This window comes from Rana temporaria, chromosome 7, assembly GCF_905171775.1.
Source record: "Rana temporaria chromosome 7, aRanTem1.1, whole genome shotgun sequence".
NCBI lineage: Eukaryota > Metazoa > Chordata > Amphibia > Anura > Ranidae > Rana > Rana temporaria.
This window is the reverse complement of record NC_053495.1, coordinates 42,924,335-42,996,423: the sequence shown is the minus strand read 5'-3', so window position 1 is coordinate 42,996,423 and position 72,089 is coordinate 42,924,335. Positions and strand designations below refer to the sequence as shown.

Below are 72,089 nucleotides of genomic sequence, written 5' to 3'. Positions count from 1 at the left end.
AAAGTCCAGACCTAAATCCAATTGAGAATCTGTGGAAAGACTTGAAAATTGCTGTTCGCAGATGCTCTCCATCCAATCTGACAGAGCTTGAGCCATTTTTGAAAAGAAAAATGGGCAAATGTGTTACACTCTAGATGTGCAAAGCTGATAGAGACATTCCCAAAAAGACTTGCAGCTGTATTTGAAGTGAAAGATAGTTCTACAAAGTATTGACTTGGGGGGGGGGGGGGGCTGGATACAAATGCACACCACACTCTTCACAAACAGTTGAACCTCGGATTACGAGCCTAATCCGTTCCAGGAGTATGTTCGTAATCCAAAGTACTCGCATATCAAAGCGAGTTTTCCCATTGAAGTCAATGGAAACCAAAATAATTTGTTCCGCATTGACTTCAATGGGATGCAATACCGAATGCGGCCAGATGTGGGGGGCGCCAGAGAGCGCTGAAAACGTCTGAAAAGGCCCGAGGACACTTCGCCTCGTTTCCTGCACCCCGTACCTCAGGCCAAATGAGGTACTGCAGACCAATGTTCGGCTTTTCTCAGCTACTGCTCCCCTGTAGCTCAGGCCAAATGAGGTACTGCAGGCCTGTTTTCGGCTCGGCTTCTGCGTCCCCCGTTCCTCAGGCCAAATTAAGTACTGCAGGCCTATTTAGCTTGAATTCTGCTCGTCTTGCGAGTCAACACTCGCAAACCGAGTCAGAATAAAATAAAAAAAAAGCTGCTCACAAATCAAAATGCTCTCAAACCAAGTTACTCTTAAACTGAGGTTCCACTGTATTTATTTGTAAAACATTTTGAAAACCATTTAAAATTTTCTTTCCACTTCACAATTATGTGCCACTTTGTGTTAGTTTATCACCTAAAATCCCAATAAGATTACATTTACATGTTTTGGTTGTGACATGACAAATTGTAGAAAATTTCAAGGGGTATGAATACTGTTTAACTAGTTGCCGACCAGCCGTCGTCATTCTACGGCGGCAGGTCGGCTCTCCTGGGCTAGAGCCCGTAGCTCTACGTCGGCTCTTTTAGTGGCCACTAGGGGCGCGTGCTCCCGGTCCTGTCAGGGGGGGGGGGGGAACGCTGATCCTCTGTTCATACAATGTATGAACAGAAGATCAGTGTTTCCCCTGGTGAGGCCACCCCCCCACAGTAAGAACACACCCAGGGAACATACTTAACCCCTTCACTGCCAGTGGCATTTTTATAGTAATCCAATGCATTTTTATAGCACTGATCGCTATTAAAATGCCAATGGTCCCAAAAATGTGTCAAAAGTGTCCGCCATAATGTCGCAGTACCGAAAAAAAAAATCACTGATCGCCACCATTACTAGGAAAAAAAATATATTAATAAAAATGACATAAAAATACCCCCTATTTTGTAAACGCTATAACTTTTGCGCAAACCAATCAATAAACGCTTATTTTTTTAACGAAAAATATGTAGAAGAATATGTATCGGCCTAAACTGAGGAAAAAATATGTTTTTTAATATATTTTTGGGGGATATTTATTACAGCAAAAAGTAAAAAATATTCATTTTTTTCAAATTTGTCGCTCTATTTTTGTTTATAGCGCAAAAAAAATCCCGCAGAGGTGATCAAATACCACCAAAAGAAAGCTCTATTTGTGGGAAAAAAAGGACGCCAATTTTGTTTGGGAGCCACTTCGCACGACCGCGCAATTGTCAGTTAAAGCAACGCAGTCCGGAATCGCAAAAAGTGCTCTGGTCTTTGGGCAGCAATATGGTCCGGGGGTTAAGTGGTTAAAGCGGGAGTTCACCCAATTCGTTTTTTTTTCTATTTTCCCCTTAGCTTCATGCTCGTTTTGTCTAGGGGAATCGGCTAGTTGTTTTAAAATATGATCCGTACTTACCCGTTTTCGAGATGCATCTTCTCCGTCGCTTCCGGGTATGGGTCTTCGGGAGCGGGCGTTCCTTCTTGATTGACAGTCTTCCGAGAGGTTTCCGACGGTCACATCCATCGCGTCACTCATAGCCGAAAGAAGCCGAACGTTGGTGCGGCTCTATACTGCGCCTGCGCACCGACGTTCGGCTTCTTTCGGAAAATCGTGACGCAATGGATGCGACCGTCGGAAGCCTCTCGGAAGACTGTCAATCAAGAAGGAACGCCCAGTCCCGCAGCCCATACCCGGAAGCGGCGGAGAAGATGCATCTCGTAAACGGTAAGTACGGCTCATATTTTAAAACAAATAGCCGATTCCCCTAGACAAAACGAGCATGAAGCTAAGGGGAAAATGTGTTCGCTATGGGTGAACCTCCGCTTTAAGGCGCTGTACATAGCAAAAGGCAACTTAGGCCTTCCAAATTACAGTTAAAAAACAAGGAATAATTACTTCTAAAAATGTTACATTGACAAATGTTTAGGGTGCGATTGAGATGCATTCTGGTAAAGGTAATGCAACATAAAACACATGTCAAAAGGAACAATAAATTCAAGTATAAAGCTCTATAAGTCCCAATCCAAAATTCAAACCCTGCCATTCAGATTCTTCATAAATACGTCACAAACATATTAAAAGCAAAATACACATAGTTGCATACATTATGTTTGCTGGATCCCATTAAACTGATGGGGAGCCCATGAACCGAAAGCAGTCTGGACCCCGAGGTACAATTAATCCTCTACTGAGACTTCGGATTAAGTCTGCACAATAGGAAAGGTAACTGGCCATGGAACACAGAGACTAACAGGAAATCTTATGGCTTGGAATACGATAATGTCTAAAAAAAATCCAAGGCAAATGCAGGACACAGAAAGAATCCCGTCAAGCCATCTGCTGCCTGAATCAAGAAAGCAGGTGTTTGATACATGATGCATAAGTCACATATTAAATCCATCAGCAGATGGAATTTCTTTATTAAGCATTTATCAAAGGCTATCTGTTTAACTCCTGCCTTCCTGTAATTATGTGATGATTTGCCATTTCCGTGAAAATATTAGTATATTTAGGAAATGATGCTCCACACAAGTTGTACATCATTTATTTGTATTATCACGCACATAATTTACTATATATTTGTTACATCCAACAATGGGATGTTTACGAGCCCCCTTCATAGGTACCAACATCTCCCCAGCTTATTCTGGCTGCACGATTTTTGGCCATCTAGATTGGCCAGCCAAGGAATGACAACTCTTGTGCATTGGAGTTTTTAATTTATGGTGCTGAGTTGTGCCAAGAATGTACACTAAGGCCTCGTACACACGACCGAGGAACTCGTCGGAAAAGACACATCGGTTTCCTCGACGAGTTCCTTGTCAGGCTTGTCGAGAAACTTGACAAGCTTTCTTTGCGTACACACTGTCAAGACCAAATCTCCTTGTTCTCAAACGCGGTGACGTACAACACGTACGACGGCAGGGGAAGTTCGATTCCACTGGCACAACCCTTGGGGCTGCTTTTGCTAATCTCATGTTACTGCGTGTTAAGTAAAAGTTTGGTAAGAGACTGTAACGGTCACCACCGTTTACGACCTTCCATCCCAGTCACGACAGCTTATCGACACTCCAACCAACAGGACCCGATCCATAAGAATTCCCCCCAGACACGAGACACACAGCTCTGTGCTTCTGGTTTCAAATGTAAAGATACTTTAATGGTTTCTTCTCAGCTTTTTATACAATACAATGCATTAAAGCAACAATGAGATCTCAACCCCCCTAATCGCACACTAAGGCTAATTACAAAACATTCCTTAATTAACAGCATAACAAACAAAACACCTTCACACACTGAGTTCCTTAGGCAGACGTTCCGTCTCCGCATACAGCTTGACACCTATTCACACCTCTGAGCATCAATAGGCTGTAGACAGTGTTATCACACATAAACAGTATTTAGCATGCATAATTAGAGTTCTGGGAGCAGACCTGGGTTAACACCTTTACACAAGGACAATGGAATGTCTTCCAGGCCCTGACTCAATTAGCATGTCACTAGTCAGGGCTAATCATAGAATGAGTCACTATTGACTGGTTGGGCCAACATCTTGCAGTATCTCAAAATCCTGCAATACGAACTATCAGTGATGTCCTATCTCATGTAATACATGAATTATGATTCACTTGCCACCCTATGCCCAAAAGGCACAGGGTGGACTCAGACCCAAGAGTTATCAGTGACACTGACACAGGAGTATCCCCCATCCTCACAAAGTCTCTGGGTGTCCCGGGTCATTCCGTTACAGAGACGATTTGCAGTTTTCAGTCTGTTACAGCGTGACAAATGTGCTATCTCCATTACAAACGCTACTTTTACTGAAGGTGCGCTCCCGTCTCATACTTTATTCTGAGAATGCGTGGGTTTCTAAGCATACACACGATCGTGTTTCTCGTTGAAAACCAGCCCGACGAGGAACACGACAAGGAAATTGAGACTCCCTTCGAGGAAAAAGACAACTTGTTCTCTTTTTTCCTAGTCGAGTTCCTTGACAGTTTTCTCGATAAAAAGCATACACACGACCGTTTTCCTCGGCAAAAAAGCTCTCCCACCAAGTTTCTTGATGGATTCTGTTGAGGAAAACGGTCGTGTCTACGAGGCCTTAGTTACCCAAGTGTAGCTCAGTGCACATTCTAAATACGATTGCTAAGCAGGCAGGTAAATTTGTTTTGTTGCGTATCTCTCTTGCAAAAAAAAAAAGTGCCTGCCTGCTCTTAGCTTTTTTTTGTTTGCACTTAAAGCGTTAATAAACCCAGGACTCTGCATTCACTATATCTGGTCTTCCACAGTACACAGAACATGGAAATGCAATTATTTAGTAAATATAAACTGCCACTGTAAATACCTTTTCTCATCAGTAGTATACACTGTAGCAGTCTTGTGACTTTTATCAGTGTCTGGTTAAAGCTTGTAGGAGGAGTTTTCATTCTCCTCTGACTGTCCTATGAGGCTGCATGACCTCTGACCCTCTGTTTGAACAGTGCTGATCACATGCACCCTACTAAAATAAATAAATAAAAAATAAAATAAAGAACGATCTAACAATACACACCCAACTGAGCATGTGCAGAGTGCCTCCATGGCTCTGTACTGTCAGCAGATGGGTTAAGGATCGAACAGCCATTTTACACAATACGGAAAATTAATCCCTTAGGTTCCAGAGTGAGTATAACAAGCATGCTTTACTGCATATACAGACTGATTTTACTGTTTTGGGTTTAGTAACAATTCTTCAATGTGTGCCTTTCAGCTGAAACCAGCAATTGCCTAAGAAAGCCTTTCTAGCCACCCTCCTATCTTTCAGGTCCTAGCACAAGCCCACTGCCCATTACAGTAAAACCTTGGGTTGCAAGTATAATTAGTTCCAGAAACATGCTTGTAATCCAAAGCACTTGTATATAAAAGCCAATTTCACCATAAGAAATAATGGAAACTCAAATGATTCGTTCCACAAACATTTATTCATATGTCCTTCAGTTTATAGTTCCTATAAAAAGATTATAGCAATGTGATAAGTTGTGTAACCATAAAATATCCATCCACAAATGGAAGCCTCCACAAGGGGATTAGAAGCAAAATCTAGCAGGAGCTACAGAGTATAAAAGAGGAGAGAGACACCTCTAAGGCCCCATACACACGATAGAATCCATCCGCTGAAAAATCCCAGCGAATGGGTTTCAGCGGATAGATTCTATGGTGTGTACAATCCAGCGGATCTGTTTCCGCGGATTTTTCTCCCATGCGATGGATTTCCAGCAGATAAATATTTGAAGACATGTCTTCAAATCTATCCGCTGGAATCCATCCCAACGGATTGATCCGCTGGTCTGTACAGACTCCTCACCGGATCAATCCGTCCAAAGGGATCCCCCGCATGCGTCGTAATGATTCGACGCATGCGTGGAATTCCTTATATGACTGCGTCGCGCACGTCGCCGCGTCATCATCGCGGCGACGGCGCGACACGTCATCGCCAGAGGATTTCGGCGCGGATTTCGATTCGATGGTGAGTACACTCCATCGCATCAAAATCCGCGCAAATCCTCGAGAGGATTTATCCGTGGAAACGGTCCGCTGGACCGTATCCGCGGATAAATCCTCCCGTGTGTACGGGGCCTTAGTGTAGCAATATGTTGCTAAATGTTGTACCTTAATTAAATGTAACCATATTGCTACACTTAGAGGTGCCTCTCTTCTCTTTTATACCCTGTTGTGACATGACGCAACTTGTATATCAAGACAACGCTTGCATATCAAGTCAAAGTTTATTAAAAAATGTTGCATGTCTTGCAAAATGCTCTCAAACCAAGTTACTCTCAAACGAAGGTTTTACTGTACCTGGGTCTAGATTCTGAAGCTGATGAGGCCTCCAGAGGCAGCAGGCCTGTCCCGCTCTCCATTCCAAGCCTGGGAGGCAAAAGACTAGGTCCCTGGTCTCACATCCTTTCCAGGTGAAGCCTGGGAGGCAGAAGACTGGGTCCCTGGTCTCACATCATCTCTAGGTAAAGCCTGGGAGGCAAAATACTGGGTCCCTGGTCTCAAATTCTCTCCAGGCAGAGCAAAAGACTGGGTCCGTGGTCTAACATTCTCTCCAGGCAAAGTCTGGGAGGCAAAGGCCCTTCTAGAAGGGTTCCCTGAATCTTATTCTACTTTCCCAGCTCGCATAATTATGAATAAACCTCCTAGTGCACAGGTGTCACACACAAGACCCACGGGCCGAATCCAGCCGTCCAGGTCATTTCATGTGGCCCTCACATCTCTCCTTCAGCTGCCCTCATCTGGTCCACCTCCAGACCCTTACTCTCTGCTTTTAAGCAATGCATCCAGCTTCTTCCCAGCAGCAGCATAAGGAAAGGGGGGTGCACTGTGATGTAAGGGAGAGTGGGGGACTCAACTTCTGATGGTAGGGGGGCTCTTGACATCTAATGTAAGGGAAGGGGATGCGCTGAACATCTACTCTTACAGATACAACCGGCCTTTTGAGGGCAATCATAATGCTGATGCGGCCCACGATGAAATTGAGTTTGACACCCCTGTTAGTGAATGGGTAAAATAAATATTCCCAACTCATAATCATTTTCTAGCTATATCCACTGGAACACAAACCCCAGCAACAGGCAGAAGCAAACAATATTCTAAACTTTGGGGGAACCCAACTGCAAATGCAGAAAACAATAAGGCCTCGTACACACGATCGGTTAAACCGATGAGAACGGTCTGAAGGACTGTTTTCATCGGTCCAAAGCGATCGTGTGTGGGCCCCATCGGTTATTTATCCATCGGTTAAAAAAAAGCCAACTTGTTTTAAATTTAACGGATGGATTTCTAACCGATAGAAAAAAAAACGTTAGTAGGTGTAACAGGAGTCACTTTTGGGCACAGATTGAGCTAGGAGATAAGGGACATAAGTTGGATTGTTTTAGCATGGACAGTAATCCACCATATATTCCTTAATGTCTGCAAAGAATATTCTGATCCTACCGGTCAATAATGACTCATTCAATGCTTAGCCCAGGCTAGTGAGTTGTTAAATGAGGCTGGCTCCTGAAAGGCCTTACATTGTGTGATAACACTGTTTAAAGCCTATTGATGCTCAGGTGTGAATACCTCTCTGTCGGAGACAGACCGTCTGTCTAAAGATGTGGATTGAGGGGAAATCATTGTGCGATAGTGTTTTGTTTGAATTCTGTTAATGAAGGAATGTGACTTCTCAGGTGGAGTGATTAGGTCATGTTAATTATAGACCGGCGTCAAAATGTCTGGAATGTTTAGCAATTAGCCATCTGAAGGTGTATTGAAGCCCCCCCAGTGTGTGATGGGTGGGTGGAGAGTTTGATTGTTCCTTACATGCCTTGAAAACTGTATATAAACTTGAGAGATAACCATTAAAGATGTCTTTTATTTGAAACCAGAACCCAGAGCTGTGTGTCTCGGTTATTCTGGGAAATGGGATGGATCGGGTCCTGTTGGTTGGAGTGTCAGATAAGCTGTCGTGGGTTGATGGAAGGTCGTAAACGGTGGTGACCGTTACAGTAGGCACAACCATCGGTTAAAAATCCACGCATGCTCAGAATCAAGTCGACGCATGCTTGGAAGCATTGAGCTTCATTTTTTCAGCACGTCGTTGTGTTTTACGTCACCGCGTTCTGACATGATCGGTTTTTTAACCGATGGTGTGTAGGCACGACTGACCATCAGTCAGCTTCATCGGTTAACCAATGAAAACGGTCCATCAGACCGTTCTCATCGGATGGACCGATCGTGTGTGCAGGGCACAAGCTGGCTACCACTAGATTTACACCAGTCATACTCCTTTTTGGGAGGGCTGCAACACCTATAATATGTAGGTATGTTTCTACACAATCAGTCTTGGGATGGGAAGGACGGGAGGCATACGGATAAATTGGCCCTCTCTCTAAACATTTTTGAGAATTTTATTGTTCTTTGTGTTGAAAGTCTTTTCTAAGCAAACTCATACTTGTTCTGTCAAACCAATTTTCAGAACACACCTTAGTATTATTTTAAACAATTAGGCTTAATCCTTTTCAACCATACAACAGCCAGACTCATCCACCCAATTCTCCACGTGTCTTTGTTTGCACATTTTTTTCCTTATAGCACAACTTATTTTGAATGTGAGTTGTAATGCCACGTACACACGATCATTTTTCGGCATGAAAAAAAACGTTTTTCAAAAATGTTATTTAAACTGATCGTGTGTGGGGTTCTGAAAAACGATAAAAAAATCGAACATGCTGCATTTTTTAACGTTGTTTTTCGGGTTGTAAAAAATGATCGTGCGTGGGCTAAAACGACGAAAAAAAACAGCGCATGCTCAGAAGCAAGTTATGAGACGGGAGCGCTCGTTCTGGTAAAACTACCGGTCATAATGGAGTAAGCACATTCATCACGCTGTAACAGACAAAAAAGCGCGAATCGTCTTTTACTAACACGGAATCAGCAAAAGCAGCCCAAAGGCGAATGGAACTTCCCCTTTATAGTGCCGTCGTACGTTTTCTACATCACCGCGCTTTGCTAGATCATTTTTTAAAAACGATGGTGTGTAGGCAACATCGTTTTAATGATGAAGTTGGGGAAACGTTGTTTTTTCGACATGCTGAAAAACAACGTTTTTTTTCATGCTGAAAAATGATCGTGTGTACGCGGCATTAGAGTAAATCTCTCCCTGCATATATTTTATATCGTGTAATGCCTATAAATTAATTTTTCAGTTTCTTTGGCACACATGCTGGTACAGAACACAGGTTCTCATACCATATGGGTATAGGCAGGAGCAGACACTTTATAATTACTGGGAATACACCCCAGATGTACACAGACTGAAACATGTCTATGCCTGATTATGGAACAGACAGGGACGGTGCAGATCAGTACAAGGAGCCAGGCTATTTCTATATATAAACAGACGCTTGCCTGCAGCAGGTACGCTATTGTTTTAGTCGCATGGTGTAAGCACATTGTGCTAATGTTATGTTACTGCTATGGAAAGTTGGTTATATTTACAGCAAGAGCGCCACAGCATGTAAAGGAAATGTACTGCGGTTTTGTAGATACGTTTGTAATTTATTCATTTATTATTGTCAGGACTAAGAAATTGCGTTTTTAAAAAAAAATATCTTAATTGTTTAGTTAGTTAAAGCGGAACTACACTGCATCTAAGAAACAATAACCAAAAAACGCTACTTAACCACTTAAGCCCCGGACCTTTAGGCAGCTAAATGCCCAGGCCAGGTTTTGCGATTCGGCACTGTGTCGCTTTAACAGACAATTGCGCGGTCGTGCCACGTGGCTCCCAAACAAAATTGGCTTCCTTTTTTCCCCACAAAGAGAGCTTTCTTTTGGTGGTATTTGATCACCTCTGCGTTTTTTATTTTTTGCGCTATAAACAAAAATAGAGTGACAATTTTGAAAAAAAATCAATATTTTTTCCTTTTTGCTATAATAAATATCTCCCAAAAACATATATAAAAAAACATTTTCTCCTCAGTTTAGGCCGATACGTATTCTTCTACCTATTTTTGTAAAAAAAAATTGCAATAAGTGTTTATCGATTGGTTTGCGCAAAATTTATAGCGTTTACAAAATAGGGGATAGTTTTATTGCATTTTTATTAATTTTTTTTTTTTTTACTACTATTGGCGGCGATCAGCGATTTTTTTCATGACTGCGACATTATGGCGGACACTTCGGACAATTTTGACACATTTTTGGAACCATTGTAATTTTCACAGCAAAAAATGCATTTAAATTGCATTGTTTATTGTGAAAATGACAGTTGCAGTTTGGGAGTTAACCACAGGGGGCGCTGTAGGAGTTAGGGTTCACCTAGTGTGTGTTTACAACTGTAGGGGTGTGTGGCTGTAGGACTGACGTCATCGATCGATGATAAAAGGGATCACTCGATCGATACGCCGCCACAGTGAAGCACGGGGAAGCCGTGTTTACATACAGCTCTCCCCGTCGTCCCGGATCGCTCCCCGAGTTAAGCCGCCCGTCGCACACAGTGGGGGGGGGGGTTCCCGATCGGACCCCCCACCCGCTAGAAGGCAAGGACGTATATATACGCCCATCTGCCTGTACGTGCCATTCTGTGGACGTAAATAGGCGTGCGGCGGGCGTTAAGTGGTTAATACATTTTTTATATTAAAAGTAAACTCCCTTATCTACCCATGTCTCTATGCTTTATTTTGCTGAGAAATCACTTTGAACCCCCCCCCCCCCTCTAGCATTTCTGACTGTGGCTATCTTGAGTAAGGGCAAATTATTTATGAAAAATTTACTCCCTAGAATCCACCTGTCCTTAGCTCAGGCATGCAGGCAAAGAGGGCGTGCTTTAGCTGCTAAAACCCCTCCTTTCCTCCTTTAGACTCCTGGAATGTCTGACACCAGTTGCCTTTGCATGAAAAGCAGAATGTAACTGACGAAATTTGAAAAAAAAAAGTTTAAGACAAATCAATACCTTCCCATATATTTACTAATACTAGGAGCATAAGGATTAAAAATTACCAATGTTGGTTGAGAGAGTGAAGTTCTGCTTTAAATTTAAAATTGTATATTAATATTCTGTATTTCCCTACTAAACTAGGAGGTGGAGCTCTAATCTCCTTATCACTTGTACAGCTATGTATCCTTCTTAGCTGTGTTGAAAGAAGCTTGTTGTTTACAGCAACGTTTCTCAACTCCAGTCCTCAAGTACTAACAGGTCATGTTTTCAGACTTTCCATTATTTTGCACAGGTGATTTGATCAGTTTCACTGCCTTAGTAATTACCACATCCGTTTCATCTGAGGGAAATCCTGAAAACATTACCTGTTGGGGGTACTTGAGGACTGCTGGAGTTAAGAAACATTGGTTTAGAGATCTCAATAGCTCACCTTGAAATTTACACATGCAAGCAGATGGGTCACAAAAGTGATTAACCCCTTGAGACAAAGCAAGCAGCATGTGATTTGCTGTCTCCATAGGTAACTTATAGTATTCTGGCAATCCTTTTTCATGTATCACGTGTCTACATACTATATATATATATATATATATATATATATATATATACATATATATATATATATATTAAAGCGTATTTATTGCCGTATAACATGCACTGTTTTCCAATGAAAATCAGAAAATCAGGGGTGCGTGCTATACGCCGACAGCGTACCTCACTGAGCCGTCATCCCCTCTCCACTTGGCTCTCACATCACACACACAGTCCCGCCACCGGCATTGGATCAGTGTTCTGTCTATCACAGGAGCTAGTCCAATGCCGATGGCGGAGGCGGGACTGTGTGTGTGAGAGCCGAGTAAATAGGAGATGACAGCTCGTGAGTTCCCGATGTTCAGGCTGCAGATGGGCATTGATCAGGCTGCAGATGGGCATTGATCAGGCTGCAGATGGGCATTGATCAGGCTGCAGATGGGCATTGATCAGGCTGCAGATGGGCATTGATCAGGCTGCAGATGGGCATTGATTAGGCTGTAGATGGGCATTGATCAGGCTGCAGATGGGCATTGATTAGGCGGTAGATTGACATTCATGGGCACTGAGCCTTAATTTGCTTCAAAGTTGTTTATTAAAAAAAAAAAAATCCTGAAACGCCCCTCTTAAAATTAGGGTGCGTGTTATACACCGATAAATACGATTTTATATATATATATATATATATATATATATATATATATATATATATATATATATATATATATATATAGTACATAAACAGATATATGGCAACAGTTTGAAAACGTATAACATAGAAAACTTTAAATAAAATTGACTCAAACCCATATACAGTAGTTTACCTATAATGATCGCTGTAATCTCAACTTTTCCGTATTTCCATTAAAAAATATGCCTAGATAAAATCACAGCATTAACAGCACTAAGAAATATCTGGAAATATTCAGTGCAATCAAATTTCATTCAATGGGCTGTACTTTTCTCCCATGAAACATAAAAAACAAAAACCATGCTTTAGTCAATGTGAAAAGGATAGCATGCAGAGTGCTATGTAGATCACACCAGTGGCGGCTAATGCTCAACATTTTTGGGGGGGCGCAAACAAACCCCATCAAACGTAGCCACTGTGCCCATCAAACGTAGCCACTGTTCCCATCAAACGCAGCCACTGTTCCCATCAAACGCAGCCACTGTGCCCATCAAACGCAGCCACTGTGCCCATCAAATGCAGTCACTGTGCCCATCAAACACAGCCACTCTGCCCATCAAATGCTGCCACTGTGCCCCAAATGCTGCCACTGTGCCCCAAACGTTGCCACTGTGCCCTACATCCGCCAGCCCGCCAGCCGTCTGCCCGGCCCTTACATTGTCTCTGGTGGGCAGCGGGTGATGGTGGCAGGAGGCAGGCAGGGCAGGACTTAGGGTGGTGGGAGCCCCTATGCTTGGGTCACTTTCGGGCCCTACCTTCTATACATTACTTTAAATAGAACAAAATAATACATACACAAGCTATGTATTAGAGCTACACAATTCTGGATAAACTGAGAATAAAAATAGAGATCACGATTCTGAAGTAAATCCCGGACGATTTTTGCAGTTTTTCAATTATCAAGTTATAACAGCTCATCGCAATGCAATATATATATATATATAGATATAGATATATATATATATATATATCTCCCCCCCAAAAACGAGACCTGCAAATACCTTTTTTAGGATGGTTTCATTCTCTGTATTTCCGGGTATCTCAAGCGCCATTCGTACTGCTGTTATGTGATTCAAATTATGACGTCGCTTCCGCTCTTACTGTGTCCCTGACGGTAATCTCGCGCATGCGCCGTTGCGCCATAACCATTCGTTGCTGTGTCTGGGGCTGCTGTTTTCTTTCACTCCTTGAGTGGAAGGAGATAAACACTGTGCCGGACAGAGGGGAAGTTCCCACAGACTGCATTCCGGCAAGCTTTAAATGCCGGTTTAGAGGGGCTTATGTGCACAAGCGCGGTGACGTCATGCAAATGATCAGCTGCCTGTGTTATGGGATATTTTTTAAGACAATGTTGTGTCCGAGGGTTTACATTACAACCACTTTAAATGACTGACATATTATTGAAAAAACGGAAACGTAAAGGGCCCCCTATTGGGCGGGGCCCATGGGCTTGAGCCCAGTCAAGCCCAATGGTAAATCCGGCCCTGGCGGCAGGTTGCGAGCAGTGTCCTCTATTTATTCTTCGATGAGGAAGACTGTCCTTTCAGCCAATCAGGTGACAGGTAACATATACCCGATGCACCTGATTGGCTGAGAGGTGGGTCAATGTTAGCAAAGCCGAATTCCTTCCCTTTCCTAACACACAGCTGAGTAAATAGCGAACGCACAGCGTTGCGCCCACTATTCACATTTTTGGACGCCTATTAGAGCCAATTGCTCTAATCAGGTGCTTTCAAAAACCACTCCACCGCTGTAATTCAGGTGCCCGGTGCGCGAAAAGGAGCCAAGCACCTGAATAGGGGGAGTCAGCAGCGACCAATGATAGATTCATGCATAGCATGAATCTATCTATGGTAATAAGAGTGGTGACAGGAGGGGGGGAGCGGTGCTCCTGCGCCCTTTATGGACGCACCGCCGCTGTATCACACACACACAAAGTGAATAATGTCAGAGTTTGTGCAATCAATCCTTAAATTAGTGTGCCGTGTTCTATCCAATCAGGTCTTAAATTGTGAACATTCCCAGCTTGAATACCGCCACCGATCCATCTCGTGAGCACCCCTTTGATAATGTACTCACCAGAGGTAAATATAAAGTGAGCCTGTAAACTCCTCTAAACTAATAGATCACCTGGAGCCTTTCTCTAGATCGTCAGAGATCTTTTCCTGGAACAGCTCAGCATGTCAGGTGAAGCATGGAAAGATACAAAGGAATGCTCTGCATAGTGTAATACCGTTGCTTATTTAGAAACACCAAACCCAATACATGATAATATGCTTACAAGATGTATCTATAAAAACAGCGTATCAAGTACAGAATTGCGTCTTTCTCACCACCGCTTGGAGTTCAAAGAAACCACTTGCCGCGATGAGACCCGGGATGACGCTTTCTGCGATTGACAGGTGAGCCGCGCAGTCACGCCCTTTTCCTTATTTCCATTTTTTCGGTTTATTCCAACACTTTAATAGAGATATTTTATTTTTATTTTTTTGGGCATCCCAGTGCTGCTGATCTCCTTTAGCCACTTTTAACCACTTCTGTTCTGTTCTACCCACACCTCAATTCCAGGCAAGGGTTACTGGCAGCGTACTCCTGCTCCTTTTGTAAAATCGGAAGCTAGCAGCAATAACTGTAGTAGCAGTGTCTATACAGCGATTTCCAGCTTCCATGGGGATCAGCCAGCTATGACACATTGGGCCAGATCCACAACCAGCGGGCTTAACTTAAATGTTCCTATTTAAGTTACACCGCCGCAAAATTTCTACCTAAGTGCCCGATCCACAAAGCACTTACCTAGAAATTTGCAGCGGTGTAACTTAAATCTGTCCGGCGCAAGGCGTGCCCAATCTAATGGGGCGAGTCCCATTTAAATTAGGCGCGCTCCCGCGCCGGACGTACTGCGCATGCTCCCGACGCTATTTTCCCGACATGCTTTGCGCGGATTTACGTTGCGCCGAGTTTTGAGAATCGCGACGGGTGTAAAAGAAAAAAAAGAGTTGCGGCGGGAAAAAAAAAAAATAAAAAAAAAAAATGACAGCGACGCGGGATAGAAGGGTATACTTTTACATGGTGTACTAAGTTTACACTTTGTAAAAGCAGCCCTAAAACGAAGGGAAAAAGCTTTGTGGATCTCCGTAAGTGCTAATTTGCATACCCGACGCGGAATTTCAACGAGAAATGCCCCCAGCGGCGGCCGCGGTACTGCATCCTAAGATCCGACAGTGTAAAACTATTACACCTGCCGGATCTTAGGAATATCTATGCGTAACTGATTCTATGAATCAGCCGCATAGATAGAAACAGGGATACGACGGCGTATCAGTAGATACGCCTGCGTATCCCTTTTGTGGATCTGGCCCATTATACTTCGGAAGCTGTAACAATGAAACTATGCAAAAATATGCATTCCTCAAATTCACATTTATTATAACAGATACGCCGGCGTATCCCTTTTGTGGATCAGGCCCCTAGATCTGTATTTTCTTCAGCAAAGGGAGGAATTTCAGCTCCTCTGCTATACTTTATTTATCCAACCCAACAAGAATGGTAAAAGTTTTTATTTATTTTTTTCAGGCTTTTTTTGCAGAATTTTCACAATTACTTTTTTTAACTTCAGTTAGGCCCCTTTCAGACGTCCGCTCCGCCTGTCCGTTATTACAAGTCCGTTAACGGACTTGTAATACATCCCTATGGGATCGCGTCCGTTAGCGGATGGAGCATCCGCTAACGTCCGCGTCCGTCGGGGACCGGTTTTCGGACGGAAGAAAACCCTATTTTTCTTCCGTCCGGCGGAACGGAACTGATGCAGACGGACAGACGGTTCCCCATAGGGCAGAGCGGAGCTGAGACAGGGCGGTCTCTGCACTGTATGCGGGGACCGCCCTATCCGCCGACAGCTCAGCGGGGATCCCCGCTGAGCCGACGGAGACACACGGAGCGGACCCAGAAACGGTCCGCTCCGTGTGAAAGAGCCCTTAAGGTTATAGCTAAATATTTATTATGATTGAAACAAATAAAAGTGCTATATATAAAAAAAAAATCACTGCTTTTAAATTTGTTTGTAAATATGTTAAAATATTTAAACAGTGCAAATCAATCACTGCCATTTTTAACACATGTACTAGGAAGATTCACCGGCAGTGAATGTTTGTTGTATGTTAGATTAAAGCTTTATAAATATAGTGTTGAAGAACAGTTCTTTGGCACTTTTGAAAGCTAAGTTTGTCAATGATTAATATCTTTTCTTACAGACCCATTTAAAGGTGCCCCTGTATCACTAATCTATTATTATGCTTTTGCTCCCTCTAGTGGATATTTTGTAAACGGCACAGTTAATAATGGTCAGTAGGGATGAGCTCCGGCGTGTTCGCACAGTCCATGTGTAGAGCCCGCCAGTTAGTCCGCACGGCGATGCGCTAACCACCGGCAGGGAGACATTTCCCGATCTCTGCAGCCGAGAATCGGCACATTGTCTCCCTGCCTAATGGTCAGATGCAATGGATTACCTTACCGAGTGCATAAGATACACTATATTACCAAAAGTATTGGGACACCGGCCTTTAAACGCACATGAACTTTAATGGCATCCCAGTCTTAGTCCATAGGGTTCAGTAGTAAGTTGGGCCACCCTTTGCAGCTATAGCAGCTTCAACTCTACTGGGAAGGCTGTCCACAAGGTTTAGGAGTGTGTCTATGGGAATGTTTGACCATTCTTCCAGAAGCGCATTTGTGAGATCAGGCAATGATGTGGACGAGAAGACATGGCTGGCAGTCTCCGCTCTAATTCATCCCAAAGGTGTTCTATCGGGTTGAGGCCAGGACTTTATGGACTTTGCTTTGCACACTGTTTCAAATCATTTGGTGGAGGGGGGATTATGGTGTTTTTTTTTTCAGGGGTTATATTTCTTTTTTATTGGCAAATGGTAAACTATTTTATAAGCATATTTTCCTAAAATTATATATGCAGTGTATTTGTTTTTGGAATGATTATGCTATGCCCTAGGCTGACTAAACCACCAGTGGACAGTCACCAGTACTGCCGCCCAGTAGTAGAGTTGGAAATTTGGCATTGCCAATACACTTTGAGATAGAGGAAGATGGAGTTTTTTTTTTTGCCAATCTTAGAATTTTCTTTGCCCAAACAAAAGACACTATTAGGTAGATTCAGGTACGGCTGTGCAATGTTAAGACGGCGTAGCCTAGCGTGTTTACACTACGCCGCCTTAAGTAAGAGAGGCAAGTACATGATTCTCAAAGCACTTACCTCCTTACTTAGGGCGGCATAGTGTAATCGCGGCGGGCGTAAGGGCGCCTAATTCAAATTGGTTGGAGGGGAGTGTGTTGTATGGTAATGCACATTGCGGCTAACTACGCCGTACGGGCCTATTGATTTCGACGTGGACGTAAACGACGTAACTCCCGATTTGCGGACGACTTACGCAAACAACGTAAAAAATTTGAACCTTGCGGCGCGAACGGCGGCCATACTTTAACATTGTTATTCCACCCTATAGGTGGAATAACTTTAGGCCACCTAAGGCCTTACCGAAACTATGTAATTCGACTGCGGCGGCCGGGCGTACGTTCGTGAATCGGCGTATACAAGCTCATTTACATAATCTACGCCGGCCGCAATGGAAGCGCCACCTAGCGGCCATCCGAAAAATTGCAATCTAAGATAGGACGGCGCAAGCCGGCCTATCTTAGATATGTTTAAGTGTATCTCTGTTTGAGCATACGCTTAAACATACGGCGGCGTAGATTCGGAGTTAGGTCGGCTTATCTACTGATAAGCCGGCCTAACTCTTTCTGAATCTACCTATATGAGACTATCTAATCTATTAAAGATTGACTTAGGAATAGGAATCGGAGTGTCCATAAAAAAATAAAAAAATTTGGGTAGGTAGATCATTTAAAGCAGATTTTCACCAGTGACAGTGGTAGGGTTTGCAGAACTGACACTTCCTAGTGAACTGGGCAATCAAAAGAGAAAGATTATCCTCAAGGTAACTAGTCAAAGTGCCCTGAACCTGGACTCCTAAATATGCACGGTGCAGTTTAACATATAATTCAGCAGAGGGAGCCATAGGACTGTGATTTATAAATAGATAGATTGTCATTGCACCATCCAGAATAAACATGAGCATGTGCTGAGAAAGAGTCAGCAGAACAAAGATATGTATGTTCTGAGGAAAAGACCTGGCATAATTGCCAATGCTGTACATGGCCATGCTCGTACATGTGTGCACATTGGTGCCAAATGCCCTATATAAGGTCAGTGACTGCACTCAGAGACTGCTGGATGATCTTCAGCTATCAAGGCTCCTTGTTTGTGTATCTTGTATTCCTTGGACTACCCATCAGACAGCAGGAAGGTCCAGAGGCTAGCCGGGTCGCCTCTGGACCTTCCTGCTGTCTGATCCCTGGTTTTGACCCCAGCTTGTTCTAAAGGACTCTGCTTCTCTTGTCCAACAGTGTATGACTCTGCTTCTCTGACTGCCCACTCTTCTGCATTCCTGTGTGTGACCTCGGCTCCATCCCTCACCACACTTCTGCCTGCTCCCTGGCTTATCTTCCCATGTATGACCTCAGCTACCATCCTGACTATGCTTCTTCAGTCCGATCCTGAAGGCCTGACCTTGCTCTTTCCTTGAATGTCAACTCGCTTGTGGTGCCTTGATGCCTTGGTTCCACTACACTTCCAGAGACAACAGACTTTCTGCCGTCAGTCCTGACAGTTCTGCTGCTAGCAACTTCCAGCACATCAACCAAAACGGCACCAGTGCTTCTTTGAGCTTTGCACTCCCTGTTCTCACCTCCAGGGGCGCTTGGCACTCAGCTGCAAGGGAAGCCCTCTAGTCAGATTGACCTCTAACCAGGTATGTGACACAGATAGATAGAAGGATGGATAAATATGTAGCGCTACCCCCGAAGGAGCCGCTGGTTGATTTGGGAATCGGCCTACTAAGTTACCCTGGCAGTGTCTAGGGGTGTAACAGTAAGAACAGCAACAGTGAGTGGAGGTCCAGACATTCAATAGAAGGTTTCAATGCTTTATTGCCCAAGCCAAACACAGCCAACATCAACACAATTTAGGGAGATCAAAGTTGATGAAGGAAGAAGAAGAGAACCATGCGGTATCAGGCCTGGATATAGAACCGAGCAGTACACTGCTCTGCATTGAACCAATTTAGTTACACGTCGCCACTCTACTCGGAGTGGGTGAAGTGCCCCTGGACAGACCCCTATGATAGGCCTGGCAGCCGGAGTGTCACTCTGGATAATACTGGGAGGAACAGGTCTCTCACACAGACCTGTCTCTAGGGCCCCTGCCACGGGCAAATTTCAATAGAGGACTTGGGTGAAAAAGGAAAGAGAATCCTCCCAGTAGACTTTTCTATAAATGGTCCCCGGATGACAGCAAGCATACCTGTCAGTGGTCCGGACACCCGATCCCAAGCTAGGATTCTTTCAATAGGCCTTGGAACCCAGTGGAACGCTGAGGTCCCTTCTCTCATCAGGATGAGGTTCGCTGCAGAGTTCAGCTCTGGCCAGGTGGGCCGCGCCGGCGGGTCCATGGATGCGCGTACCCTGAAGGTGGGTACCGCACCTGGAACGGGGACCCCGCGGGAAAAACTTTAGTAGAAGAGAAGTAGAGGGGTGGAAGGGTAGGTAGGTCCAGGTGCATAATCACAAACGGGAAACACTCCTGCTTCTAGCAAACTGTTCTCGTAGCCACTCTAGCCAGAGTGGGTATTGCTCACCCAGATAGGTCCCTCTCACTGGCCTAGCAGCTGGGATGGTGCACGGGATAAAGTATAGTCTCTGCCACAGACCTTCCTTTATGAGGAGACACTTTTGGTCCAGAATCTGCTGCCACAGGATTCAGCACCCGGATCTCTCCAGCTTAACTTTGGTAGAACTTTATTTCCGACAGGCGACACTGTCAAGCCTCTCAGTGCATGGTGCATCCTTCGATGAAGTTTCCAGGCCTACTCCCAAGGTACCAGCCTCTTGCATGGCCCTCTCCAGGATAGGTCCTCCCCTGGCTTCCTTCATCAAGTGGCTTCCTCCTGCAGGACGGACAGCGCAGGATCACCTCTTCAAAAAGCAGGCTCCAGTCTGACTACTGGGAATACCAGGCGAAGCCGCGACCCCGGACCAACGTGGTCCCAGAGTCAGGATTCCCTCCCCAGCATGCACAGCAGGGCGACCACTCCCACTGATTCGCTGCTGAGGGGAACACCCAATACACCCTGACCTTGCTGCTGCCACCCTTGGCCTGGGGTGGTAATGACACCCGCAGACAAGCAATGGTGAAACGGTGAAGCGGTCGTGTGACGTGGCTCCCAAACAAAATCTACGTCCTTTTTTTCCCACAAATACAGCTTTCTTTTGGTGGTATTTGATCACCTCTGCAGTCTTTATTTTTTGCGCTATAAACAAAAAAAGAGCGCCAACTTTGAAAAAAAAGCAATATTTTTTTTTACTATAATAAATATCCCTCAAAAATATATAAAAAAATTATAATTTCTTTGCCAGTTTAGGCCGATATGTATTCTTCTACATTTTTTTGGTAAAAAAAAAATCGCAATAAGCGTATATTGCTTGGATTGCACAAAAGTTATAGCGTCTACAAAATAGGGATTTATGGCATTTTTATAAAAATGTTTTACTAGTAATGGCGGCAATCTGCGATTTTTATCGTGACTGCGACATTATGGCGGACACATAGGACACTTTTGATTTTGGCGATTTATACAGCAATCAGTGCTATAAAAATGCACTGATTACTGTGTAAATTACGCTGGAAGGGAAGGGGGTTAACCACTAGGGGGCAAGAAAGGGGTTAAGTGTGTCCTAGGGAGTGATTCTAACTTTGCAGGGGCTGGGCTACCAGCAGGGATGGACTGGCCATTGGGACTACAGGGAGTTTCCCGGTGGGCCGATGGCTCAGTGGGCCGGGTTCAGTGACAGCGGACCGCCGCCCCCCTCCGCTTCCCTGTCTCTTCCTTCCCGCAGTGCTCACCTCCTCTCCCTCCCCGCAGCGCTCATCTGGGGGGAACAAAGGACCAGAGGAGCAGGGGGGGCGACAGAGGAGCATGGGGGAGGGGACAGACAGCTGACTCAACAGCTATGGCCTGGGAGTTTCTCACTTCTGCCCAATCTTGTCCCATAAGGGGGGGCACCGAACTGATTCTTTCCCCCGGGTGAAATAATGTCTAGCTTCCCCACTGGTACTGCCTATAAGAGTACCAGTACCAGCCGTTCTACTCCAATAAAAGTAGAATGGCTACTGGCTAGTGAAGGGGGAGAGGGGGCTTGGGTGGCCGGGGGGGGGGGGGGTTGTGGGAGTTGTCCGGCCGCCATGGGAGAGACATGTCAAGGTGGGCCAGTCTGGATGAATTCCAGGGCCAAATTTCTGTCCCAGTCCAGCCCTGGCTACCAGTGACACGACATTTATCATTGCTCCCGATGAAAGGAAGCAGTAGATCACTGTCCTGTCACAAGGCAGAACAGGGAAATGTCCCTTTGCGCAGCCATGCCATTCTGCCGAAGTAAATGTTTGTGCAGCGGTCGGCAAGTGGTTAAGCAATGAAGAATTTCTGCCTCTCAGATAAGTTCCCACTGACACTGTTGATCCTTTTAGCTACCTGTAAGGGGGTAATTCTTCCCAACGGTCACAAGTGTAAGGAGCATTCTTCCCAATGACCATCCCATGTAACATGAGTTGTAGCTTTAGTAATTTATATCAGGGGTTCCCTGAGACCGGAAAGTTATTTAAAGGGTTCCTTTGAGTTAAAAAGCTTGAGAAAGTCTGCTTTAGTATAATATATCTTGATGAATTATTTTACCCAGAAGACACTACTTTGTCCAGCAATTGTCAGTATTTGTCCTCTGTATGAATAACACTTATAACACCAATATACATTTCCACATCTAAAAGCATTACATCATTTAGTATGATGCTGTTTAATTACCTTGGCAGTCATATTTTCTTGGTAAGTTACTGACATTCATAATGAAGGAAATTCCAGTATTTCTTGTTCTTAATACACCCTGTAAGAGCACACACTGTAATTATAACAGTGATAAAATGAAACCATGACGCATAACAAATACGTTTATTTTATGTTGAAGTAAATCTTATTTAAAGTTGATCTTTAGGAGAACACAATAAACTGTTATGATACATACTGTATATGTTAACTGACATAGTATTTCTAATTCTTCATACAGTCTTGTGTTCCAAACACCTCTGCCATATAGCACAGTCAGGTTCTAGACCTGCCTAAAAACTACAATGTATACACTATAGTTTAGCATCACAGCCTGGTTTAGGGCTGGTCTCAAGCCGCTGATGCAGTGATTTCCGTATGCTTTCCTCCTATGAGCATGTTCCCTGCAAGCAAGAAAGCCCTGATAGGTTCAGTGTGATTATTCTTGTCTTGTCCAGTCCGAATGCTGCGGTGCTGGAGATTAAAGGAGGTCGATGTCTGGACAGATTCAGTTACTTATCCTAGCTCCATGGCAAATACATTTAGGATAGGTTCACATCTATGCAGGTTGCAAATAATGCATTTTTCCAGTGCATTTCGTGGTGCGTTTTGCATTTTTTAACACACAATTTTGATGCGTTTTTGATGCTTTTTTCTTTTTTTTCTTGGCTAATATGAAAGTATGACATTTCTTTTGATGGAGTGTGACTTTGATGCGACTTTGATGTGACTTTACATTATCTGGCACTCAAGTCAAATCAAAACCACATCAGCCCTCAGGTTTATAGCCGTCTGGGTACTTCAAATTATTATTGTTACTTGTGTGTAGGGGGGCCAAGATTGCCGCCACCCTAGATCCGAACGTTGGGCCGCCTTGCCCTCCTCTAGTTTGGGGGAGAGGCCTGTCCACATGGATCGAATTTTTTTCCTTTTTCCTTTTTTTATTTTCCATTTTCAGATTGAAAATGGAAAATAAAGATTATACAAAAAAAAAAAAACGCATCAAAGTAGTGCAGGAACCTTTATGTGTATAAAGTTGCATGTTAGGCCCCGTACACCATAGAATCCATCCGCAGATAAATCCCAGCAAATTGGTTTCAGCGGATAGATCCTATGGTGTGTACACGCCAGCGGATCTTTTTCCGCGGATATATCTCCCCTGGGATGGATTCCAGCAGATCGAATATTTGCTGACATGCACAACATATCCATCTGCTGGAGTCCATCCGAACGGATAGATCCGCTGGTCTGTACAGACTCACCGGATCCATCCGTCCGAAGGGATCCCCCGCATGCGTCGTAATGATTCGACGCATGCGTGGAATTCCTTATATGACAGCGTCGCGCACGTCACCGCGTCATAATCGCGGCGACGGCGCGACACGTCATCGCCAGAGGATTTCGGCGCGGATTTCAATGCGATGGTGAGTACACTCCATCGCATTAAAATCTGCTGAAATCCTCGAGAGGATTTATCCGCGGAAACGGTCCGCTGGACCGTATTCGCGGATAAATTCTATCGTGTGTATGGGGTAGGGTTGCCACCTCATCCCTTTAAAAAGGAACACATATTAATTACACAGGTTCTGTGGCTAATTAAGGAGGTAATTAGACTCATTTGGTGCCTTTCCTGCATTAAATTAACCTCAGAACCTGTGTAATTCAGATGTGTTCCTTTTTAAAGGGATGAGGTGGCAACTCTAGTATGGGGCCTTAGGGTTAAGGGCTAGGATTAAATGTTAGGGTTAAAGCAGAATTCCACCCAAAAATGGAACTTCCCCTTTAAGTGCTGGTGACGCCCTGACATGCCCCATTTGGCATGTCATTTTTTTTGGGGGGAGCGGGTACCCTGTTTTTACAGGCACCCAAATTTGAGAACCAGCTCTCAATCTTTTGCTGGCGGAAATTCCGCCAGCAAAAGTCCGATAGAGCATACACACGGTCGGAATTTCCATTCAAAAGCTCATATCAGACTTTTGCTGGCGGAATTTCCGATCGTGTGTATGGGGCATTAGGGTGAGGTTTGCAAGGCACACCTTGCTGCGGGCTTCAGATGGTTTCCCCATGATCATTATTAGTATGTATGCCAATTTTTTGGAATAGAGGGCCCTCCTAAATTTAAGCCATTCACAGTACACAGTCAGAATACCCCCTTCATCGAAAGGGAACTGTCTGTGTGCCCCTCCTATGGCCTACCAATACTTGCTGTGGGCAACGCTTGGTAACATTCTTCATTAACATTCCCAGTGGCATTTTGGATTTCATGCATCAAATTTTTCTTTTGTTGTTCAATATGTAGTATTCATTAATCTCCCGAAGAAGCCAGTGATTGGTGAATTATGGTAAGATGAATCAACTACATGAATAAAAACACAGATATACATGGGATGGTTTTTAATATATTTAATATACTTTTTTTTTTTATATTGTATCATTTAAAAAAAAAAAATTCTACTTTACACTTGTGTGGTATGTGGCACTTTAAAATACCAAGGTATTTTCTAAATATGTTTTCTGCCTACCATATTAGTGCACCGAAAACATACATTTGATGCTCAATAAAGATTTATTGGGAGCTGTAAAACTCTTATATGATATTTATAATCTAATTTTATTTGCTCATCTGAAAAAGAGTTTAGTCATATGATTGGCACAGCACCAATCAGGGCTGGCCAGACACAGACTCACAATGTAGAGATCATACATCAACAGAGTAATAGAAGCCCCTCTCAAAGATTTTTCCCTGCAGATCTCAAAGAACAGGGAAAGATCATGTGACCACACAACAGTGCTGAAAGAATAAGGTACTTTTTATTGCAATAAACATTTCTCTGTTTAGTATCACCTTGCAAATGTAGAAGGTAGGGAGGGCAAATAGCCTGAAGCAGATATATCAACCTCTGGACAACAATGACCCTCAAAATGCTAATCCCACCAAACCAAGAGTATCAGGACTGCATTACAGTTGTTGTCCCCTAGGTCTACTCTCTTGTGCTGGCCTTTGCTCACCCCAGTTGGCTAGCTTTAGTATCATACTAATACCATTAGTCAACATAAGTAGATAACAGGACCGGCCCTATGATGGGACCGGGTGGTACCATGGGTACCAGGCAGCACTTTTAGGGGGGCAGCATACTGATGCCCACCAGCCCGTTCCGCCAGCTCCGCTACCCAAATAAAATTGATGTCCTTTTTTTCCCCACAAATAGAGCTTTCTTTTGGTGATATTTGATATTTTTTGTGCTATAAATATATATATTTTTTAACTTTTTGCTATAATAAATATCCCCAAAATTTAGAAAAATAAACAATTTTCTTCAGTTTAGGCCAACATGTATTCTTCTACATATTTTTGGTACCAAAAAAAAAAAAAAAACACAATTAGCGTACATTGATTAGTTTGCGCAAAAGACATTGTGGCTGCCGGCAATTCACAGGTCCCTTTATACTCCTGGATACATGTATAGAGCCATGGCAGGTCCTTTTATATGCCTATATGCATGTACAGAGCCATGACAGGCCCTCTTTATACATCTATAGAGCCATGACAGGCCCTCGTTATACATGTATAGAGCCATGACAGGTCCTCTTTATACTCCTATATACATTTATAGAGCCATGACAGGTCCTCTATATACTATGTATAGAGCCATGACAGGTCCTCTATATACTATGTATAGAGCCATGACAGGTCCTCTTTATACATGTATAGAGCCATGACAGGTTCTCTTTATACATCTATAGAGCCATGACAGACCCTCGTTATACTCCTTTATACATGTATAGAGCCATGTCAAGTACTCTTTATAGTCCTATATACATTTATAGAGCCATGACAGGTCCTCTTGATATTCCTTTACATGTAAAGAGTAATGACAGGTCCTCTATGTACATGTATAGAGCCATGACAGGTCCTCTTTATACATGTATAGAGCCATAACGAGTCCCCTTTAGTTATCATGATATAAAATAATGAATGTGGGGGCCTTTTGGTTGGCGTGATTTTTTTTCTGGGGGGGGGGGGCAGCATTTCATTCTTGGTCCCAGGCAGCACAATGTCTTAGGCCGGCACTGGTAGATAAGGTACTCCAAGGCAGAAAGACGGACATAGAAAGGCTATAAAAGGCAATTTTCTAACTTTATGTCTGTATAACTAAAACTGGCAGCAAGAAAAATTGTGAAAACTACTAGGAGTTTGGTGTAAGGACCCAAAGTGGGCATATTGTAATTACACGGTACACAAGAAAAAATGCTCAAACAAACACTGTTAACATAACTAGTCTGGAACTTTTTATTATATAAAGAGAAAACAGACTGCACAAAGGAACATACAATTAACAAAGCAGCTGAACACTGAAGGTCAATAGAATCCTTAAATGAAGTACATAGAAAAAAGCAGTGCAGCGCTAAAAAATAAAAATAACTTTTTATTATACACAATAATGTGTTACTGACTCCGGAACATGATGTGTTGATGGCTGTATCCCATCCTCGGCCACTCTAGGCCATGGCCAATGTTGGGTATGAACAAATCTCAAGTATTATTTTATTTTACAAAAGTTGCAGCTTTTATCGTTACAATGCCATCCTTGAGTTCCAGCAAGTGACTTTGCTTAGACTGAGATGACATCAAGAGTCTCAGGACCCAGATCTGAACCTATAACCTTGGCTGTGTCTGACAGTATCTCTATTTGCTGAGTCACCTGAAATGCTGGACAGCTCCCCTGGCTGTTTCGTTAGACAATATTGCCTTGTGTCTTGTTTCTCTTGAACCTTGAACCCTTTGTTTTTTCCACAAATTTTCTATTTAAGCTCTTCCTTTGAACTTTTTTTTTTTTGACTTGCTGTCAGATTATTGTGCTCTCTCCAGTCTGATCCTAACCTGCAACCACTTGTTACCAAACGTTGGATTTTTCCTGGACTACGCTTCTGCATGATACCAACCTTTGGCCTGTTTACTGACTATGCTTCTGCTTAATCCCAACCTGCTAAATTCTGTTACCGGACTGCGGCTTGCTTAAATCCTGGTCGTCTCCACCATCAGGCCTGCACCTCAGGTGAGCCCGCATCAGCTGCCAGGGTGACCTGGCTGCTTGTATACCTATCCTGCTGTTCGGTGGGAGCCTCTCTAATGCTATAGCTACTGGTCTCCAACCCTGACCCCTGACCATGACAGACGCCTTAAAGGAATCAAGAATAAAAATGCTGTGAGCTAAGCAAGCTGCCTGCTTAACACTTGGTAGCTTGCCCAATAAAGTGGGTGTCTCCTTTGCAATGTATGACTTGAGGTGTGGGAGTAAAAAAGCCCCATCATTGGTGTCTGCGGCAATAATAGCAACTCTCAGCATCGGTGAAAATGGGCAAAACAATCCCCCATTTGTTGGTGGTCAATGGTAGTAATGCTAAAAACCCCCAACACTGGTGGTCAGCGGCAGAGTGTAATGATACCCCCTCCAGTACTGATGGTTAGTGGAAGGCTCAGGATGTAATAATAACTCCCCTCCAGCATTATTGGTCAGTGCCAGCCCCCCGTCCCTTCCAGTATTCCAATGCTGGCAATGCTGGGGGGAGTTCTGATCAGCCAACTTGATCAAGGTCATCTGCTGATCTGAGAACTGTAGTGGGGACTTTCAATGGCAACTCTAATCTAAAATCTAATCTAAAAGGTAGTGTTACTCACTTTGTCTCCAGCTCTTTGGTGTCTCGCAGTAGTGATACCCCCAGCCCCTCCCACTTCATATTTCTCACCAGTCAGCTGACCTCTAGTCTCTGCCCCCCACCCATGTCGTGAACTGAATGGGCGACTGCGAAGAGGCTGAGTGGGCGGTCGCAGGCTCCAGGAACAGCCCAGCTGGACAGCCACAGGCTCCAGAGACAGCCCTGCTGGACGGCTGCGAAAAGGCTGGGAGAGTGGTACAGGCTCTTCAGGAACAGCCCAAGATTTGGTGACCCCTGGCAAATTGTGATTTGACCCTCGAGGGGGTCCCGACCCCCAGGTTGAGAACCACTGCCCTAGTCAGTCCCATCCCCCCTACAGTTAGAACACACAATAGGGAACACAGTAAACCCCTTGATAGAATGAAATGAGGGGGGAACTAATGCGCAAACCAACCTAACCAAGAATAAATATAGAACAAATAAATAGATATGCAGCAGCCACCACTAATAGTGCTCACACACTGACAGTAAATGATAAAATGGGGGATGTGGTGGCGCTTGCAACAAAAATCACTAAAATAATGTATATAATAAATATAATAGATACAACAAAATAGAATCCGCCTCCTGGTAATGATTAAAAGTGTATCACTCTAAACCGGAATACCATCCAACAAAAATAACCATAAAGTGGAGGATATTAAGAGTGAAAAATAATGAAATAATGTGACCAATGTGCCAATGACAGCACAATAGTCTAAATAAAGTAGCAAACTTCAAACTGTGCATACAACATATCCTTCAAATATAATTATGATAGTCCAAACAGTGCTTCATCCATAAATCGTGCAATGTGCAACTATGCAAATAAATAAATAAATATCCAATGATCAACTGTCCACAAAATGATGCAAATAAATAAATAAATGTGAATAAATCCGATGATAAAAACCAATCCAGAAAATACAAAAAGTGAAAAAAATATATATATACATATACAAAGTCCACACAAGAATCCCTGTGTAAAAAAGGTCCCAATAAGACTATAAAATAGGAATCAGTATCCAGTGCACAAATCGTGCAAAAGTGAAAAATAAAAAATCCAGTGGCTAATAGATAAAATGAATTTTATAAAGTGCATCTGTGCTCAGGTTTGCTGTGACATGCAGAGTAATTGTGATTGCAGTCAGCCCGATTCTCCACGGTGACCAGGAATATAAGTGCTAACCCCTTACCTCAAGGAGGCTAATAAATAGCCTATAGGAATAGTTTCCCAATGATATCTCCCACAATCAACCGATCGATCCACTCCAATGTATTCACAGGCTCAGCGCGATGATTCTCAAAATAAAGCACAGGAATGCCTCCATAGTGTATGATTACAAACAATATTTTAATAAAAAAAAGGATTGACTTACAAGCAGTGCTGTAAGAACAGCATGTACAACGGCGTGTGTGTAGTCCTGTGTCTCCCGCTCTGCGGCCGCAAGCGGGTGACGTCACCAACAGCCCTCCAACGTCCTCACGCGTATCGCAACAGCCAACGTTGCTTAATCATAGGATCCTATGATTAAGCAACGTTGGCTGTTGCGATACGCGTGAGGACGTTGGAGGGCTGTTGGTGACGTCACCCGCTATGATTAAGCAACGTTGGCTGTTGCGATACGCGTGAGGACGTTGGAGGGCTGTTGGTGACGTCACCCGCTTGCGGCCGCAGAGCGGGAGACACAGGACTACACACACGCCGTTGTACATGCTGTTCTTACAGCACTGCTTGTAAGTCATTACTTTTTTTCATTAAAATATTGTTTGTAATCATACACTATGGAGGCATTCCTGTGCTTTATTTTGAGAATCATCGCGCTGAGCCTGTGAATACATTGGAGTGGATCGATCGGTTGATTGTGGGAGATATCATTGGGAAACTATTCCTATAGGCTATTTATTAGCCTCCTTGAGGTAAGGGGTTAGCACTTATATTCCTGGTCACCGTGGAGAATCGGGCTGACTGCAATCACAATTACTCTGCATGTCACAGCAAACCTGAGCACAGATGCACTTTATAAAATTCATTTTATCTATTAGCCACTGGATTTTTTATTTTTCACTTTTGCACGATTTGTGCACTGGATACTGATTCCTATTTTATAGTCTTATTGGGACCTTTTTTACACAGGGATTCTTGTGTGGACTTTGTATATGTATATATATATTTTTTTCACTTTTTGTATTTTCTGGATTGGTTTTTATCATCGGATTTATTCACATTTATTTATTTATTTGCATCATTTTGTGGACAGTTGATCATTGGATATTTATTTATTTATTTGCATAGTTGCACATTGCACGATTTATGGATGAAGCACTGTTTGGACTATCATAATTATATTTGAAGGATATGTTGTATGCACAGTTTGAAGTTTGCTACTTTATTTAGACTATTGTGCTGTCATTGGCACATTGGTCACATTATTTCATTATTTTTCACTCTTAATATCCTCCACTTTATGGTTATTTTTGTTGGATGGTATTCCGGTTTAGAGTAACCCCTTGATAACCCCCTAGTTCTAACCCCTTCCCTGCCAGTGTCATTTATACAGTAATCAGTGCATTTTTATAGCACTGATCGCTGTATAAATGACACTGGTTCCAAAAATGTGTCAAAAGTGTGCGATTTGTTTGCCACAATATCGCAGATCGCCGCCATTACTAGTACATTTTTTTTATAAAAATGCCATAAATCTATTCACTATTTTGTAGACGCTATAACTTTTGCGCAAACCAATCAATATACGCTTTTTGCGATTTTTATTACCAGAAATATGTAGAAGAATACACATCGGCCTAAACTGAGAAAAACATTACTTTTTTAAAAAGAAAAATTGGGGCTATTTGTTACAGCAAAAAGTACGTTGTGTTTTTTTTACAAAATTTGCGCTCTTTTTTTGTTTATATCGCAAAAAAAATTAAAACGCAGAAGTGATCAAATACCACCAAAAGAAAGCTCTATTTGTGGGAAAAAAAGAACGTCAATTTTGTTTGGGTACAATGCCCCAGACCGTGCAATTGTCAGTTAAAGCGACACAGTGCCGAATCTGAAAAAATGCTCTGGTCATTGAGCAGCCAATTCTTCCGGGGCTGAAGTGGTTAAAGACGGCCCTGCACTATCAGGAAGGATAATGACACATTTTTACACATTTGGATACTTAATTATTTATTGGGTGATGAGATTTTACTGTACCTTACAAAACAAACCTGAAAGGAGTGATAATTACAATTGGAGATTCTCATTTGAAATATACCAAAAATCCTTTTCCAATCAGAGAAATTAATTCTGGGTGAATTAAATCTTTAACTGTCAGGTTTAGAAATGATTGCGGTGTGATACTTACGTTTCTTTTACATGTAAAACTTACATTTGTCCATTAGTTTTTATCTTTTTGGAGGAGCTCCATTTTTGTCCTGTATAAACAAAATCTGAGATCTAAGTCTTGTGTTAACTTGCCTTAGGAAGATGTGTCACAAGAAGTATAACTTGCTCGGTTGCATTTCTGGCAATATGAATCAGAATCAATTTATGAGTCTAGGATGGGTTGGTCTCCCCACCTAGAAAACACATCCACCAATGGTGCTGCTGTACATCAGAGTGTCTCTGCATTGTTAAAGTCCATGCTCCATTATAAAAGCTAGCATTTACAAAAAAAAAAAATATATATATATATATAAAGCAGCCTTTCTCAACCAGGGTTCACGGAGGTTTCTAGGGGTTCCTTTTTCAGAGATGCAAATTGATGTCCCACCTACACAGGGGCGGACTGACAACTCATGGGGCCCCCGGGCAATAGAAGATTATGGGGTCCCTGGGCTTACAGATGGCCACCACGCCAGGAGGAAGTGCAGAGGCGGGGCAGCTAAAATCTTGGGATTTTCACATCAAAAGCATGTGGGTCTCGGACATATCAGGGACAGATGTAAAAAAAACACATAGATTTTTACATACTTTCCCTGGTTTTACTGAGCCTGGCAACCCTGATGGGGCCCCCTAGTGGCATGGGGCCCTCGGGCAGTGCCCGAGTGACTCAATGGTCAGTCTGTCCCTGCACCAACACTTACACTTACCACCAATTAATAAATGTTTGATTGACTTGCAAAGTAAGGGGTCACTTCTACACTGACCACTAATGTTAAAATACACCACAATAATGTTATATTACACCACAATACACCACAATATTGTTTAAAATGATTTAATCTGCATTGGGTGTTAACTATTCTAGATTTGCCACATTCGTTTCTAGTGTTAGTGCCACATCTTTAGTTTTTTACTTAGATTAACCGATAATGCTAATATACCATAAGTTGTAGGTATAACAATTTTTAGCATGAGTTGCTTAAAACTTAAAGTGGAGGTTCACCCCAAAAAAATTTTTTAACATTACATTCAGCCGAGTTGTCCTAATGACAATTGGCTGTTTTTTTTTTCCGTACATACCTTTTTTTTTCACTGGGCATTCCTATCTGATTGACAGGCTTCCGACCGTCGCATACTACGCGTCACGAGTTGCCGAAAGAAGCCAAACGTCGGTGCGCAGGCGCCGTATAGAGCCGCACCGACGTTCGGCTTCTTTTGGCAACTCGTGATGCGCTGTATGCGACGGTCGGAAGCCTTTCAATCAGATAGGAATGCCCAGTCCCGCAGAAGACATACCCGAAAGCGGCGGTGAACTACGGTATGTACAGGGAAAAAAAAAAAAAAACAGCCGATTGTCATTAGGACAACTCGGCTGAATGTAATGTTAAAAATTAATTTTTGGGTGAACCCCCGCTTTAAATATAATTTTAAGCTTTCCTCCTGGGTAGAAAAAATATACCTTAATGTGAACATCTTATATTAGCCCCCCCCCCCCACCTTAATGAAAATAATGCTTTACATTTTTCTACAAAATGAGATTTGCTCACTGCTAATATTTTATTCTGATATGATCAATTTAGTTTAGAGGGCAGAAATATCTCCTGAACTTGTAAGCAGTACTATGGTGTACACCAATATAACCATTACAACAAAAATTTGAGAGCTGGTTCTCAAATTTTCCAACAACAAAATCCGTTCTCATAAATTCTGATCGTGTATAGCCAATTCCGATGCACAAAATTCCATGCATGCTCTCAATAAAGTACGAGACGGAAGTGCACGGTCTGGTAAAACTAGCGTTCGTAATGGAGATAGCACATTCATCACGCTGTAACAAACTGAAAAGCGCGAATCGTCTCTCACCAAACTTCTACTAACACGACTGGTATTGATCTTCCCTTTAATAGTGCCATTGCACATGTTGTACGTGACCACGTTCTTGGCGATCGGAATTTCCAACAACATTTGTGTGATCGTGTGTATGTAAGACAAGTTTGAGCCAACATCCGCCAAAAAACCCCCCACGGTTTTGTTGTCGAAATTTCCGATCGTGTGTAGGCGGCATAAGAGTAAGGTGTCCCCACCATAGTTCCCAACTCTGTTGCTGATACCATCAAACTTTGTATGTTCCACCATCTACTGTTGCATTTTCCATAATAAAAACAAATTTAGGAATCCAAAAGGGAAAATGGGAACCTCTCATATCGTGTCCTTGATTTCTGTAATGTTTTTTCACATTGTTTTTTTTTTGTATTTTGTTGACATTTGTCACATTTGCAACCCGCCAAAATTCAAACAGTAGAAGGAATATTTATACTGTATGACTTACTTTAGTGCTATTGAGAAAAGAGGAAAAATAGAACTAAACCCGTAGGGTCATCTTACTAGTATTGCTTTTAAAGTATTGCTTCTTCCCCCCCGGAGAATCTCTAAGGCCCCGTACACACGGTCGGTTTGGTCCGATGAGAATGAACCGAAGTTCATTTTCATCGGACCAAACCGACCGTGTGTATAGGCTATCGGTCTGTTTTCCTTCTGTCCAAAATTTTAAAACATGCTTCAAAACCGAACCGATGGACCGCTGCCCCATCGGACCAAACCGATGGTTAGTACAGAAAAGCATCGGTTCAAAACCCGCGCATGCTCAGAATCAAGTCGACGCATGCTTGGAAGCATTGAACTTCGTTTTATTCAGCACGTTGTGTGTTTTACGTCACCGCGTTTTGACCCGACCGGATTTTGAACTGATGGTGTGTACGCACATCAGGCCGTATGGCCATTTCAGAGGTGAACCGATGAAAACGGTCCGTCGGACCAGTCACATCGGTTTTGTCCGACCGTGTGTACGGGGCCTAAGGTTTCCTTGCCTTTGTATGTTCCAGCATTTCCTGTTGCATTCTCCATAATAAAAACTAAATTAGAAATTCCAAAGGGAAAATGGGAACCTCTCATAACGTGTCTTTGATTTATGTAATGTTTTTTCACATTGTTTAGTCTTTTTTTTGTTTTTGTATTTTGTTGACATTTGTCACATTTGCAACCCGCCAAAATTCAAACAGCAAAAGGAATATTTATATGACTTACATTAGTGCTATTGAAAAAAGAGGAAAAATAGAACTAGACCCGTAAGGTTATCTTACTAGTATTACTATTAAAGTATTGATGTCAATCTCCAAATAAATATAAATAATCTGGTTCCAGGGCGGCTCACTTCTACACCACAGAGTGCTAGAGGTTAGGGTTTTTGGTAGGGCAGGCAAATTTAAGCAGGCCTTGCTGGAAGCTAGGCCTGTTTGTTTTGGTTTCTAACTTTTTTCTTAAAGACTCTTTTACATACTTAACAAATTGTAATATTACTGCTGCTTTAAAACCCAGTGAGGGGACTCCTCTATCCAACTAATTGCTATACAATCTACCAATTGTTTGTTCCAAAATTCCATTGGGCATCCAGTATATTCCTTTACCCGTTCTATTCCCTCAATAAAAACAACAAAAACAAGCATATGGACTGTTTTCTGACTGAGAGTGACTGAGGAGTGAACGCCAGGCTGGGCAGGGTGACAGGTGGGCCACATCACTTAGCAGCCGCCACCGATTTTATATATATATATATATATATATATATATATATATATATAGTTACTCGAGACAAAGCATAAACCTTTTCTTAAATCATTTAATCATGTGTAAGCAAAAATTCTTCCTCTTTGGAAATTCTGTACACTTTGGAAAGTGAAACTTCCTTATTCTACTTACTTTGATGTTAAAAGCTGAAATGTTGAAGTATTCAAGTGCAACAAGTAACCAGCTGTGGGCTACACACGTATATTATTAGAATTTAGTCATGTTTTGTTTTTAACTCTTGGATGTGTGGTTAGGAATAGAAGCTTTGTAACATTGCAGAGTGCAGATCAGCACACACATGACATCATGAAAGAAAATTAACGCTGAGTAAAAGAGGCGGAAAATGCTGAAGGACGAGGCTGTCATCAACTGACATCAGTCCACAGGGACAACTCCATTTATACAAAGCAGCTCTGTACAGGTAAGTGCGACAAGTCTTTCTATACATCCACATTCCTACTTTATTATTATGATATGTTTTTACGGATAGTGTTAATTACATTTTACCCTGCTGAGATAACTTTAGAATGTGCCAAATGTCTGTAATTCTGAAGGACAAGTTACAACATTTCCTGGGTATTGTAAGCCATTGAAAGTTTCATATCGTGTTTTTAGATTGTAATGTAGACGGAGCTGTCAGATCCAGGAAGTGAATTATTGTTCCGACTTTCCGAAATTATGAAGTTCAGGCTTGCCTATAAATATTCTGTGTTCCTTACATATATTAAGGTATAGTTGGTATAAATAAGCAATAGTTACTGGTTGTTTAAAATTTTGTAAAGTACTGTAAGCGAATAATATAAAATAAAATCATGTATCTATGTATCATGTAAGGAGATACTATGGGGAACTCAGTATTGGTTAAACTAAAAGATGCTATTACTTGAAACTAGAAATGTAGGCTTAAAGGGGTTGTAAAGGTACAATGTTTCCCCTAAATAGCTTCCTTTACCTTAGTGCAGTCCTCCTTCACTTACCTCATCCTTCCATTTTGCTTTTAAATGTCCTTATTTCTTCTGAGAAATCCTCACTTCCTGTTCTTCTGTCTGTAGCTCCACACAGTAATGCGACGATTTCTCCCTGGTGTGGAGCGTCATGCTTGCCCCCTCCCTTGGACTACAAGAGAGTCAGGACGCCCTCTAACACACAGCTCCTTTCTCTATCTGCAACGTAGAGAGCGTCCTGACTCTCCCGTAGTCCAAGGAAGGGGGAAAGCACGACACTCCACACCAGGGAGAAAGCCTTGCATTACTGTGTGTAGTTACAGACAGAAGAACAGGAAGTGAGGATTTCTCAGAAGAAATAAGGACATTTAAAAGCAAAATCGAAGGATGAGGTAAGTGAAGGAGGACTGCACTAAGGTAAAGAAAGCTATTTAGGGGAAAAAAAATATACCTTTACAACCCCTTTAAATCTTTGTTTATATTGCTTGTATATTAAAGAGGAACCTAACTACCCTCATACATTCCCCACCATCCCCCCTTACCTTTTATTATGGGTAACATTCAAAATATACTCTGACTTGTCCAGCGGATACAGTGTTGTCCTGCAGCGATCTGCTGTTCAGGTGTTTGTCCCTGTATTCTGTACCCCCATCTTGATCTTCCAGGTACAGGAAGCCTGGCAATTAATGGCACAGCAGCTCTGCCCCCTGGCCATTCTATGAACTTGACAAGGGTTTACCAAAGGGCTGTGGAAGAAAGATAAGGATACATCATTCTGTGGTGGTCACCAGAAAAATAAAATACATAAAAGCTTGCCCCTCAAAAAAGCTATACATTTTAAATGGGGAAACCTCCTTCCCCTTGATGATGCATAGAGCAAAAGTTTGTTTGCGGATTTAACTTCCACTTTAAAGCAAATGAGGGGTGCGCTGATGCCAACAGCGTCACAGAGTGCATTTACTTGTAATGTGGTGTAGTGCAACAAAAAAATGCAACCCTACACCCACCTGTTCTGCTCTGTATATTAAAGTGTATGTAAACACCAAGTCTATTTTCCAGTATATTTGTCATCATGCCTGTAGGAAGGGGTTCAATTATTTCCTTAGCTTAGGCCCCTCCTCGGCAGGAAGTGGAATGGTAACCCTGTCTTATATCTCTGGCTTGAAACTCAGGAGGGAATCTGAGAGAGAGGAGCTTTGTTTGGATTTAAAAAGTTGTGAGAAACTGATTATCATCCCCCACGTAATAACCTCTTATGGAGATCATGATTCTAGGGATAGTCGGATGATTTTGGTCCAGTTCAGTTTGTTGCCTAATAACACAAGCTTGTTTGACTCACAGAACATATGTTCTCTTGAGTTCAAACGATTTGGTAAGCCTTCATAAGACACAACCAGCCTGTTTTTCGATGTTTAGTTGAGGCGATTTAGTTTGCATTTGTAGCGCTATACAAGTTACTCACTTACTCGCTCGCTCAGTATATTGCGGGAACACCTAGGTCTTTTCCCCTGCCAGATATAGTGTCCTATTATAGCTTGGTTGGGTTTAGGGAGCGCTCTGAAGAGATATCAATTGAGGAAGCTTGCACATTTTAAATAGAGCTTACCGGTCTGACCAGGCAAAGGATGTATAGGGATGCAGTCTTCAGTCCCCTGAAGAAGTCACGAGGCACGTGACATAACGGCGTAGGGAGGAAGCGAGGCCACCGCAGACCGAGAGTAGCGGAAGGACAAGTAAGACGGCGTCCATCACTCCGCGATTTTACTATACCGCCTGCTTTTATTCTATGTGATGTAAGAGTCCAATTTTATACCTGTTATTAATTAAAGCCTTATTGAGTGTACTACACCATCAGAAGCCTTTCTCTCCCTTGCTTTGCACATTTGAGTTACTGGCTGGAGCCCCCTCCTCCCTTCCCTTTCCCTTTAGGAAAGCTACCATCTAGAGGATCGCTGTGAGAGGTAGGGGACGCTACTAAGCAGGAACACCAGTGATGAAACAGTAAAGGAGAGATGGGAAAGCTTATATGCCAGATGTTATATCTCAGAGGTGAGAGTTCTGGGAGACTGGTGTAGGATCCCCACTATGGTTCAATACTCCAATTGAGAATATATCACGGATGGGAAAAATATTGCTATAAAGATTTCTGAAGCATTTGAGGATTGGATTCCCATTTGAGTCCACTGTATGGGACTTTTTAGGACTTTGGCCCAGATTCTCAAAGGAGATACGACGGCGTGTCTCCAGATATGCCGTCGTATCTCTGAGTCTGGGCGGTCATATCTATGCGCCCGATTCATAGAATCAGTTACGCATTGATTTCTATTAGATCCGACCGACGTAAGTCTCTTACGCCGTCGGATCTTAAAGGGTCACTAAAGGAATTTTTTTTTTTTTTGCTAAATAGCTTCCTTTACCTTACTGCAGTCCTGGTTTCATGTCCTCATTGCTCGTTTTTGCTCTGATGTTGCTGTAATACTGCTCTGTTCTGGACACTTCCTGGTTGTCTGGCTCCGTATGAAAAAAGTCATGGGAGAGTTTAGTTTCGTTTTCCTATCCATGACTCTCTATGGCACTGTCCAGCACAGAGGCATAAAATAACATGCAAAGACTAAACTACTTTCAGTTTCGTTTTTGCATCTAAGAGGCACATTATATGATTGATTTTTATCTATTTTTACTTGTTTTTAAAAGGAATCAGTTAACTATTATGTCTTTATACCCCGTAAACAGTCATTTCAGCAAAAAAATAAAAAATTCCTTTAGTGATCCTTTAACTGCATGTTTACGCTGGCCGCTAGGGGCGCGTACGCTGTTTTACGCCTAGAAATATGTAAATCAGCTAGATACGCGAATTTACGAACATACGCCCGGCCGACACAGTACAGATACGCCGTTTACGTTAGGCTTTTCCCGGCATAAAGTTACCCCTGCTATATGAGGCGTACATGCGGCATACCAATGTTAAGTATGAACGTCGTTCCCGCGTCAAATTTTGAATATTTTACGTTGTTTGCGTAAGTCGTCCGTGAATGGGACTGGACGTCATTTACGTTCACGTCGAAACCAATACGGCCTTGCGGCGTACTAGGAAGCAATGCACACTGGGATATTCCACGGACGGCGCATGCAAAACGTCAATCACGTCGGGTTACAATTTATTTACATAGAACACGCCCCCTGTTCTAAATTTGAATTAGGCGGGCTTACGCCGGCCTATTTACGCTACGTTGCCACAACTTACGGAGCAAGTGCTTTGAGAATACCGCACTTGCCCGTCTAAGTTGCGGAGGCGTAACGTAAATAGGTTACGTTACGCCCGCACAAAAATACGCCGATCTACGAGAATCTAGCCCTTTATATTTACCCATCAACACTGATTGCAATATTGAACTATTTGGACGATTTGCACATTTTGGACATATTGCAATTTTGCACTTTTGCACTTTTGCACAAGATTGATTTTTTTTTGTTAATTTTCGGGCACTTATATGAATGTGTCAGGCCTTAACCACTATTGCACTTTATTAAGTCCTTTTTAGGAACAATTTCCTTGGCACCTTAGTTACAGTATATTGCGGTTTGCACATTGTTTGTATTTCTTTAGCACAAGATCATTTATATATTTATAGGGATGCAGTGTTTCTGGTTAATAGAATACCTAGATACTGTATGAATTAATCTGCTCACACGTAAGGATAGTCACTTTTAAAGGAAGTTTTGAGTGGAGGCTATATACCCAAGTCTAGAATAGAGGATTTGGTGGCATTTGCTTTATAATCGGACACTTTACTAAATCCATAGTACTTGTTGTACCGAAGCCAGGGAGGAAGCTGGTTTTGATAGCATGAGAATGACATCGTCAGCAAATAACTTGATTTTATGCTGGCTAGAGCCCATGTGGAAGCCAAATATGTATTGGTTAGATAGCATACTAAATGTAAAGTTTGGTCCTTCACGCTATCAAGTGAATAAATCTAATCTAAATAATAATGTGGAAAATTGCTGCTAGAACTAAAGTGTACACAGTGCACAAAAATTGGTAATGAATAAAAAAGTGATCAGCGCAACTTTCTAATAGTAAAAAAATCACATGTATGTGCTAAACTGACTAATAAATCATATGCAAATATCTGCTGTGCAAGATGAGCAATATATCATACTGTGCAAAATAAACAAAATGTCAAAATAACTGTGCAAATAACTGTGCAAATAAGCAATAAAAAATCCAAAATAACTCTGATAAGTAAAGTGCTGAAATAACGTCCACAATATCTTATGTAAACAAATAAATAAAGTGCTAAAGTGACTGTGATGAATGTGGTGTCAAAAACAGTGTGTTCTGTAGGAAATCTTCATGATTACCACTCAATGCTCTCTGGACTCTCACCTCAGTAAGAAGTATATATACAGTAGGTGTTTGTGATATTGTGTTTTTAGCACGACAGCATCGCGCTGATTCTCGGCGACATGGTGCCGAGATCTCGCCGACATCTCACACTCACTGGAATAGTGACAGCACATCCCAGCAAGCGCGTCATAGAAGCGACGGGAGATCCGACTTGGATTCCCGCCAATTCTACACGTGTGCGGCGTTTGTTATGAATCCTGAGGGGGAAGTCCCCGCCGGATTTTAAATAAAAATCCGGCATGGGTTCCCCCCTCAGGAGCATACCGGGCCCTTAGGTCTGTTATGGGTTGTAAGGAGAGCCCCCCCTACGCCGAAAAAAACGGCGTAGGGGGCCCCCCTACAATCCATACCAGACCTGTATCCAAAGCACGCTACCTGGCCGGCCAGGAAGGGAGTGGGGACGAGCGAGCGTCCCCCCCCTCCTGAGCCGTACCAGGCTGCATGCCCTCAACATGGGGGGGTTGGGTGCTCTGGGGCAGGGGGGCGCACTGCGGCCCCCCCACCTCAGAGCACCCTGTCCCCATGTTGATGAGGACAGGGCCCCTTCCCGACAACCCTGGCCGTTGGTTGTCGGGGTATGCGGGCGGGAGGCTTATCGGAATCTGGGAGCCCCCTTTAATAAGGGGGCCCCCAGATACCGGCCCCCCCACCCTAAGTAAATGGATATGGGGTACATCGTACCCCTAACCATTCACCTGTAGGAAAAATGTCAAAGTTAATAAACACACCACACAAGGGTTTTTAAAATAATTTATTTTTCTGCTCCGGAGGCTCCCCCTGTCTTCTTTATTAGCTCTGTTTACCAGGGGGGGCTTCTTCTTTGACGTCTTCGGGTGGGTGGGGGCCGCCGTCTGGTTCTCTTCCACCGCCGGGGGGGGTCGCTTTTAAAAAAGCCCCCACCCCCCGGCAGGTTTCCTCCGGCGTCTTCGGCGGGGGGGCTTCTTCTTCCGCTATCCCGACGGGTCTTCTCCGCTATCCGGGGGGTCTTCTCAACTCTCCGGGGGTCTCCTTCTATGTTCGCCGCTCTCCGCTGTTGACTCGGTGCACCCCGGTTCTTCCTCTCGCTGTCCGGTGCCTTCTTCCGTGCTGTACGTCTTCTTCTCCTTCCGTGCTGTGAGTTCTTCTTCCGTGCTGTGACGTCATGTTCTTCACTTCTCTCCTTCTCCCGATGTTGACACGTCGCCTTTCCTCGCTGCAATGACAAGTGCGTGGCTTGCATCGGATTTATATAGACCTCACAATCCCATCATGCTCTGGTACCTACCCATGTGATACCTACCCACGTGGGTAGGTATCACATGGGTAGGTACAGAGCATGATGGGACTGTGAGGCCTATATAGGTCCGATGCAAGCCGCGCACACGTCATTGCAGCGAGGAAAGGCGACGTGTCAACATCGGGAGAAGAAGAGAAGTGAAGAACATGACGTCACAGCACGGAAGAAGAACTCACAGCACAGAAGGAAAAGAAGACGTACAGCACGGAAGAAGGCACCGGACAGCAAGAGGAAGAACCGGGGTGCGCAGAGTCAACAGCGGAGAGCGGCGAACATAGAAGGAGGCATATAAAGGGGATAAAGAAAAACCTTCCATAGTGCACAACGTATAATAAAATAGGTTTATTTAAACGGCCTAATGGGCACTTATAAGGAAAAAGTTAAAAAAACAGCAGAGAAGTACAAAATATGGCGTTGCAGACGGCTCTTACTGCGCTTCTGGTTCGTTAGGTAGTCGGCCACTCCCAGTACAAAATATGGCGTTGCAGACGCCTCTCAATTCACTTCCGGTTCGTTCGGTATCCGGCCAGATACCGAATGAACCGCAAGTGAAGTAAGAGGCGTCTGCAATGCCGTATTTTGGACTTCTCTGCTGTCTTTTAACTTAACTTTCTGCTGTCTTTTAAGACTGCCAAAGAGTTGGATCTTAGATTCAAAATAGTCTTTCATAAGACAAGCCTGGGCCATCATATTAATGGACAAAATCTTCCTAGTGCAGCCTGGAGAGGATAGTTTACACTTTCATGTCAGACTTCCACATCTCTAGACTGGAAAGTGGCCCAGTGTTCCCGGGTACTACATTTAATGGACTTATGTTATGAATATTTTATATTTGCTGTATGCTGCTGCAGTAAGTGTTATTGATTGATGGTACTTACATATTTCTACTCTTGGTTGCTGTACTGATATTAATTCTCATTATGCAATGTATGTTATGGTATTGGGCCTTGAGATGCCAGATAACCAGCACTGACCTTTGGGGAATATGGACTATGGAATTCTTGGACTGTAAGTAGATGTGCATTATTTATGGCACTATTGTCAGGGGATGCCATACACAGACATCCAATACAGGTGATCAGATCATTGGGCTGCACCAAGGAATCAGGAACAAACGAGTACATGAAAAAGTATGTTTGTTTAAGATAAAGACACATGTGCAAACCAAACAGCAAACCATAAACAAGTAATAAGTGCAAGACACAGCAACACCCCTGTAACGGAACCCCAAATGGGACAGGGGTTAAATCCGTTCACAATATTCCATTCCACCCAAGACAGCTTATCGACACTCCACAATCAGGCAAACGAACACGACCCATAAGAATTCCCCCCAGACACGGGACACACAGCTCTGTTCTGGTTTCAAATGAAAGACAACTTTAATGGCTAGCTCTCAAGTTTATATACAGTTTTCAAGGCATGCTTCAGTGATCACAGGAACAATTAAACTCTCCACCCACACACTGGGGGGGGGGGGGGCTTCAATACACCTTCAGATGGCTAATTGCTAAACATTCTAGACATGTCGGCGCCGGTCTATAATTATCATGACCTAATCACTCCACCAGAGAAGTCACAATCCTTCATTAACAGAATTCAAACAAAACACCATCACACAATGATTTCTTCTCAATCCACATCTTTAGACAGACGGTCTGTCTCCAACAGAAAGGTATTCACACCTCTGAGCATCAATAGGCTTTAAACAGTGTTATCACACAATGAAAGGCCTTTCAAGAGCCAGGCTTATTTAACATGTCGTCAACAGTCTACACAGAGAGATGAGTCATAGAATATTCTTTGCAGACATTAAGGAATATACTGTAGATCACTGTCCACGCCAAAACAATCCAACATATGTCCCCCATCTCCTGGCTCAATCTGTGCCCAAAAGTCACTCCTGTTACACCCCAAAAACCCCTAACTAGCTATCTAACTAATAATTATATATTCAAAAGCATGGAATATAAACATAAATAGCCCAGGCAGGGAAAAAAGCAAGGGGAAACAGAAGTCAGGTATGAGGAAACAGACCATAATGGGAGCAGGTCTCAAGGACAGGGTACATGGAACGGAGTCTGGGACAAAAGCAGGAATGAAAGCAGGTTCTGGCAGGGACAAGGCTAGCAGATGGAATTCTGAAACAATTGAGCCTTGGTTAAGGGCGGGCTTATATAGTCCAGCAGACCCACAACGGGTGTGCTTGATAGCTGATTGGTAGTCCTGGCGCAGAGCATAACAGTGCCACCAGCAGGTGAAACCAGTAATGACACCGTTCCTGACAACTATTGCCTTGAAGTTATGTTATTTTAATATTAAGTAAAAAAAGGTGAATGAGTGTTATTTTAAGAGGATGCCTAAATAGGGTGGAAGCAGGTAAGGAGGACCTGAGCATGGTTGGGTTGCAGGTGGCTGGATGGGTGTGACTCATAATAGGCTACACTGATGCTGGTGGACAGGATTCTGAATGTAAGGTACAAAATGTAAACCTGGTTGAGCAGGAGTAGTGATGGTTAGGGAAATAAGTCCCCATCCTAGCAGGGAGAATGGACCTGATGGATCTTGCATCAGGTGACCTGGGCCCTATGTTTAAACTGGACGTTTGGAGTCCTAACCTAAAAAATACAAGGCCTTGTGACAGTAGAACTCCTCACAAGATAAGAGGTATTGTTGTTATGGACCAGGGATATGTACACATGTTAGCAGAAGGTTAGAGTCTGTGGGGACTTTGAGACGGGTACAGTTTTTTTTTTATGCTATGCAGAGTGTCCACTTTGGGCACTGTGCTCATCAAACTGGACTTGGCTATTGTTAGGCCGCGTACACACGGTCAGTCCAAACCGATGAAAACGGCCTGAAGTCCAGTTTCATCGGTCCAAACCGACCGTGTGTATGGCCCATCGGTCCGTTGTCCTTCAGTCAAAAATGTTAGAACTTGCTTTAAAATCGGACCACTGCCCGATAGGTCCAAACCGATGGTTAGTACACAAAAGCATCGGTTCAAAACCCACGCATGCTCAGAATCAAGTCGACGCATGCTTGGAAGCATTGAACTTAGTTTTTTTTCAGAACGTCGTGTGTTTTACATCACCGCGTTCTGACCCGATCGGTTTTTGAACTGATGGTGTGTACGCACATCAGACCATCAGGCCACTTCAGCGGTGAACCGATGAAAACGGTCCGTCGGACCATTCTCATCGGTTTGGACCGACCGTGTGTACGCGGCCTGACAGTGTATTTTGGTTAGTACATATCTAAACTGTACATCAAAAGCTGATATTTTGCTGTATACACATTTCCAGGTCCAGTAATACTGCTATTCTGAAAAAAAAAGAAAACATTATGCAATTGTTAGCCCAGGTATACTGTAGCTACTAATAGTCCATAAACTTTCCAAACAAAATATGCAATTATTGCCATCTTTGTAATATGAATATATATGTTAATATATGTTTTTTCTGTTTCTGCAGCAATTAACTATGAGTTCTGAGAAGTTCTTAATTCCTGACCTGACCCAAGAGGAACAAGGTAAAACAACTGTATTCTAAAGTTTGTTACTATTAATCTAGAGGGAATGATAGCTATGGAACCTCTTCTATTACTTTCCTGTGACCACCATATATGTAAACTCATTTCTTTTATTTTCATTTAGGATAAAGTAGGGAAGGATTTTTTTTTTAAACGAAAATAATAAACATGCCATACTTATCTGCTCTGTACAATGCTTTTGCACAGAGCAGTCCCGGTACTTTTTCTTCTGGGGTCCCCAGGATGCTCGCTTCCCAGCCACCCTGTCTGCATCTATTGACACAGAATGGATGGCTCGACTCACCCCCTGTTTACTAGGCACAGCATTTGATTGACAGCAGTGGGAGCCAATGGCCCCCGCTGCTATCAAGCTGCCCAGGGAGGAGGGAGACAGCTGCAAGAGCCACTGCTCCTGTGCACATCACTGGATTAGATTGGGCTCAGGTAAGTATGAGGGGGACTGGGGAGGATTTTGCAGCACATAAGGTTTTTAACTTTAATGCATAGTCCTTTGTCCTCTGCTTGCCTCCAAAGCTACTACAGTACAGGTCCTAGTTAAGTCTGGGGCAGTGGGTACAGGACTGAAGTGCAGGGTCCTCACCTTAAATCTTGAACTGGGGGCCCCGGTGTGTTAAGCTTTGCCACTGCTTGTGGTGCCTAATCTTATTACACATTTACATGTATTTTAAAAATGTATTATTATGTGTTCATGTAAAATATGGTTTCTTACAGACATCTTTCACAATGCATTCGCTAAAGACCTTGAGAACCTCAAGACAAATGCAGCCATCAGCTATTCCTTCAGTGACATCTTTGTGACAATCTGCAAAATGCCTTCTCTCTCCATACTGAAAGATAAGGAAGCCCAAAATGTGAGTTGTCAAGTCTTATCTTGCCATTGACCTTCTGATATCAGTCAGATATACCTGGATCTGTGAGCAATTAATCTTTTTCACAATGTCTACCAGTAGCTTCTATCAAGTTCCTTTGAGACACTCTCCAGCAAGAAGATTCTTTACAGGTGCCACTTTTAGCCTTCATTTCCATGGACGTTTTTGGACGTTTTTACAGACACTTTTCTGAGCTTTTTTGAGCTGTAGATGGCTGAGCCGCTTTTAAGCTGCAAAAAAAAAAACCAGGACCAGTGGGTTCTGAAGCTCCAGCCTTAGAGCTGTAAAAACGCCAGATGTTAAAAAACGCTCAAAAACTCTCAAAAAATGCTTAAAAACGCGCAAAAACGCTAAAAAACTCTACCGCATGGACAAGCATTTTTAAGCTGTAAAAAAGGCTAAAAAAGGCTAAACAAAGTGGCTGTAAAAACGTCCATGGAAATGAAGCCTTAGGTGGACATCTTTTAGCCCAGCTCCCTTCCGATATCTACTTCTGTAGTCTATGTCTATGGGCCTCCAGAACAACTCTAAACACACATCCTCCCAGGCCGAAGTCCAGGAGATGTGAATACTCTGGAAAGGTGCTCCAAATATTTATTGCATCCCAAATCATAAAAGAACCCAGAACAACATCTAAATAACTGCATTTAAAATGATCGTGTGTGGGCAAAACGTCGTTTTATGTCTTAAAAAAAACGACAAAAAAAAAATTCGAACATGCTTGAATTTTTTGTGTCGTTTTTCAAAACGTTGTTTTTTGTTTCACAGAAATTGACCGTGTGTAGCAAAAAACGACGTTTAAAACAACGTTTTTAAACCAGCGCATGCCCAGAAGCTAGTTATGAAGCGAGCTTCAATGGAAAAAAGTGGTGAAACGTAACCTCGCTTTGCTAGAGCATTGTGAAAAAACGATGGTGTGTAGGCAACGTCGTTTTTGAAAATGATGTTTCAAAAACGTTGTTTTATTTCATGATTTAAAACGTCGTTTTTTTTTCATCACAAAAAACGACCGTCTGTACGCGGCATTACACAGGCCGTTCATCCTGGAAGACCCTTTAATGTGGTTAAATTAAAACAATTCTGCAAAGAAGAGTGAGACAAAATTGCTCCACATCAATGTGAAAGACTCATTGCCAGTTATTGCAAACGCTTGATTGCAGTTGTTGCTGCCAAGGGAGGCACAACCAGTTATTGGGTTTAGGGGCCAATTACTTTTTTGAGTTAATTAATCTAAATTACTTTGGTAAATCAGCCCAAAAGTGTTTGCTTGAACAGTTGTTAATCCCATGGTAGTTGAAGGTCAGATGGCCTATATGTAAATGTGGAAGAATATATAAATAAATATTTGTAAAATAAAAAAAGGAATAATTATACAGAATAATATCATTACATGAAATTACTACCTATAGTTACCACAAGGTAACAGTAGAGCTCTTACAATACCTGTAAATGCTATCTATACCCCATTATGACTGTTGCATTCTGTATCAACAATTACTCTTAATTGTTTTATATATGTTGGCCCGGATTCACAAAGCACTTACGCCGATGTATCTCGAGATACGCCGCGTAAGTGTAAATATGCACCGTCGTATCTATACGCCGGACTCTGAAACCAAGATACGTCTGAAAATAGGCTTCATCCGACCTACGTAACTTTCCTACACCGGCGTATCTTGGGCGCATATTTACGCTGGCCGCAAGTGGCGCTCCCATTGATTTCCTATTCACATATTCTAATGAGGGAGATACGTCGATTCATGAATGTACATGCGCCCGGCGCATAATATATGCGGTTTACGTAAGTCGTACGCCCGGCGTAAAGTTATTCCCCATATATGAGGCGCAACTCATGCAAACTTATGGACCAGGAAACACAGCCAACGTATTTTACGTTGTTTACGTAGTACGGGAATAGGGTTGGGCGTAGGTTACGTTCACGTCGTAGGCAGTGATCCTTCGTATCTTAGGGAGAAGTTTCAACGTGATTCTGAGCATGCGCACTGGGATAAGTCCACGGGACAGCGCATGCGCCGTTCGTTTTAAGTACTTCTATGATTGGCCCATCATTTGCATGGGGTCACGCCTCATTAGCATGGCTCACGCCCACTTCCACCTACGCCGGCTTACGTTGAGGAAACCCAGCGTAGATTTAACAGCGAGAGGGAGCAAGTGCTTTGTGAATACTGTGCTTGCCTCTCTGCGCTGGTTCGGCGTAGCGTATATTAGAAACGCTTCGCCGGCATAAATATGCGCCAATGTATGTGAATCCGGCCCGTTGTGTTCTTTGTATGGCTAGAATGTCAATAAAACTTTATTGATCAATAAAGTGAATGTGTCATCAAAAAATGAATGCTTGGACAGGCAGCAATTCAATGATTAAAATAATATTTTTTTATAGACTCTGTCAGCATCTTTAAAAGCCCAGTCCTAGTCCAAAAAAAAAAATGTAGAACGTCTGTCAGACTTTTATGGGCCCCTTAGGGAGATATACCTTAAATTCTTCACCCATAAAAGAAATGGAGGGGGCAATGAAAACATTTTCAGAAGTTTTTAGCTTTCCCCACTAAATAAAAAATCTGTAAAATAAATTTTTGTTTGTGATCCCACTCAAGAGATTTCTTAACATATCTTTTTTTGGCAAGAAGTGGAGGTAAATCTCCCCTATAGGGACACAGAGAGCAGTAAAAAAAAAAATAACCAAGTCTCTATCCCTTCCCTATGATTATGTTTTACATTTTATCTGATGGTACTTTCTTAATACTTTACTTTGTATTGTAGATTCTTGAGTTGAGTGATCTACACAGCAAACGGAAGGCCGTGCTGACTTATGCAGATGAGAGAGGTTCAAGAGCATTGGTGGTATTTTACCTGTTACTACACATAAAGGATGAAACTGCCTATAAAAAACTTCCCAGCTGCCAAGAAAACGGTATTTGTTTTACATTCAGCTACTGTATTTTATGTCATTAATATGTGTATATATATATATATATATATATATATATATATATAATGGCCCAGATTCAGCGCAATTGCTGACTTGCGCCGGCGTAACGAGTTCTCCTGATTCAGAGAACTCGTTACGCCGACTGCAGCCTAAAATCTGCGTGGCATAAGGCTCTTATGCCACGCAGATTTTAGGCTGCATTCTAGTGATGACCGCTAGGGGGCGCTCCCATTGTGATCTGTGTATAGTATGCAAATTGCATACTAACACCGATTCACAACTATGCGCCAGCCCTGCGTACGCAAATTACGTAGTTTGCGTACGTTGGGTTTCGCGTAAGGTTACACATCCTAATAGCAGGCGCAGCCAATGCTATAGGATACCCACGTTCCCGCGTCGCGATATTTAAAATCTACGTCATTTGCGTAAGTGAATCGTGAATGGCGCTGGACGCCATTCACGTTCACTTTGAAGCAAATGACGTCCTTGCGACGTCATTTGCCGCAATGCACGTCGGGAAAGTTTCCCGACAAAGCATGCGCTTTACGATCGGCACGGGGACGCGCCTAATTTAAATGATTCCCGCCCGCGGGGGGATCATTTACATTGCGCGCGCTTACGCCCGGCAATTTTGCCGGCGCGCCCTCGCAATTTACGGAGCTACTGCTCCGTGAATCGAGGGCAGCGCAAAATATTTGCGCGGGCGCAGGGCAAATCGTTGCCCTGTGCCTCCGCAAATAAAGCGCAAGTCGTACCTGAATCTGGGCCAATGTGTGGATTTTCCATGTACTTTCCAATGTGCAGAATATAGCAAAAAAGATGTGCGATTCCTGGTATTGCAGGACGTTATTCATCACTTATGCTGCGTACACACAGTCGGAATTTACGACAACAAATTTTCTAGCTTGTTGTCGGGGAAATGCTCCATCTGACATTTGCTGTCAGAATTTCCAACAAATGTTTGAGAGCTGGTTCTCAATTTTTCCGACAAAAGTTCTTGTCGGAAATTCTGACCGTGTGTACACAATTCACAAAAATTCTATGCATGCTCGGAATCAATTTGACGCATGTTCAGAATCATTGAACTTAATTTTTCTCGGCTCGTCACTGCATTCTTGACATTTACAATTTCTGACTACATTTGTGTGACCGTGTGTATGCAAGACAAGTTTGAGAGAACATCTGTCGGAAAAAAATCCACGTTTTTGATGTCGGAATGTCCGATCGTGTGTACGCGGCATAGCAGTCCAGCAGAGTCCATCCTCCATTAAATGACCTTTTTTGATGTGCTGCCTCAGGGGAGAGACAACCTAGGAGGGCAGAACAGTCCTCATAGCTTTAATATCCATTGCAAGATATTTAGTGATAACCAGAATTAAATACAACAGAATGACAATGTTCAAAGTACAGTATTCCTTTGGAATCGCATCCATTTAGAAATATTCTCAACTGTTGCTGCAGTGGAGTGACGGCTGATTTGTTGCTAAGGATTATTGCATCTTGTACAGCCTTGTTGATGTTTCCACTTCTCTATTAAATAAACTGTGATACTTGTGCAGTTCTGACATTATCCCTGGTTGCTGACATATTCATAAATAGGTTGTAATTCTTCATGGTAGATAAGAAGATGGCACTGCTTTCGAAGCTGAGAGACAAATACCTAACTTCATTAGAAAAAAAAGTAGCTGAGATATCACAAACTTTTACAAAACCTCATTCTCAAGGTAAGCTGGATGACTATCTAAAATTCTACTATTGATCTTGCTTATTTTCCATGTTTCACAATGACTTTACCATAGAATGTGATGCCGCTTTTTTTCTTTATCTGTAACTGTAACCAAGAAGTAAGGGGCACTAGGGGCAGTCTGTCATTATATACAGTAGTATCTGTACACCACAATGGAGTACAAAACACCATATTGCACCATATTGAGCATCACCTACACCAAATTTTGAACTGAGCAACTAACCAGACAATATGACTTCTAAATCATATGTAGCGCTATCCTCGAAGGAGCCGCTTAAGTATATTTGGTTCCATACTCTGCCTCCCAACCCCAAAAACTGTCCCAATCCCTCTGGCACACCTTATATGCAGCATTTAGCCTGAAGTGGGGGGCGCCAGAGTGGAACAGCGCCGATCGAAAATGCACGGAAAGACCCGAGGACAGCTTGGCTGACCTCGGCTGACCTCGGAAAGGCTCGTGAACGGAGTCTTCAGAGGTTGGCCGAGGTCAGCCGAACTGTCCTCGGCCTCTCCGGCCATTTTCGATGCTCTCCGGCAACCCCCCCCCCCGTTTCTTTTTTTAAATCAAATATACGTTTATTTAGAGAACAATAGATATGCATAAGAAACACTTCAAACAGTACAGCACATACAGTTGTGTATCCACAGGGCAAAGAAATAACAAGTACAATGAAAATATGAATAGCTAATAAAGCATAATAAAATTATACACCTTCTAAGTCAGAGCACTCAACCCAGTACCACATCCACCGCAGTATTATATTCTTGGCAGCGCATGTCAGAAGACATCATGTATACCCAGGCAAAAGATTAAAAATATACAATCATTGTAACCAGACCAGAATATATTAAAGACAAACCCCATAACAGAACCATAGACCATCGTGAGTGGGGATCCCCCCCAGTGCCATAGTCCCTTCTACGCCAATGAGCCGCCCCTTAAGCCAGCAGGCGGTCCATAACCAGATCAACCGGGGCCAGACCTGGAATCTCCAACCATCGAGCCCAAATCTTGTTGAATTTGTTCACACTCCCTCTATGCTGATATATGTATTTTCCTAATCTAATAGTGTCCCCCATGTGATTCCGTTATTCCCTCATCGTGGGGGGTTCCTCTGACTTCCAGTGTTGCAGAATAAGTTTCCTGGCCTGGAACAGGGCTCTTGCTATACCCAACCTAATGGGATCCTCCGGGATGTTATCAATAATTCCCAACAAGCACAGTTTAGGGTGTGCAGTAGGGATGAGCTTCGTATTCGAGTCGAACTCATGTTCGACTCAAACATCGTATGTTCGATCGTTCGTCGAATTACGAACGTTTTGGGCCGTTCGCGCCAAATTCGAGTTGCATTTTACGGCCCACAATTCACTGTGGCATCGCCGTGCATTGCTGGCTGATGATTGGCCAAGCATGCACTATGACCCGCATTCTTGGCCAATCACAGCTTGCAAAAAATGAAGAGCCATAATTGGCCAAAGCCAGGGTGGCTTTGGCCAATTATGGCTCAGGGGGTTTAGTACACACCCCACACTATAAAAGGCCGCCTGCAGGTCGGCCTTGTGTAGTGTGTTGCTATGGTTAAAAGAGAGAAGACAGAAAGAGAGAGTGTCATTTTTAGTATGTAGATAGAGCAGGCAGGCAGGCTAGTCAGTTAAAGTTACAGTGTGTAGAGGATATATATGCATCCCAGGTGTTGTATATATATTTATACACTGTATTGTTTAGCTAGATCAGCTCTTCCTAATTTACTGGCAGGCAGGTGATTGTGCTAGCTTGCAGTATTCTCACGTGGTGTACTGCCTGTGTCCTCTGCAGTTTGCACCTAAAGCTACGTGGTGTGTGTATTGCCTGTGTCCTCTGCAGTTTGCACCTAAAGCTACGTGGTGTGTACTGCCCGTGTCCTCTGCAGTGTGCACCTAAAGCTACGTGGTGTGTGTACTGCTCATGTCCTCTGCAGTGTGCACCTAAAGCTATGTGGTGTGTACTGCCTGTGTCCTCTGCAGTGTGCACCTAAAGCTACGTGGTGTGTGTACATATTGCAGGGACCAGACATTACATTAAAGCCGCAAGCAGTTTTAAATTACTTTTTTCTTATAGTAATCTCATTTTGTGCAGGGACAGTTCTAAACACGTGCCACTTCACAGGCAAACTATAGACACCCAGCAGGTATGATATTTAAAGGAATTTTTCCATTTTTTTTTTCACTGTAAGCATCATTAAAATCCCTGCTCCAGAAAAAACGACAGTTTTTAAAACTTTTTTCCATTGATACATGTTCCCTGGGGCAAGACCCGGGTTCTCAAAGAGGTTTTACGACAATAACTTGCATATTAGGCTTTAAAATGAGCACTTTTGAATTTGAACGTTCGAGTCCCATAGACGTCAATGGGGTTCTAAATGTTTGCGCGTACGGTCGGTCCGTTCAAAGGTTCTGGTGCAAACCGAAAGGGGGGGGGGTGTTCGGCTCATCCCTAGTGTGCAGTAAGCTGCACCTGAAAAACAGTATTAATCGTATCCAAGACTTCCGACCAGTAAAGATACAATTTGGGACACCGCCACAACATGTGGAGCCCCCCCTGTCTCTGGCCGCATGCGGTATTGCTTGCCATTGAAGTCAATGCGGAACAAATTATTTTAGTTTACATTGACTTCAATGGGGAAACTCGCTTTGATATGCAAGTACTTTGGATTACAACCATTCTCCTGGAACGGATTATGCTCGTAATCTGAGGTTCCACTGTATTGAACATTGTTTATCAGTAAGAACTATAATCTCTGTGCTCAACTAAGCGCATCTAATGCCTATGTGAACACAGCAGAGCAGAGGAATGGCTCCTAAGAGTGCCAAACCCCCCTCTCTACTGCTCCTTCACACATAAGGGCAGAACAGTAAATAAACAAGTACAACTTTTAGCAAAGAGAACTATAATGTAATTCAATCTGCTCTTTCAGAGAGTTCTTGGTGTTTTATATTTTTATGAGCTTCAGTAAAAGACTAATCCCTAAAGTGGGGAGGGAGGTAAAGTAGTCCTGTGTTGCTGTGTGGCTAGCTCTTTGATGTTTATTTGCAGGCAATGAGACTTTGGATGATAAAGCAAAGTAGCTGAATTAATCAGTTATGAATAACAGCAAACAATCTTCCTGTGTAAATAAACTTAGAACTGACTTCACAGTGGTCAGTGACTCAATGATTTTGCTTTCTGTGGAACTATATGCAACAGCAGACAATGGAGAGTAAAGATGTATGTATATTGTATCTATGAAGTTTCAGTTTAGATCCTTGCAGCTAAAGAGGATGATGGTGCAAGAGACAATGGTGTCTATATACAGTGTCTATATAGGACTGGGCCATCGCCCGTTCACCACACTGGAACAGGAGATGATGATGATTGTGATGATGATCTCTCAGAAGTGTGGCTCAAGGGATGACATCCGGTCTCTGCCGCACCGTACCGTGGCTCTCCTGAATCTAAAATAGTGAATAAGTGATTGGTAGGGGGCGCTGTTGTGACAGGAATATAGTAAACCTATTACTGAATGACAGAGATGTATATATTATTATAATAAAATAAATAAATAAATAAATCTGATCGATATGTGATAGCAATTACAAAACTCATGTGATATAAAATAAAAAATATTCAAAATATATCAACCAAAAACAAATTCCAAAGAATTAGTTGGGTCAATATTTAAAAGGAAAGATCCACAAAAGAACCTCTAATTAAAGAGTGATGTGCTCCCAAAACCATATATCAGAAAATAAATATATTTGTGATAATGATAATGTCCATATATTCCTAGAATAGTGGTGAACCACTAATAAACACAGGAGTGAATATTCTAAATGGTCCAGAAAATAAACATGCAATCTTCTCATGGACAGCAGTGCTTCAGATATTCCTTCCACCAATTACGCAAAACGACACCCAAAAGTGCGGATATTAAATGCGCTTACCAAAGCGATTAGACTCCTTTAACTAAAAAGAGAGTCAAAATCGCTTGTGCAGTTGTTAATGTCTGCAAACATGTAGTGCGTCCTCCAGTGGTTAAACACAGACAAATCTTCTCCCAGTAATCTCATAAATGGGACATAAAACAGAAAAAAGCTCCATAGTGCAACCGGTTTTTATTTTAAAATTATAAAACAAATCATGGGCCAAGTGGCCACTTACATTAAAAGGTGCCCATCCCGGCACTGGGTCTGCGGGCCTTGAATAAAAGAGGTAGCAAACCTCAATTTGCGTGTGGCGTGTGTCTCCTCTCGCCTCTCCAGCTCGCAGGGTCGGATGATGGGGAATGAGTAAAAAGCGTGACCAGGCTACGTAGGAGTGAATCTTCTAAATGGTCCAGGCTACGTAGCCTGGTCACGCATTTTACTCATTCCCCATCATCCGACCCTGCGAGCTGGTGAGGTTCACACTGGGGCGACTGGAAGTGAATGGGAGCCGTCTTAATGTACACTACTGAGGTCGCTCTGACTTCAGAAAAGGTTCCTGTACTACTTCAATCCGACTTCTAGGCGACTTGTACCCATTGATTTCAATGGAGGTCGCCTCCGGGTTCATTTCCATAGTTCTGATTTGCCTGTGTTTTTAAACAGGTACCAATTAAATCCACAAAAATCTGTTCAATTGATATCAGAGATCAGTCTTAATTAATTCAACTGAGCAATTTTTGTATGGAATGTTTTGCTTAATTCTGTGCATTAGGAATGACATTTTTGGGATATAACGTGTTCATTTTAGGTGCTGTACGACCTTTTATATCTTTTGCAATCACATTTATGCATTGTTTTTTTGCCACCCATCTCAAATCTCGCTTCACCATGTCTTTAGATTTTTCTTTTGAGTAGTTTTAGGTCCTGAGTAATAATTATTTAGTTTTAGTCAATAGTACCTTGTTAACTTGTTACATTTACACCCATTTCCTGGTAGTCTCTTATGTGATGGCGCCACCTAGTGTACAATTTAGTCATTGTTGGAACAGCTCTGCAGTCATTTATGCAGCATTCTTTTATTCCAGGTGTCACTAAACCGGTTGCTTCTGTAGCAGCTAGACCGCATATAACTAGAAATCATGGGGACACAGACATTTCAGTGGATGGTAAAGGTATACATTTGTAACAAAATAATTATGTAGCATTATTTTGTTAATTCATTATACGCTCATTACTTATCACAATTATTATTGTTCATGTTCCTGCTATTTTGCACACTATGGGGTTGATTTACTGAAACTTGAGAGTGCAAAATCTGGTGAAGCTCTGCATAGAAACCAATCAACTTCCATTTTTTATATTGTTTTGTCAATGCTTAAAGTGATACTAAAGTCAAACTTTTTCAGATTTAAAAATTACAAACATGTTATACTTACCTGCTCTGTGCAGTGGTTTTGCACAGAGCAGCCCAGATCCTCCTCTTCTAAGGTCCCTCGTGGGCTGTCCTGGCCCCTCCCTCCTGCTGAGTCCTCCCACAGCAAGCAGCTTGCTATGGGGGGCATTTGAGCCGAGCCGCTGCTCTGTGTGTCTATTCAGACACAAAGCCACGGCTCGGCCCCACCCCTTCTCTCTCCTCATTGTCTCACTGACTTTGATTGACAGCAGTGGGAACCAATGGCGCCCCGATGCTGGTTCAGCCAATAAGGAGGGAGAGTCCCGGAAATCCGAGACTCTTGTGCAACATCGCTGGAACAAGATGGGCTTAGGCAAGTATTAGGGGGGCTACTGCACACAGAAGGTTTTTTAATCTTAATGCATTGAATGCATTAAGATTAAAAAAACTTCTGACCTCAGAACCACTTTAATTAACCACCTCAATACCGGGCCCTTTCACCCCCTTCCTGTCCAAGCCATTTTTCAGCTTTCAGCGCTGTCACACTTTGAATGACAATTGCGCGGTCATGCAACGCTGTACCCAAATGAAATTATTAAAGAGGATGTCCGCTGAAAAAAACAAAATTAAAAGTCAGCAGCTACAAATACTGCAGCTGCTGTCTTTTAATATCAGCATACTTACCTGTCCTGGAGTCCAGCGCCGTCCGCAGCAGAGGTTGAGCGATCGCTCGTCACTCTGCTGCCCCCCCCCCCCCCGCCATCCTCGGTGAGGGAACCAGGAAGTGAAGCTCTCTGGCTTCACTGCCCGGTTCCCTACGGCGCATGCACGAGTTGCGCTGCACCTGCTGATTGGCTCCGCTGTGCTCTCGGAGCCGAGTGTTCCCAGAGCTCAATGGTGGGAGGACGGGAGGTGACGTCCTGCCCGCAGTCTGCCCGTAGACTGTGGCCGGAAGTTGGGTGCAAATACCTGTCTTTAGACAGGTATCTGCACCCCCTCCCCCTTAAAGGTGTCAAATGTGACACCGGAGGGGAGGAGGGTTTCGATCAGCGGGAGTTTCACTTTAGGGTGGAGCTCCGCTTTAAATGAAATGTATTATTTTTTCCCCCCACAAATAGAGCTTTCTTTTGGTGGTATTTGATCACCTCTGTGGTTTTTATTTATTGCGCTACAAACAAAAGAGTGACAAGTTTGAAAAAAATACAATATTTTTTACTTTTTGCTATAATAAATATCCAATTTTTTTCCTCAGTTTAGGCCGATATGTATTCTTCTACATATTTTTGGTAAAACAAATCGCAATAAGCGTATATTGATTGGTTTGTGCAAAAGTTATAGCGTCTACAAAATAGGGGATAGATTTATAGCATTTTTATTATTATTTTTAGTAATGGCGGCAATCTGCGATTTTTATCGTGACTGCGATATTGCGGTGGACATATCGGACACTTTTGACCCATTTTTGGGTCCATTCAGATTTATACAGCGATCCGTGCTATAAAAACGCACTGATTACTGTATAAATGTGACTGGCAGGGAAGGGGTTAACACTAGGGGCGATTAAGGGGTTAAATATGTTACCTAGGGAGTGATTCTAACTGTAGGGGGAGGAGACTCAGAAGGGGAGGAGACCGATCGGTGTTCCTCTGTACTGGGAACACACCATCGGTCTCCTCTCACCTGACAGGACGTGGATCTGTGTGTTTATACACACACAGATTCACGGTCCTGCTCGGTTACTGGGCAATCGCGGGTGCCCGGCGGCCATCACGGTCGCCAGGCACACGCAGTGGGTTCCCAGTAACACGGTATGCATGCCCCCTAGTGGCCCAGGAAGGTGAGGACGTCATATGACGCCCACCCAGAACAAGAGCCGCACCGCCCAGCCGCCATTTGACAGCCAGCGGGCGGCAGGTGATTAAACAAGCTGAAGTTAGAAGCTAATTGACTACCATGCACAGCTGTGCCAGATTTTACAGTCTCCATTTTTTTTTGTAAATCAAACCCCTATGCCTCCTTTATTTAATTATTTAAAAAGATTCATGATATACTAATCTATAGCAACCAATAATGTTTAAATACTGGTTGCTATGGAATACTGGTTGTGGGTCTTTGTCCCTGTTTTTTTCGGTGACTAGTAAAGTGCTCTAAACCTAGATGTGTTGTTTTAACAGAAAACGACAAGTGGGACCAGAAATATAAAGATAATGAAGATGACCAGCCCCCTCCCTATGATACAGGTGATATTTATTGGACTTCTATTTGCAACCGTTGCATCACTTTTTTATTTAACGTTCTGAAATCTTATATCATTTTAATTTGACTTTCTTAATATCCTTCCAAGAGTGATTTGTTATGCCTGAAACAAAATTTAGATTAGCTGTGGCTCTGAATACTCACAAATATCTGCTGTTATCTGATTAGTTCCTCTTTTTCCTGTGAACAAGCAAAGGAGCCCTGTGGCCCCTTACGTACCTGGTGCCCATGGTCCAGGAGCCTCAACTCCAATTTATATTCTGACTGGGGGATGGAGATTGAGATAACCAATTGAGATCCCTTTCATTTGGAGTTTGGCTTTAATTTATGATACCATGATGCAGGGCCATCTTAATGCAAGGGCACTCCTGGGCAGGTACATGGGGGGCCCCACAATAATCTTGCATTACATCATACTGTCCCGGATTTGATGGTCCCGGAACATATTCTGTGCTGTACTGTGCCCTCCTGACCACCCCTGTACTGTGCCCTTCTGCATTCCCCCCTGTACTGTGCCCTTTGTGTTGACTAGTCTTTGATTTTTGGAATGCTTTCCTTTTGTAAAATCAGTTATATTGAAAGTACTAATGAATATATGTTTAATTCTATCAACTATTTATACTTTATTTCTTGAAAGTAGGTGTGTAAATTGGGGCAAGCTGGTAGGGGCCCCAGTGCATTACTTTGCCCAGGGACCCATGATGCTATTAAGATGGCCCTGCCATGATGAAATGATGTTGTTTAGCCAATAAGGGTGCTACTTCTCTCAATATTCAACAGCCAGGAGCAAACCTGGCTCTTACGTTCTCTAGGTTGTTGTCAGACGATTTTGTAGGAAATTCCCATTGGTAGTCTTGCCCTGGACATGGGAGATGCATGTCTTGGGATTTTAACCCCCTTGGCGGTATTCCCGAGTCTGGCTCAATGTAAGATTTCTTTACCAAAAGCGGTATCCCCGAGTCAGACTCGGGCTCGCCTCGCAGCAGCCACAGACAAAGTTACTTACCTTGTCCCTGGATCCAGCGATGCCTCCCCGCTGTGTGAGCGAGCGGGACCTCGCTCGATTCACACAGTGTCCCCGTGTACCGCCGATCTCCGTTCCCTGCGACGTTACGACGCACGGGGGCGGATAACGGCGCCAAATTCAAAAAAGTAAATAAACACATTACATACAGTATACTGTAATCTTATAGATTGCAGTACTGTATGTAAAAAATACACCCCCCCCCCTTGTCCCTAGTGGTCTGCCCAGTGTCCTACATGTACTTTTATATAATAAAAACTGTTCTTTCTGCCTGCAAACTGTAGATTGTCCATAGCAACCAAAAGTGTCCCTTTATGTCAAAAGTGGTTTTAGAGCAGCTAGAAAACAGCGATAATAAGTTATGATCACTTGCAGAATTGTGCGATAGCGATTTGTGGGGAAATTCGTCATAAAAAAAGTAATGACAGCGACAATTCTGCAACTGAGCAAATTTCAGTGTTTTTGATTTGATTACATTATTGAATAATTTTTATTATAATTACATTATTATTTGTTATAATTATTTATAGTTATTTATTATATTATAATTTATGATTTTGTTTTTCAAACTTTATCATACCCGGGATGTCTACTAGACTCTTGTTTGGACAGATTTAAGTGAGTTATTCCTAAGAATTAAAGGACTACAATGTAAAACGCCAAATTTCCACGCACAATAATTTTGTGCACCTAAAATCTGAGATAATCATACCGCCAGGGAGGTTAACAGGTACTGCTGGGCATAGGCGTGCGCACAGGGTGTGCCAGCTTCCCTCCTCTCCTCTCCTCTCCTCTCTCAATGGCTGCTGCTGCGTGCACACAGAGGGGGATGTTTTAGGATGAATGGGGAAGGGTCCAGTAAATATGTGATTTACTGGCACCTTCCCTTTTTGAGTGAACACAGTGAGTGATAGGTTAACTAATTGTATGCAATTATGTTTCTTTTATACCTTTTTTTTTTTTAGTAATGGCAAATGAGGCGAAACATTCAAAACCATATAGAGGACGTGGGGGAATAAAAAGAGGCGGTATGTTGTTTATATGTAAAGCATACATTTACAGTATATAATATCAAACATTTGTGGGAAAAATGTAATTTGATTCTAGTGGATGTCTGTTTTTTTGTAAATGTTTACTCTATATTTTAGGCTGGCGTAATGGAGACACAGTCTGTATTCCTTAATATCACTACGATATTGACAATATAATTAAAATTAAAAACGGGCAAAGACCCTTACTATAACATAGGATCTGTGCTGTTGATAAAAAATTAAAACTATGTTAAAAAATGTGTGCTTATTAAAATAAAATCCCAAATTCACCGCTATTCTCCATGGGGCCATGTTAATTAAAAACCTCCTCATAAGTGGTATAAACATAGATTTGGATGGAGATAATTAAAAAATAAAAATCAGATGAACTTAGAAGGAATCATAATTAAAACGGAAAGGAAATGTATCCCTTAAAGCGGTAGTTCACCCTCCTTCACCTCATTATTCCATTACTTTCGGCATCGTAGCGCGAGCTACGGTATGCCGGTCTTAAATTTTTAATCCCCGTACTCACTGTGCTATTGATGATTGAAGAATCCGACTCCCGCGGGGAATGGGCGTGCCTATGGAGAGGGAGGATGATTGACGGCCGGCTCTGGCACGTCACGCTCCCCGAAGACAGCCGGAGTAGGTCTCGGCTATTCACAGCGCCTGCGCACAGGCTATGCGCAGGCGCCGTGAATAGCCAAGCCTATTTCGGCTATTTCCGGAGAAGCGTGACGTGCCAGGGCCGGCCGTCAATCACCTTCTCTCACCATAGGAACGCCCATTCCCCGGATTCTTCAATCATCGATAGCACAGTGAGTACGGGGATTAAAAATTTAGGACCGGCATACCGTAGCTCGCGCTACGATGCCGAAAGTAATGGTCTAATAAAAAAAAACATTTTTTTTTTTTTAACAGGGTGAACCCCCGCTTTAATTATTATTATCTGTACGTTTGTGTTTATGTCGCCCTCATGTGGCTATCCCAAATACTGCATGTATTTATGAAAACTTTAAATAAGTAAATCCAAATAAAATAAATTTCACGTAGGGGCTGTCACTTAAACAAATAATTAGCACATACCTATCAGTATCACTGCAGCACTTTGAAATATCTGATCCGTAGCGCTGGTTCTACCACCCCTTCTTTACCTATGATTAATACTAGTCTTACTTTATTTGTATAGTCATTGTTTTCACTCCTTCTCCTAGATGTATTATTTCATTTCATAACTCTGTGTTTCGCCCTGGGAACAGTTTTGGTGGTTGAACATAACCTTTCAGGTAAGAATATCATTATTATCTAATTAATGAAGGGAAAAGGGGATACTGTTCTATACTATCAACAGCTTTTAAAAAAGGTGATTGGACAATAAGGTCACAAATAAATAATTCATATCATTGTTACCACTTAGCAAACAACCAGATCTCAGTTTTTTTTTTTATATTATGGTTGCTATAATTTACTATATTTTATTCTTTGACATTTCCCATATAACTCTTTCAGAAGCATCTGACAGGAGCTGCCATTTTTTTTTTTACTCCCTACTCTTTTTTTTGAGCAGTCATATAATTAGCAGTGAAGCTAAACAGGCTCAGCTTCTCTGCTCTGGATTTGTCAGCGGCAATAATAGTTTGGAGTCCCTCTTTGTTATCTGCACTTTGTAAAGGGTGTGAGCCTTAAAAAGAGGCAAGACACAGAATCTAGGTACACGCCACCGGATCTTCACCAGAGCATCCCTCAAGGATTGATGGGCTGTTCCAGGTTGTGTTTCGTGTATTTTTTTATTTAAAGGGGTTGTAAAGGTAAAAAAAAAATCCTAAATAGCTTCCTTTACCTTAGTGCAGTCCTCCTTCACTTACCTCATCCTTCCATTTTGCTTTTAAATGTCCTTATTTCTTCTGAGAAATCCTCACTTCCTGTTCTTCTGTCTGTAACTCCACCCAGTAATGCAAGGCTTTCTCTCTGGTGTGGAGTGTCGTGCTCGCCCCCTCCCTTGAGGGGGAGGTGGGCGATCAGGAGAGTCAGGACACTCTCTACGTTGCAGATAGAGAAAGGAGCTGTGTGTTAGTGGGTATCCTGACTCTCCTGCTCGCCCCCTTCCCCCTCAAGGGAGGGGGTGAGCACGATACTCCAGACCAGGGAGAAAGCCTCGCATTACGGTGGTGAGTTACAGACAGAAGAACAGGAAGTGAGGATTTCTCAGAAAAAAATAAGGACATTTAAAAGCAAAATGGAAGAATGAGGTAAGTGAAGGAGGACTGCACTAAGGTAAAGGAAGATATTTAGGGAAACAAATTTGTACCTTTACAACCCCTTTAAATGTTGTTCTTGATAAACAGTGGCAAAAAAATATCATGTGACATATAAAATTGGATCTACCACTATTTTATTTTTTTCTGCTTTTGGAAAATATATAAAGTTGGGGTTTAACTAATCTTCAGGCCTAAAATTATTTTTTAACATATGGGCAAGAAAACAGCATTGTAATAACAATACAAATAATAGTTATATTTGACACTCCAGTATAAGATTACTTATCTCCTCTTATACTGTAAGTGCTGCCTGTCTACTGGCCATCTCTTTTCACAACTTCCTGGATTCCCTACATGCTGTACAGCTTCTCCTCTGCTGTTTACTTTTAATTTCCAAGAACTACATATCCCATGGTACCTTGCTGCCTGCAAGCAGTGATTCCTGTACTGACTCTTCTTCCTGAGACTACTCTTCTCAGCACCTCTGTAGTTAAAGCGGAGCTTTAGCCAAAAGGGGAAGTTACGCTTTAAGGACTCGTCCCCCACTCCTCTTGAAGAATTGCCACTTTTGAGGAGCAGGTACCCGATTTTGACAGGTACTCACTCCCACCTTCGTTCTGACCATCTTCTGGGACTGGCAGGTCCCAGAAGACTGCATTGATCAGTCACAAAGCACAACACTCACGCATGCACAGTGGGCACCCAGCTGTATAGCCACAAGCTGTCACAGCTGGGTGCCCATTGTGAAGATGCCGGCGCCGAGGAATGAAGATACCGGGTGCGACCGACTGGGGTGAGCACACCACTGGATCGTGGGGCAGGTGAGTGGCTGTTCTTAAAAGTCAGCAGCTACAGTTTTTGTTTTTGTTATGTTTTTCACAGGTGACTAAAAATTCGCTTTATACGAATAGGCTATAACAAAATTTAAATACATTGTAGAAATGAATATATGGTTTTACATTTTGACCATAGACATGCTTCAAGACATAATTGTCTTTCTCTTTAGATTGGACAGTTTCTGCTGGAATTGGGCTAATTTCATTTGCATTTCTGGAAGCCATCGGGTTCTATTTTAATTTTGGTAAGAGGCAATAATTTGATTATATCATTTTCCGAGACATTTTTTGAGACAGGAAAGACATTTTGGAACGACATTTTCTGAGACAGGAAAGAGGGAAGCAAAGTATGTAGGTGAGGCACGCGCCCTTGCTACACCCCCAGTTATGTGTTATTAAGAATTAATGCGCAAAGAATGATTGATTAAACCTGACAAGTACTTTTTTTTAACCACTACATTCCCTTATACTAGTTTTTTTTTTAAATGTACAGGTTGGATAAATAGCTTAGTGCAATAAATTTGTTTTGGTAGTTAAAAAATATATTTTAATAGAGGTACATATGATTCGCCAAATAGAGGGACAAGGGAGCAAAGCCCTCATTTTGCCTTGCTATTGTCAGAAACAATAGGGCCTTTGCATGCTTTAACTGTGTGGCAGGGGTTGCTTTAAATGACATCTTGTAAAGCCTCGTACACACGACCGAGTTTCTCGGCAAAAACCAGCAAGAAACTTGCTGGGAGAATTTTTTTTGTCGTGTGTACATTTTCGTAGAGGAAACTGTCGAGAAACTCGACAAGCCAAAAAGAGAGCATGTTCTCTATTTCCTCGACGGGAATGGAGAAAATTGGCTTGTCGAGTTCCTCGACAGCCTAACAAGGAACTCGATGAGGAAAACTATGTGTTTCGCCCGTCGAGTTCCTCGGTCGTGTGTACGAGGCTTAACTGGAGAATGCAAAGCTGGCCTAGAACACTCTGCATCCAGGAGGAAGTAAATAGTTTGGAAGTTATATATGCTGCATTGTACCAACATCCCTATATGCGCAGAGTGAAGAGGACAATTGGGACTTTGAAGTGATTGAAAAGTAATAAAAAAAAATAACAAACAGGTTTTCACTTACCTGCTCTGTGCAGTTTTCATTGCACAGAGTAGCTCTAAACCTCCTCTTCTAGGGTCCCACACCAGTGCTCCTGGCTCCTTCTCTACTCAGTGTGCCACCATAGGAAGCCTATGGTGGCACACCTGCGTGCTTGATCCTGAGCCATGCTGCCTGCATCCATAGTCACAGGCAGTGCGGCTCAGCCCCGCCCGCTCCTCAATGAATTTGAATGACAACAGCAGGAGCCAATGGCTCCCACTGCTCCCTGTTAGTCCCTATGTGAAGAGGGAGAGAGGAGAGAAGACCTCAGAAATATACCAAAGGGGTAAAGGGGCAATTCTGTTACCTAATTTTTTTTTTACCTTTACCTGCCTTTTAACATTCAGTTTTAGAATGAATAAACTTTTAAATTAGTTAATTTGAAAAAAAAATATGTCATCCTGTTTCTTCAAATTTTCGTGTCACTACAGTTGAAAACGATCATTGATTTGACCCCACTATTAGATAATCAAAGAAACATTTTTAAAATGAAAATGTTTGAACAAAATTCTACTAGCGTATGGGCAGTTTTAATCCAACTGATAATTTCTTATATCTCTCAAGGTCTTCAATGGTGAGATCTGCATTAAATTCCTGGGTCTGCTGTATTTATTATGAGTGGTTTCCACTTTCCCTCTTTCAATAATTTTATATTATAAAGAATGCATCAGGAGGGGTTGGAACCAAAAGTTGGTCAGGAAAGCTAGAAACTGCTTAGTGAACAGTTGAGATGTATCTCTATTTAAGAGATCTCACGGTATCCAAGACCGTGTCCAATATAAGAAGCTAGAGGATAACTAAGTCCACCAAGCAATTGTGGATAAACTATGGCCCAGATTCTCAAAGGGCTTACGACGGCGCAAAGCCATGTATGCCGTCGTAAGTCCTAATCAGGGCCGTCGTATCTATGCGACTGATTCTTAGAATCAGTTACGCATAGATATCCATTAGCATACTCGACGGGGAAAGCGACGGAGGCGACACCTAGCGGACACCTAGCGGACAAAAAAAAATTGCATTTAAGATCCGACAGCGTAAGAGCCTTACGCCTGTCGGATCTTAAATGCAATTTTTTTTTGTCCGCTAGGTGTCGCCTCCGTCGTTTTCCCCGTCGAGTATGCAAATTAGCTAGATACGCGAATTCCCGAACGAACGCGCGGCCGACGCAGTGAAGTTACAACGTTTACGGTAGGTTTTTCCGGCGTAAAGTTGCCCCTGCTATATGAGGGGCAACCAATGTTAAGTATGGCCGTCGTTCCCGCGTCAAAATTTATAAATTTACGTCGTTTGCGTAAGTCGTCCGTGAATGGGGCTGGACGCCATTTACGTTCACGTCGAAACCAATGACGTCCTTGTGACGTCATTTGGAGCAATGCACCCTGGGATATTTTTCGGACGGCACATGCGCAGTACGTTCGGCGCGGGAACAAGCTTAATTTAAATGTTACACGCCCCCTACCCGCCTAATTTGAATTAGGCGGGCTTGCGCCAGGTGATTTACGCTATGCCGCCGCAACTTTACACGCAAGTGCTTTGTGAATAAAGCACTTGCCTGTAAAACTTGCGGCGGCGTAACGTAAATGAGATACGTTATGCCCGCCGACATTTACGCCATTCTACGAGAATCTGAGCCTATAATTTTAAATGTTTTTCACTTCGTGGTCTTTTGGCTAAAATCAAGTGTAGTGTTTGTTCTTCTCAGTTTTTGGGAACTGAATGCTGGTGTCTCCAGCTGAGGGGGGCACTGGTTAGTAATTTTTTATATAATAGGGTCATAATGGGGATAGGGATCCTTTTCCTCCTGGGTTCAATCTGGCCTGGTTCTCCAGGCTTGTTCCAGTTGTAGGCAAGGCTCTGGTAGGGATGGCCACTGCATTTGTCTGGTCAGAGGCTGGGAGGTGCAAGGACCTCCTACTGATTTTCCCCCTGTGGGTGGCTGCTCAGGGGTGCTAGAAAAACACTATTGCTTTGAGACCCCACTGAGTTTCACAGGCACTAGGCCATGTAACTTTGCTACTTGGGCATGCCTTCTGGTTAGCTCAGAGCAACTCTTATGCCGCGTACACACGGTCGTTTTTTTCGGCATGTCCAAAAAACTAAGTTTTTCCAACTTCATCATTAAAAACGATGTTGCCCACACACCATCGTTTTTGAAAAATGATGAACAAAGCGCGGTGACGTACAACACGTACGACGGCACTCTAAAGGGGAAGTTCTATTCGCCTTTGGGCTGCTTTTAGCCGATTCCTTGTTAGTAAAAGACGATTCGCGCTTTTTTGTCTGTTACAGCGTGATGAATGTGCTTACTCCATTATGAATGGTAGTTTTACTAGAACGAGCGCTCCCGTCTCATAACTTACTTTTGGGCATGCGCGGGTTTAAAACGTCGTTTTAGCCCACACACGATCATTTTTTACAACCCGAAAAACTTCATTTTTAAAAACGTTGTTTTTTTTTTCATGCCGAAAAACGACCGTGTGTACGCGGCATTATACTGACCTGGAAGAGCCTCCTTGTGAAATGCACATGACACTTTTTTTTCTACATTGCTTATTTATCATAGGCACTTACACTGCATGTGTTTATGGTTGTTTTGCACAGAGACTGGAGATGCTGTTTTTCAGGGCATGCCCTGATCTCAAGGAGAGGATCCTTGGTCTTCAGGTCTATTTCCTCTTTCATGCTGGGGTCTGTCTTCAGGACTGCCCTCACCAAGTACTTGGAGGATCAGCTTTGACAGGTGCCACAGAGCAGGGTCCACCTGACTTTGGCCTGGTTAGACCAAATAGTGCTGTGTCCTGTCAGGAGCCTTGCACCCCTGGGGGTTCGGGGATTGAGACCCTTCCTCTTTGGAGGTTGGCTCTATTCTGTATTTTTGTGAATTTTTTTGTGTGCTGTGATTTCAGTCCACTTTTCTGTTTACTGGGCATCAACTAAGCACTGTGGAGCTCTGTAAAAAAAACAACTTTAAATGCTTTTTGATTATGTAAATCTACTGACTGGACTAATTTTCTCAAGGGGTGCATGCAGAGTACTTAGACAGCTTCCTGGTTGAAATCAAATCAAAGTTTGAGTGGTCACAACATCGTGATCACTATCACCTTGGTATCTTTGCATAACATTTATGTTCTGTAATCGTTAAAACGTAACTCCGCTTTTGTTGAGAAAAAAAAACATTCCCCTCTGGGTGATCTATGTACATTGCAAGGACTATAACAACCTTTGTTGCAGATTCCTCCCTTTTGTTATTCTGAATTAATCCATGTGTGTTTGTTTGTCTGTGCCTCTGTACTGAGTGGGTCTAATGGGAGTGGTTTCTTAACTCTCAGGTGTGCAGCTGCAGGGCACTAATGAGGAAATCTGCTGGGCCTGCATCCCCTTAGATGTGCTCCTATTGAAAGTATCTCTCCAAAAAATTTAATTTTTGTTGCAGGGGATACCTGAAATCTGACTTGTATCTTAGGCAGACTTCTGGAAAAATTGGTGAGCCAATCACACAAGCAGTAAATTATGTTTCTGGGGGGTGGTCAGTACACACACATTTAAAGTCAAATGAAAGCTGGAATTCTGCTTTAAGAATTTATCTGGGGTTAAGAGGACTGCCATTGTTGTAACTGAGGTGTTATATAACCTCGATGTCTACAGAGTGCTTATTTATATGTTTATTGTTTTCACAGTTAACAGGGTCCGTACTGTTGCACGAGCCATTCTACAATTCATTCTACGATGGGCCGAAAAATTTCCACTAGGTAAGCTTCTCATATGCTAAAAACTGATGGCTGCCCATCCACAGTCCAGTAAATTTTTTGAATGGTGTTCACAACAACTGCATTTCATAATTGCTATGAAGAGTTTCAGATAATTGATTATGAAACAACAGATTAGTGTCATAGCCAGGCAACAAACATTTTCAGAAAGTCAGTAATGACAGCTTTTAAATATTTCTCTATTGATAAGTTTTCTTAGAAAAGATACAAAAACTCAAATGATTTTCCACAACTAGTCAGCTGGGTATGTCATCAAGAAAAGTAAGAGCGATTTCTACCTTTTTCCATTGTGTACTTGTACAACCCTGAAATAAGTATAGTTAGCTAGTCTATCAAAGCTCTGATAAGGTTAATTGTGATGATATAATAACAATGTTAGCTATAGAAATAAACACAATGCTTTAAGAAGCAAAGGTCTAATTTATTTACAAACAAAGTAGAAATACTAACATAAAACACTAAAATAATAAAATAGTGCATATAAAACAAAAAGAGTAGGGGTGATGCAATACTCTAAGTCCTTCCTTTTCGGGTTCTGTATGCTGGCTGGGATCCAGAACAAAGAGACAGACCATTGCTGGCCATTGTCTTTTAAAGCATTCTCAGACACAACCCACACAAACACCCTCTGCCTGCCCGTGTAGTCCTCCGTCCAATGAGAAGCTATAAGGGGCTGTTCTTCCTAATCACCAGGAAGTATGTTATTCCCTCTTACAAGGGGGCAGCATTAGTCTGTGAATACATGCCTTGACCCTGTCAACTTCCAGTACCATCCTTTGATGTTGCTGTAAGTCAGAAAATCATTTAGTTTAATTTGCACCTCCCCAGGAGGTTTTATACCCATTCATGTTACTAACCTTTTTTGAGAAGTGTTGCTGCCATTAATTTCAGAACTATCTTCTTTTTTTCTTAAAATGTTACTTTTCCTCAGTTTAAACATTTGATGTGTTTTATATTTTCTATTGTGAATAAAATACGGGTTTATGAGATTTTCAAATCATTGCATTCTGTTTTTATGTAGATTTTACACGGCATCCCAAATTTTTGGGGAATTGGGGTTGTACTATGGCATTATGATTTAGACCCATGGCATGAAATAATTTTAACATTTTGGGTACAGACAGATGACTTTTATTGTTAATATAGTAAGCTATTTTTAAAATGTTTTTATGTTTTTAGCCTTAAAGAATCGGTAATCAGATGACAACTAAACTAAGTATCAGAAATGCTCCTTGGAAACAGATGAACCATCTCTCAATTTAAACCTCATCAACAAAATGTGAAAGCCTGCTGACTGAAGGATAATGAAACATATAGATAATTTGTCACATTCACCATAGTGTCTATACTGCATACCTGGAATGGAGGAAGTTGTGGTGGGTTACGTCTATTCTTTACCTTATGAAAAACAACCTGACATTCTACTTGAAATATTAGTTTTTTTTTTTGGCATACTGTATATTTTGTATATTGTCTTTAATACTTAGGGTACCATAAGACATCAGTGAAGTATTAAAAGTCACCACTGGCTAGCTGCCAGCAGGTTAGCGTTGACCAGTCACTATTATTCCCCTTTCCTTTATTGTAATGCTAAAAGCTTGCCATACACCAGCATAACTTAATTTGAGAGCATTTTAATTTTAAGAATGTTAATTTGATTTTCAAATGGTTAGTAGGGTCTAATCAAATTTTTGTTTTCGACAACAGTGACAAGTAAATTCAAAGCAGGAAAGAACATTTTTCAGCAAAATTTCTAAGGCTGGTTTCACACTGATCTGCTGCAGTTTGGCTGCAGATCAGGTATACTGGCGGTTTAGAGTTGTTAACCTGCCCTTTCCCGTAGACTTCTATTAGATCGGACAGTTTTGGTGCGTTTTCTGAAAGTGCACCGCAAGTCCTGCATGCAGTGGTTTTGGTGCGCTTTCGTAAAATGCATTAAAACCACCTGATCTAATAGAAGACTATGGGAAAGTGTGGGTAACCTGCATGATAACCATGGGTATACCTGGTCTGAGGCCAAACTGCAGCAGATCAGTGTGAAACCACCCTTACAGTGAATGAGGTTTTTCTTCAGGAAAGTCCATTCACTCCAAATTGAATGTTGAAAGCAAACATTTTGTGAAGTACTTTCAAATCAAATACAGTATATTCATGAGAATTTTAGTATGAATTCTCATTCAAACATTTGTTTGCAAACCTACTGGTGTATAGCCAACTTAAAAAGCAACCCATAAACTTTTATTTTTAGGGATATTGCCACAGACACAGATGCCTGAGACCTGTATGATCATACCTGCTGGCCTGGCTTATCTCTAGTGTCATTGGGCAGCTTTAACCATACTTATGGCAGTTCAGTGAAAGAGGGTTGGGGCACTTAAGCCTCATTCACAGGTGCATAGGATTATATACATTTCTAAAACACATAAATGCATGCAATAAGCTTAAATTGTAGAAAGCACACTGTGCATTTACTTGCATTCAGGTGTAATCTTTTTAGCTGCATTTAGAAAAACAGAAATCTTTGCAGCCAGAGGGAGATACTCTGGGGTTAATTTACTATAGGCAAATAGACTGCAGACTTTGCAAGAGTAGTTGCACTCTGCAAGGGCATTTGCTCCAGAGCTTAGTAAATGAGGGGAAGGTCTGCCGAATTATATCCTCCAATAATGTGTATGAAATATGCGGTTTTCTTATTTTCCTTGCATGTGATTGAGCATTGTTTGCAAAGTGATGCTTCACCTCATTTTCTAAACTCTGGATTAAATGCCCTTGCAGAGTGGAGTTGCCCATGAAAAGTGCACAGTCCCCTCTGAATGCAACTAAACATGTGTAAACCTCAGTAAATACAAGAGGAATTGATTTGGGAAGCATGTTTTTTTTTAAACTTACCAGATCCTTTTTTCCTGAGTTCAGTTAAAACAGACGCAGGAGGACCATGTGAATGATAGATTATTGTACTATCAGAGTAAATACAAATCTGCCTAAATACCTACCATGCACTCCATTGCAGCCTAATTTACCTGCTGGAGCCCCTCCTTAAAAAAAATTGCTGTCTACATTCTGACCCAACACTGGGTCAGAGCTTACACAGGGCTTAAGATCCACCCATACAGTATGCGACAATGATAGGGTCTAATGATTGGCCACTTAGGCACTTGCTGTGGTGAAGTAGGACAGAGTTTTGTGGCACAACCACATACCCCAAATTACCAGAACATGCTCTGTGTTACAGTGGGCAAATAGGGTGGTGGAGAACATGTGGAAGGTATGTGCTGCTCCTCTTTTCTGCATTGCCTGTATTGTTCTATTTTTTTTTTATGTTTTCCATAGAATTTGTAACATACATACAACATAATAAATTGAACTACATGCCCGTTGTGATGTCTCGATTCTTTACAAACCTGATCATTACCTTTTATTCTTACTGACTGAAGCTGAAAAATGAGAGAGTGAATTTTGGTGGTGGAAAAACCCAATGTCAAAATGTAAATCCACAAAAAGCTCCCCCACCATACTTTCCATTGTGTGAAAACACAGTGGGGTTGATTTACTAAAACTGGAGAGTGCAAACTCTGGTGCAGCTCTGCATAGAAACCAATCAGCTTCCAAGTTTTTTTCCTCTTTCCGCTTAAGCAAAGCTGAAGTTAGAAGTTGATTGGCTACCATGCATAGCGGCACCAGATTTTGCGCTCTCCAGTTTTTAGTAAATCACCCCAATGATATTTTCTTTGTAAATTTGGACTACAATAATACATAACATGACTAATGCTTATTTCCTGCAAAAGGTCTGAAAGGTAGGTAGGAAAGGTAAAGACTATAGGTCAGTAGCTGAACATCTGTAGTCC

The 72,089-nt window shown here is 42.5% G+C and overlaps 1 protein-coding gene across 5 annotated transcripts; it reads left to right on the top strand.

The window, feature by feature from the left end:
* Nucleotides 1-35,014: 35,014 nt before the first annotated feature.
* Nucleotides 35,015-71,615, top strand: TMEM40 (transmembrane protein 40). 5 transcript variants are annotated; one of them, XM_040359277.1, is made up of 13 exons: nt 35,015-35,267; nt 44,951-45,008; nt 45,741-45,880; nt 48,680-48,830; nt 50,468-50,572; nt 55,623-55,709; nt 58,105-58,170; nt 60,176-60,238; nt 61,459-61,530; nt 63,509-63,583; nt 68,155-68,226; nt 68,434-68,505; nt 69,424-71,615. In XM_040359277.1, exons 2-12 carry the CDS (start codon nt 44,960-44,962, stop codon nt 68,478-68,480), a joined length of 927 nt encoding a protein of 308 aa, XP_040215211.1. In that variant the 5' UTR covers nt 35,015-35,267; nt 44,951-44,959; the 3' UTR covers nt 68,481-68,505; nt 69,424-71,615. The 5 variants fall into 5 exon arrangements, with proteins under 5 accessions (XP_040215211.1, XP_040215209.1, XP_040215208.1 ...); XM_040359275.1 differs by lacking the exon at nt 35,015-35,267 and adding an exon at nt 35,510-35,575 and having other exon boundaries at nt 55,623-55,703; XM_040359274.1 differs by lacking the exon at nt 35,015-35,267 and adding an exon at nt 35,510-35,575.
* Nucleotides 71,616-72,089: the final 474 nt, after the last annotated feature.

Excerpts from the sequence above, each read along its gene's own strand:
- TMEM40 (XM_040359274.1), top strand. The coding sequence starts at position 35,525 with ATGAAGTTCAGGCTTGCCTATAAATATTCTGTGTTCCTTACATATATT. Across the intron at positions 61,531-63,508 it reads GGTTGAACATAACCTTTCAG|ATTGGACAGTTTCTGCTGGA; the intron begins GTAAGAATATCA and ends CTTTCTCTTTAG. Across the intron at positions 68,227-68,433 it reads GGCCGAAAAATTTCCACTAG|GTTTTCTTAGAAAAGATACA; the intron begins GTAAGCTTCTCA and ends CTCTATTGATAA.